The sequence below is a fragment of the Symphalangus syndactylus genome, chromosome 14 (assembly GCF_028878055.3).
Source record: "Symphalangus syndactylus isolate Jambi chromosome 14, NHGRI_mSymSyn1-v2.1_pri, whole genome shotgun sequence".
NCBI classification, from domain to species: domain Eukaryota; kingdom Metazoa; phylum Chordata; class Mammalia; order Primates; family Hylobatidae; genus Symphalangus; species Symphalangus syndactylus.
The window spans coordinates 2,609,168-2,681,256 of NC_072436.2; positions in this window are offsets into that span (position 1 = coordinate 2,609,168).

Sequence of the window (72,089 nt, forward strand, 5' to 3'; positions counted from 1 at the left end):
TAGTTTATATTTGAACATATTCTTTTCTCCACTATTACCCACTTAGCGCTACGAATGTTCAGTTGCATTTTCTACAGACAGAGTGTTTCAAAACTGCTCAATCAAAAGTATGGTTTAACTCTGTTAGCTGAATGCTCAGATCAGAAAGAAGTTTCACAGAATGCTTCTGTGTAGTTTATATTTGAATATATTCCTTTTTCCACTACTACGCTCTTAGCGCTCCAAATGTCCAGTTGCATTTTCTACAGAAAGAGCGTTTCAGAACGGCTCAATCAAAAGTAAGGTTCAACTCTGTTAGCTGAATGCACAGATCCGAAAGAAGTTTCACCGAATGATTCTGTGTAGTTTATATTTGAAGACATTCCTTTTTCCACTCTTACCCTCTTAGCGCTCCGAATCTCCACTTGCATTTTCTACAAAAAGAGTGTTTCTTAACTGCTCAATCAAAAATATGTTTCATCTCTGTTAAGTGAATTTACAGATCAGAAATAAGTTTCACAGAATGCATCTGTGTAGTTTTTATTTGAAGATATTCTTTTTCCCAATGTAGGCCTCTTAGCGCTTAGCATGTCCAATTGCAGTTTCTACAGAAAGAGTGTTTCAGAACGGCTCAATCAAAAGTAAGGTTCAACTCTGTTAGTTGAATGCACAGAACAGAAAGAATTTTCACAGAATGCTACTGTGTAGTTTATATTTGAATATATTCCTTTTTCCACTATTACCCTCTTAGCGCTCCGAATGTCCACTTGCATTTTCTACAGAAAGAGTGTTCAGAACTGCGCAATCAAAAGGATGGTTTAACTCTGTTAGCTTAATGAACATATCAGAAATACGTTTCACACAATTCTTCTGTGTAGTTTTTATTTGAAGATATTATTTTTCCCAATAGAGGCCCCTTAGCGCTCAGACTGTCCAATTGCAGTTTCTACAGAAAGAGTGTTTCAGAACGGCTCAATCAAAAGTAAGGTTCAACTCTGTTAGTTGAATGCACAGAACAGAAAGAAGTTTCATACAATGCTTCTGTGTAGTTTATATTTGAACATATTCTTTTTTCCACTATTACCCACTTAGCGCTACGAATGTCCAGTTGCATTTTCTACAGACAGAGTGTTTCAAAACTGCTCAATCAAAAGTATGGTTTAACTCTGTTAGCTGAATGCTCAGATCAGAAAGAAGTTTCACAGAATGCTTCTGTGTAGTTTATATTTGAATATATTCCTTTTTCCACTACTACGCTCTTAGCGCTCCAAATGTCCAGTTGCATTTTCTACAGAAAGAGTGTTCAGATCTGCTCAATCAAAGGTATGGTTTAACTCTGTTAGCTGAATGCACAGATCAGAAAGAAGTTTCACCGAATGATTCTGTGTAGTTTTATTTGAAGCCATTCCTTTTTCCACTATTACCCTCTTAGCGCTCCGAATCTCCACTTGCATTTTCTACAAAAAGAGTGTTTCATAACTGCTCAATAAAAAATATGTTTTATCTCTGTTAACTGAATTTACAGATCAGAAATAAGTTTCACAGAATGCATCTGTGTAGTTTTTATTTGAAGATATTCTTTTTCCCAATGTAGGCCTCTTAGCGCTTAGCATGTCCAATTGCAGTTTCTACAGAAAGAGTGTTTCAGAACGGCTCAATCAAAAGTAAGGTTCAACTCTGTTAGTTGAATGCACAGAACAGAAAGAATTTTCACAGAATGCTACTGTGTAGTTTATATTTGAATATATTCCTTTTTCCACTATTACCCTCTTAGCGCTCCTAATGTCCACTTGCATTTTCTACAGAAAGAGTGTTCAGAACTGCGCAATCAAAAGTATGGTTTAACTCTGTTAGCTTAATGAACATATCAGAAATAAGTTTCACACAATGCTTCTGTGTAGTTTTTATTTGAAGATATTATTTTTCCCAATAGAGGCCTCTTAGCGCTCAGAATGTCCAATTGCAGTTTCTACAGAAAGAGTGTTTCAGAAAGGCTCAATCAAAAGTAAGGTTCAACTCTGTTAGTTGAATGCACAGAACAGAAAGAAGTTTCATACAATGCTTCTGTGTAGTTTATATTTGAACATATTCTTTTTTCCACTATTACCCACTTAGCGCTACGAATGTCCAGTTGCATTTTCTACAGACAGAGTGTTTCAAAACTGCTCAATCAAAAGTATGGTTTAACTCTGTTAGCTGAATGCTCAGATCAGAAAGAAGTTTCACAGAATGCTTCTGTGTAGTTTATATTTGAGAATATTCCTTTTTCCACTACTACTCTCTTAGCGCTCCAAATGTCCAGTTGCATTTTCTACAGAAATAGTGTTCAGATCTGCTCAATCAAAAGTATGGTTTAACTCTGTTAGCTGAATGCACAGATCAGAAAGAAGTTTCACAGAGTGATTCTTTGTAGTTTATATTTGGAGACATTCCTTTTTCCACTATTACCCTCTTAGCGCTCCGAATCTCCACTTGCATTTTCTACAGAAAGAGTGTTTCAGAACGGCTCAATCAAAACTAAGGTTCAACTCTTTTAGTTGAACAAACAGAACAGAAAGAAGTTTCACAAAATTCTTCTGTGTAGTTTTTATTTGTAGACATTCTTTTTCCCAATATAGGCCTCTTAGCGCTCAGAATGTCCAAATGCAGTTTCTACAGAAAGAGTGTTTCAGAACGGCTCAATCAAAAGTAAGGTTCAACTCTGTTAGTTGAATGCACAGAACAGAAAGAAGTTTCACAGAATGCTACTGTGTAGTTTATATTTGAATATATTCCTTTTTCCACTATTACCCATTTAGCGCTCCGAATGTCCACTTGCATTTTCTACAGAAAGAGTGTTCAGAACTGCGCAATCAAAAGGATGGTTTAACTCTGTTAGCTTAATGAATATATCAGAAATAAGTTTCACACAATGCTTCTGTGTAGTTTTTATTTGAAGATATTATTTTTCCCAATATAGGCCTCTTAGCGCTCAGAATGTCCAATTGCAGTTTCTACAGAAAGAGTGTTTCAGAACAGCTCAATCAAAACTAAGGTTCAACTCTTTTAGTTGAACAAACAGAACAGAAAGAAGTTTCACACAATTCTTCTGTGTAGTTTTTATTTGTAGACATTCTTTTTCCCAATATAGGCCTCCTAGCGCTCAGAATGTCCAATTGCAGTTTCTACAGAAAGAGTGTTTCAGAACGGCTCAATCAAAAGTAAGGTTCAACTCTGTTAGTTGAATGCACAGAACAGAAAGTAGTTTCACAGAATGCTTCTGTGTAGTTTATATTTGAACATATTCTTTTTTCCACTATTACCCACTTAGCGCTACGAATGTCCAGTTGCATTTTCTACAGACAGAGTGTTTCAAAACTGCTCAATCAAAAGTATGGTTTAACTCTGTTAGCTGAATGCTCAGATCAGAAAGAAGTTTCACAGAATGCTACTGTGTAGTTTATATTTGAATATATTACTTTTTCCACTATTACCCTCTTAGCGCTCCGAATGTCCACTTGCATTTTCTACAGAAAGAGTGTTCGGAACTGCGCAATCAAAAGTATGGTTTAACTCTGTTAGGTGAATGCACATATCAGAAATAAGTCTCACACAATGCTTCTGTGTAGTTTTTATTTGAAGTTATTATTTTTCCCAATATAGGCCTCTTAGCGCTCAGAATGTCCAATTGCATTTTCTACAGAAAGAGTGTTTCAGAACGGCTCAATCAAAGGTAAGGTTCAACTCTGTTAGTTGAATGCACAGAACAGAAAGAAGTTTCATACAATGCTTCTGTGTAGTTTATATTTGAACATATTTTTTTTCCACTATTACTCACTTAGCGCTACGAATGTCCAGTTGCATTTTCTACAGACAGAGTGTTTCAAAACTGCTCAATCAAAAGTATGGTTTAACTCTGTTGGCTGAATGATCAGATCAGAAAGAATTTTCACAGAATGCTTCTGTGTAGTTTATATTTGAATATATTCCTTTTCCACTACTACACTCTTAGCGCTCCAAATATCCAGTTGCATTTTCTAGAGAAAGAGTGTTCAGATCTGCTCAATCAAAAGTATGGTTTAACTCTGTTAGCTGAATGCACAGATCAGAAGGAAGTTTCACCGAATGATTCTGTGTAGTTTATATTTGTAGACAATCCTTTTTCCACTATTACCCTCTTAGCGCTCCGAATCTCCACTTGCATTTTCTACAGAAAGAGTGTTTCAGAACGGCTCAATCAAAACTAAGGTTCAACTCTTTTAGTTGAATGAACAGAACAGAAAGAAGTTTCACAGAATGCTTCTGTGTAGTTTTTATTTGTAGATATTCTCTTTCCCAATATAGGCCTCTTAGCGCTCAGAATGTCCAATTGCAGTTTCTACAGAAAGAGTGTTTCAGAACGGCTCAATCAAAACTAAGGTTCAACTCTTTTAGTTGAATGAACAGAACAGAAAGAAGTTTCACAGAATGCTACTGTGTAGTTTATATTTGAATATGTTCCTTTTTCCACTCTTACCCTCATAGCGCTCCGAATGTCCACTTGCATTTTCCACAGAAAGAGTGTTCTGAACTGCGCAATCAAAAGTATGGTTTCACTCTGTTAGCTGAATGCACATATCAGAAATAAGTTTCAAACAATGCTTCTGTGTAGTTTTTATTTGAAGTTATTATTTTTCCCAATATAGGCCTCTTAGCACTCAGAATGTCCAATTCCAGTTTCTACAGAAAGAGTGTTTCAGAACGGCTCAATCAAATGTAAGGTTCAACTCTCTTAGTTGAATGCACAGAACAGAAAGAAGTTTCACAGAATGCTTCTGTGTAGTATTTAGTTGAAGATACTCCTTTTTGGACTATTACCCACTTAGCGCTCCGAATATCCACTGGCAGTTTCTACACAAACAATGTTTCAGAACTGCTCCTTCGAAAGTAAGGCTCAACTCTCTTAGTTGAATGCGGAGAACAGAAAGGGGTTTCAGAGAATGCTTCTGTGTAGTTTTTAATTGGAGATATTCCTTTTTCCTCTATTACAATCTTAGCGCTCCGAATGTCCACTTGCATTTTCTACAAAAAGAGTGTTTCATAACTGCTCAATCAAAAATATGGTTTAGCTCTGTTATCTGAATTTACAGATCAGAAATAAGTTTCACAGAATGCATCTGTGTTGTTTTTATTTAAAGATATTCTTTTTCTCAATATAGGCCTCTTAGCGCTTAGCATGTCCAATTGCAGTTTCTACAGAAAGAGTCTTTCAGAACGGCTCAATCAAAAGTAAGGTTCAACTCTTTTAGTTGAATGCACAGAACAGAAAGAAGTTTCATACAATGCTTCTGTGTAGTTTATATTTGAACATATTCTTTTTTCCAATATTACCCACTTAGCGCTACGAATGACCAGTTGCATTTTCTACAGACAGAGTGTTTCAAAACTGCTCAATCAAAAGTATGGTTTAACTCTGTTAGCTGAATGCTCAGATCAGAAAGAAGTTTCACAGAATGCTTCTGTGTAGTTTATATTTGAATATATTCCTTTTTCCACTACTACCCTCTTAGCGCTCCAAATGTCCAGCTGCATTTTCTACAGAAAGAGTGTTCAGATCTGCTGAATCAAAAGTATGATTTAACTCTGTTAGCTTAATGCACAGTTCAGAAAGAAGTTTCACAGAATCATTCTGTGCAGTTTATATTTGAAGACATTCCATTTTCCACTATTACCCTCTTAGCGCTCCGAATCTCCACTTGCATTTTCTACAGAAAGAGTGTTTCAGAACGGCACAATCAAATCTAAGGTTCAAATCTGTCAGTTGAATGCACAGAACAGAATGTAGTTTCACAGATTGCCTCTGTGTAGTTTGTATTTGAAGATATTCCTTTTTCCACTGTTACCCTCTTAGAGCTCAGAATGTCCACTTGCATTTTCTACAGAAAGTGTGTTCAGAACTGCTCTATCAAAAGTATGATTTAACTCTGTTAGGTGAATGCACAGATCAGAAATAAGTTTCACAGAATTCTTCTGTGTAGTTTATATATGAAGATATTCCATTTTCCACTATTACCCACTTAGCTCTCTGAATGTCCAGTTGCATTTTCTAAAGAAAGAGTGTTTCAGAACTGCTCAATCAAAAGTATGGTTTAGCTCTGTTAGCTGAATGCACAGATCAGAAAGATGTTTCACAGAATGCTGCTGTGTAGTGTTTATATGGAGATATTCTTTTTACCAATATAGGCCTCTTAGCGCACAGAATGTCCAATTGCAGTTTCTACAGAAAGAGTGTTTCAGAAAGGCTCAATCAAAAGTAAGGTTCAACTCTGTTAGTTGAATGAACAGAACAGAAAGAAGTTTCAGAGAATGATTCTGTGTAGTTTATATTTGAAGATATTCCTTTTTCCACTATTACCTTCTAAGCGCTCCGAATGTCCACTTGCATTTTCTTCAGAAAGAGTGTTTCCGAAATGCTCAATCAAAAGTATGGTTTAACTCTGTTAGCTGAATGCACAGATCAGTACGAAGTTTCACAGAATGTTTCTGTGTAGTTTTCATTTGAAGATAGTCCTTTCTCATATATAGGCCTCTTAGCGCTCCGAATATCCAATTGCAGTTTCTACAGAAAGAGTATTTCAGAACGGCTCAATGAAAAGTAGGGTTCAACTCTTTTAGTTGAATTCACAGAACAGAAAGAAGTTTCACAGAATGCTTCTCTGTAGTATTTATTTGAAGGTATTCCTTTTTCCACTATTAACCTCTTAGCGCTCCAAATGTCCAGTTGCATTTTCTACAGAAGGAGTGTTCAGAACTGCTCAAACATAAGTGTAGTTTAACCCTGTTAGGTGAATGCACAGATCAGATCAGAAAGAAGTTTCACAGAATTCTTCTGTGTAGTTTATATTTGAAGATATTCCATTTTTCACTATTACCCACTTAGCGCTCTGAATCTCCAGTTCCATTATCTACAGAAAGATTGTTTCAGAACTGCTCAATCAAAAGAATGGTTTAACTCTGTTAGCTGAATGCACAGAACAGAAAGAAGTTTCACAGAATGCTGCGGTGTAATGTTTATAGGAAGATATTCTTTTTACCAATATAGGCCTCTTAGCGCTCAGAATGTCCAATTGCAGTTTCTACAGAAAGGGTGTTTCAGAAAAGCTCAATCAAAAGTAAGGTTCAACTATGTTAGTTGAATGCACAGAACAAAAAGAAGTTTCACAGAATGCTTCTGTGTAGTTTATATTTGTATATATTGCTTTTTCCAATACTACCCTCTTAGCGCTCCAAATGTCCAGTTGCATTTTCTACAGAAAGAGTGTTCAGAACTGCTCAATCAAATGTATGATTTAACTCTCTTAGCTGAATGCACAGATTAGAAAGAAGTTGCACAGAATGCTTCTGTGTAGTTTTTATTTGAAGATATTCTTTTTCCCAATATAGGCCTCTAGCGCTCAGATTGTCCAATTGCAGTTTCTACACAAAGAGTGTTTCAGAACTGCTCCTTCAAAAGTAGGGCTCAACTCTGTTATTTGAATGCACAGAACAGAAAGTAGTTTCACAGAATGCTTCTCTGTAATTCATATTTGACGATATTACTTTTTCCACTATTACCCACTTAGAGCTCCGAATGTCCACTTGCATTTTCTACAGAAAGAGTGTTCAGAACTGCTCAATCAAAAGTATGGTTTAACTCTGTTAGTTGAATGCACAGATCAGAAAGAAGTTTCACAGAATTCTTCTGTGTAGTTTTTATTTGAAGATATTCCTTTTTCCAATATAGGTCTCTTAGCGCTCAGAATGTCCAATTGCAGTATCTGCAGAAAGAGAGTTTCAGAACTGCTCAATCAAAAGTAAGGTTCAATACTGTTAGTTGAATGCACGGAACAGAAAGAAGTTTCAGAGAATGCTTCTGTGTAGTTTATATTTGAAGATATTCCTTTTTTCACTATTACCCTCTTAGCGCTCCGAATCACCACTTGCATTTTCTACAGAAAGAGTGTTTCAGAACGGCTCAATCAAAAGTAAGGTTCAACTCTTTTAGTTGAATGAACAGAACAGAAATAAGTTTCACAGAATGCTTCTGTGTAGTATTTAGTTATAGATATTCCTTTTTCAACTATTACCCTCTTAGCGTTCCGAATGTCCACTGGCAGTTTCTACACAATGAGTGTTTCAGAACAGCTCCTTCAAAGTAAGGCTCAAATCTGTTAGTTGAATGCAGAGAACAGAAAAGAGTTTCAGAGAATGCTTCTGTGTAGTTTTAATATGGGGATATTCCTTTTTCCACTAATACAAACTTAGCGCTCCGAATGTCCACTTGCATTTTCTACAGAAAGAGTGTCTCATAAATTCTCAATCAAAAGTATCGTTTAACTCTGTTAGCTGAATGCACAGATCAGAAATAAGTTTCACAGAATGCTTCTGAGTAGTTTTTATTTGGAGATATTCTTTTTCCCAATATAGGCCACTTAGCGCTCAGAATGTCCAATTGCAGTTTCTACAGAATGAGTGTTTCAGAAGGCTGAATCAAAAGTAAGGTTCAACTCTGTTAGTTGAATGCACAGAACAGAAAGAAGTTTCACAGAATGCTTCTGTGTAGTTTATATTTGAATGTATTCCTTTTTCCACTATTACCATCTTAGCGCTGCGAATGTCCACTTGCATTTTCTACAGAAAGAGGATTTCAGAACGGTTCCATCAAAAATAAGGTTCAACTCTGTTACTTGAATGCACAGAACAGCAAGAAGTTTCACAGAATGCTTCTGTGTAGTTTATATTTGAATATATTCCTTTTTCCAGTATTACCCTCTTAGTGCTCCGAATGTCCACTTGCATTTTCTACAGAAAGAGTGTTCAGAACGGCTCAATCAAAAGTATGGTTTTACTCTGTTATTTGAATGCACATATCAGAAATAAGTTTCACAGAATCCTTCCGTGTAGTATTTTGTTGAAGATATTCCTTTTTCGACTATTATCCTCTTAGCTCTGCGAATGTCCAATTTCAGTTTCTACACAAAGAGTGTTTCAGAACTGCTCCTTCAAAAGTAGGGCTCAACTCTGTTAGTTGAATGCAGAGAACAGAAAGGAGTTACACAGAATGCCTCTGTGTAGTTTATTTTTGAATATATTCCCTTTTTCAGTATTACCCTCTTAGCGCTCCGAATGTCCACTTGCATTTTCTACAGAAAGAGTGTTCAGAACTGCTCAATCAAAAGTATGGTTTAACTCTGTTAGCTGAATGCACAGATCAGAAAGAATTTTCACAGAATGCTTCTGTGTACTTTTTATTTGAAGATATTCCTTTCTCCAATATAGGAGTCTTAGCGCTCAGTATGTCCAATTGCAGTATCTACAGAAAGAGTGTTTCTGAACTGCTCAATCAAATGTAAGGTTCAACTCTGTTAGTTGAATGAACGGAACAAAAAGAAGTTTCATAGAATGCTTCTGTGTAGTTTATATTTGAAGATGTTCCTTTTTCCACTATTACCTTCTAAGCGCTCTGAATGTCCACTTGCATTTTCTACAGAAAGAGTGTTTCCGAACTGTTCAATCAAAAGTATGGTTTAATTCTGTTAGCTGAATGCACAGATCAGTACAAAGTTTCACGGAATGCTTCTGTGTAGTTTTTATTTGAAGATAGTCCTTTTTCCAATATAGGCCTCTTAGCGCTCCGAATATCCAATTGCAGTTTCTACAGAAAGAGTGTTTCAGAATGGCTCAATCAAAAGTAGGGTTCAACTCTTTTAGTTGAATGCACAGAACAGAAAGTAGTTTCACAGAATGATTCTGTGTAGTTTATATTTGGAGACATTCCTTTTTCCACTATTACCCTCATAGCGCTCCGAATGTCCACTTGCAGTTTCTACAGAAAGAGTGTTTCAGGACTGCTCCTTCAAAAATAAGGCTCAACCCTGTTAGTTGAAAGCAGAGAACAGAAACAAGTTTCAGAGAATGCCTCTGTGTAGTTTTTATTTGAAGATATTCCTTTTTCCACAATTACCATCTTAGCGCACCGAATGACCTCTTGCATTTTCTACAGAAAGAGTGTTTCAGAACTGCTAAATCAAAAGTATCGTTTAACTCTGTTAGCTGAATGCACAGATAAGAAAGAAGTTTCACAGAATGCATCTGTTTAGTTTTTATTTTAAGATATTCTTTATCCCAATATAGGCATCATAGCGCTCAGTATGTTAAATTGCAGTTTCTACAGAAAGAGTGTTTCAGAACGGCTCAATCAAAAGTAAGGTTCAACTCTGTTAGTTGAATGCACAGAACAAAAAGAAGTTTCACAGAATGCTTCTCAGTAGTTTATATTTGAATATATTCCTTTTTCCACTATTACCCTCTTAGCGCTCCGAATGTCCACTTGCATTTTCTACATAAAGAGTGTTCAGAACGGCTCAATCAAAAATATGGTTTTACTCTGTTAGTTAAATGCACGTATCAGAAATAAGTTTCAGAGAAGGCTTCTGTGTAGTATTTAGTTGAAGATATTCCTTTTTTGAATATTAACCTCTTGGTGCTCCGAATGTCCACTGGCAGTTTCTACACAAAGAGTTTTTCAGAACTGCTCCTTCAAAAGTAATGCTCAACACTGTAAGTTGAATGCAGAGAACAGAAAGAAGTTTCACAGAATGCTTCTGTGTAGTTTATATTTGAATATATTCCTTTTTTCAGTATTACCCTCTTAGCGCTCCGAATGTCCACCTGCATTTTCTACAAAAAGAGTGTTCAGAACTGCTCAATCAAAAGTATGGTTTATCTCTGTTAGCTGAATGCACATATCAGTACGAAGTTTCACAGAATGCTTCTGTGTAGTTTTTATTTGAAGATAGTCCTTTTTCAAATATAGGCCTCTTAGCGCTCCGAATATCCAATTGCAGTTTCTACAGAAAGAGTGTTTCAGAACGGCAAAATGAAAAGTAGGGTTCAACACTTTTAGTTGAATTCACAGAACAGAAAGTAGTTTCACAGATTGCTTCTGTGTAGTATTTATTTGAAGGTATTCCTTTTTCCACTATTACCCTAGTAGCGCTCGGAATGTCCACTTGCAGTTTCTACAGAAAGTGTGTTGCAGGGCTGCTCCTTCAAAAATAAGGCTCAACTCTGTTAGTTGAATGCAGAGAACAGAAAGAAGTTTCAGAGAATGCCTCTGTGTAGTTTTTATTTGAAGATATTACTTTTTCCACAATTACCAACTTAGCGCACCGAATGTCCACTTGCATTTTCTACAGAAAGAGTGTTTCAGAACTGCTAAATCAAATGTATCATTTAATTCTGTTAGCTGAATGCACAGATCAGAAAGTAGTTTCAGAGAATGCATCTCTGTAGTTTTTATTTGAAGATATTATTTTTCTCAATATAGGACTCTTAGCGTTCAGAAATCCAATTACACTTTCTACAGAAAGAGTGTTTCAGAACTGCTCAATCAAAATTAAGTTTCAACTCTGTTAGTTGAATGCACAGAACACAATGTAGTTTCACAGAATGCTTCTGTGTAGTTTATATTTGAATATATTCCATTTTCCACTATTACCCACTTAGCGCTCTGAATGTCCAGTTGCATTTTCTACAGAAAGAGTGTTTCAGAACTGCTCAATCAAAAGTATGGTTTAACTCTGTTAGCTGAATGCACAGATCAGAAAGAAGCTTCACAGAATGCTGCTGTGTAGTGTTTATATGAAGATATTCTTTTTACCAATATAGGCCTCTTAGATCTCCGAAAGTCCACTTGCATTTTCTACAGAAAGTGTGTTCAGAACTGCTCTATCAAAAGTATGGTTTAACTGTGTTAGGTGAATGCACAGATCAGAAATAAGTTTCACAGAATTCTTCTGTGTAGTTTATATTTGAAGATATTCCATTTTCCACTATTACCCACTTAGCGCTCTGAATGTCCAGTTGCATTTTCTACAGAAAGAGTGTTTCAGAACTGCTCAATCAAAAGTATGGTTTAACTCTGTTAGCTGAATGCACAGATCAGAAAGAAGTTTCACAGAATGCTGCTGTGTAGTGTTTATATGAAGATATTCTTTTTACCAATATAGGCCTCTTAGCGCTCAGAATGTCCAATTGCATTTTCTACAGAAAGAGTGTTTCAGAAAGGCTCAATCAAAAGTAAGGTTCAACTATGTTAGTTGAATGCACAGAACAGAAACAAGTTTCACAGAATGCTTCTGTGTAGTTTATATTTGAATATATTCCTTTTTGCACTACTACCCTCTTAGCGCTCCAAATGTCCAGTTGTATTTTCTACAGAAAGAGTGTTCAGAACTGATCAATCAAATGTATGATTTAACTCTGTTAGCTGAATGCACAGATCAGAAAAAGTGTCACAGAATGCTTCTGTGTAGTTTTTATTTGAAGATATTCTTTTTCCCAATATAGGCCTCTTATCGCTCAGATTGTCCAATTGAATTTTCTACAGAAAGAGTGTTTCAGAATGGCTCTATCAAAAGTAAGGTTCAACTCTGTTATTTGAATGCACAGAACAGAAAGTAGTTTCACAGAATGCTTGTCTGTAGTTCTTATTTGACGATATTACTTTTTCCACTATTACCCTCTTAGAGCTCCGAATGTCCACTTGCATTTTCTACAGAAAGAGTGTTCAGAACTGCTCAATCAAAAGTATGGTTTAACTCTGTTAGTTGAATGCACAGATCAGAAAGTAGTTTCACAGAATTCTTCTGTGTAGTATTTATTTGTAGATATTCCTTTTTCCAATATAGGACTCTTAGCGTTCAGAATTTCCAATTGCAGTATCTACAGAAAGAGAGTTTCAGAACTGGTCAATCAAAAGTAAGGTTCAATATTGTTAGTTGAATGCAAGGAACAGAAAGAAGTTCTACAGAATGCTTCTGTGTAGTTTATATTTGAAGATATTCCTTTTTCCTCTATTACCCTCTTAGCGCTCCGAATCACCACTTGCATTTTCTACAGAAAGAGTGTTTCAGAACGGCTCAATCAAAAGTAAGGTTCAACTCTTTTAGTTGAATGCACAGAAAAGAAAGAAGTTTCACAGAATGCTTCTGTTTAATATTTAGTTGAAGATATTCCTTTTTCGACTATTACCCTGTTAGCGTTCCGAATGTCCACTGGCAGTTTCTACACAAAGATTGTTTCAGAACAGCTCCTTCAAAAGTAAGGCTCAACTCTGTTAGTTTAATGCAGAGAACAGAAAGGAGTTTCAGAGAATGCTTCTGTGTAGTTTTTATTTGGGGATATTCCTTTTTCCACTATTACAATCTTAGCGCTCCTAATGTCCACTTGCATTTCCTACAGAAACAGTGTTTAATAACTGCTCAATCAAAAGTATGGTTTAACTCTGTTAGCTGAATGCACAGATCAGAAATAAGTTTCACAGAATTCTTCTGAGTAGTTTTTATTTGGAGATATTCTTTTTCCCAATATAGGCCACTTAGCGCTCAGAATGTCCAATTGCAGTTTCTACAGAATGAGTGTTTCAGGACGGCTCAATCAAAAGTAAGGTTCAACTCTGTTAGTTGAATGCACAGAACAGAAAGAAGTTTCACAGAATTCTTCTGTGTAGTTTATATTTGAATATATTCCTTTTTCCTGTATTACCTTCTTAGTGCTCCGAATGTCCACTTGCATTTTCTTCAGAAAGAGTGTTCATAATGGCTCAATCAAAAGTATGGTTTTACTCTGTTAGTTGAATGCACATATCAGAAATAAGTTTCACAGAATGCTTCTGTGTAGTATTTAGCTGAAGATATTCCTTTTTCGACTTTTATCCTCTTAGCTCTCCGAATGTCCAATTTCAGTTTCTACACAAAGAGTGTTTCGGAACTGCTCCTTCAAAAGTAAGGCTCAACTCTGTTAGTTGAATGCAGAGAACAGAAAGAAGTTGCAGAGAACAGAAAGAAATTTCACAGAATGCTTCTGTTTACTTTATATTTGAATATATTCCTTTTTCCACTACTACCCTCTTAGCGCTGCAAATGTCCAGTTGCATTTTCTACAGAAAGAGTGTTCAGAACTGCTCAATCAAAAGTACGGTTTAACTCTGTTAGCTGAATGCACAGATCAGAAAGATGTTTCACAGAATGATTCTGTGTAGTTTATATTTGAAGATATTCCTTTCTGTTCTCTGCATTAAAATCAATCAAAAAATTATATTGAAATTGAAATACTGAATTTTATACTAAAGACAAGGCATACAACTGAAAATGAAATTTTCCAGGTGAAAATTTCCAAATCATAAATATGTAGGGACAAAAAACTTTATTTATAAAGAAAAAGATAATTCTAATTAATTGATGATTCAAAGGTTTACAACTTTAAAAGTAAATATTATCTTTGAAGTAAAGTCCATTTAAATTATTTATGCCGCCAAAATTTTAGTAATTGTATATGTATATCATGTAAACTTTTTCGAGAAAGATGGAATTGGAAATGTTAGAGTATTATGCGGAAAAAGTCACCTAAAGGAAAAAATTATCTCCTCATGAAATATTACTTTAGCCACTTTGACAGGTGTAGGTAAAAGAACACTTAATGCACATCAATATGATTAGGAGATGCGCGCTTAGAAATACGTTATCATTGAAAAGAGAATTGTATTATCAGGTTTGCAGGGGCCCTTCTTATCCTTCATATTTATGTAACTTTGTCATCTATAGAAAGATTATAAGAATTTTAAAAATAGCTGATATTTAAGAAACATCACCATAACACTGTGCTGAATGCATAATAAAACATTTCCCTTCTCTCTAAAAGCCTTTTAAAATTATGTACCATAATCAGTATGGCCAGCAGAGGGTCATTTCCATGTTCAAGTTCCTCTGTTTCTCGAGGGTGAGAATCCTTCTATAGTCTTCTGAGGGTGACACTGTAGTGTTTTCTTAGCCTGATTATTTTTATCTATTTTTTCCGATCCTTTCCTTTGTATATTTACATTTTACATATTGAAAGTTATTTTTTCAAATATTTTATATGCAAATTTACAAAGTACAACGACTGTACATTAAAATAACTTATTTATGCCATATGGAAGATTAAATATAATTTTACAATATCTAATATTGATTGTTTAGTTTCTAATCATTGATACTTGACATGATTTTTCCCAGCATACCTCAAAATATTCTTCAAAATCCTGCGAATTAATTCCTGTAACACTTCTGAGGTGTATTAATAAGCTAGAGATGTAAAGAAGATTTGCAGAGAAAATTAGGTTCCCAAATTAGAAATTTTGTCCCACTATCGACTAGAAACCTCTTGAAATGATCAAAAACAATAATAATGCATGTCATAGAGGAAAACCAATAAGGCTGCTGCAGCATGACTACCTCTGTGACCTCATACAAGTTACGTGTGGGTCCCTACTTCTGTGACCTCAGACAAGTTACGTGTGGGTCCGCACTTATTTTCTTCATCTCTAATAAATATTTGACAAATCTCATTTTCAAAAGTCTTTTAAGGCCTATCCACCTTTATTTTTCAGATGGAGTTTTGCTCTCATTGCCCAGGCTGCAGTGCAATGTCATGGTCTCGGCTCACACAACCTCCGACTCCCGGGTTCATGTGATTCTCCTGCCTCCACCTCCTGAGTAGCTGGGATTACAGGTGCGCAACACAACGCCCAGCTAATTTTTTGTATTTTTAGTAGAGATGGGGTTTCACCATGTTGGTCAGGCTGGTCTTGAACTCCCGACCTCAGGTGATCTGCACGCCTCGGCCTCTCAAAGTGCTGGGATTACAGGCATGAGCAACCGCGGCCTGTGAGGGCTTTCTACTTTTAAGATGTCAGGACGTATAGCCTGGGAGGTAAATGGTAGTATATATATACATATATATATATATATATGTATATATATATACACACACACACTGTATATATATACATATATACGGTATATTATACTATATATACATATATACTGAATATTATACTCTATATATACATATCTACTGTATATTATATGTATATATATATATACACATACACACATACACACATACACACATGAGACAGAGAGAAGAGATAGACAATTTCATGTGAAAATATAAACTGTTAACATAATATTTTGCTTCTCTGAGGAATATTTAGCATTGTTCTCAATCTTCTCTGCAGAATTTAAGCATTTTTCTCAGAACTCACCAGATAGAATGAGGGAGGGGCCATATGATACGAGCCAGAGATGAAGGGAGAACAATAGAGAGGGTGCTTTGGGAAAAATAGTACAGTAAGGCTAGGGAATACTTCTCTCCAACAAAAAGACCAAAGTCACAGCTGTATCTCTTCAGAAGCCAAACTTTCTTTTAAAATGTCAATTTCCATCTATTTCTTGCTTCACAGACATTCCATTCATTGCTGGATTTCAAATAAAGCCTTTCCATGTGCAACCTTTCTATAGAAAAAGAGAAATATGGGGGACAGTACAGTCTAAGAAGTGATTAAGAATATCTAGTGGACTTTCCCAGACTGTAAATCTTTACATATATCTGAGCCTAATGAGGTGATTTATTGTGCTATAATGCACAGTGAACTATACAGATGCTTTCTTTTTTCCATGCTGCAGAATGGAACTAAATACTAAATACCAAATAGCACTCCCATGATTCTTATACATGTCATTCATATGGCATATTTATGCTTTTTTATATAGCAATTCTTATTCTTAGCTCTTAGGCAATTACGGAATCTTTTTGTCATTTTAATAATCATGCTCCGTTTGAGTTATGCAAGGTAGAAATTCTAAGTAGAAAATCTTGTTTTTATTGAAAGTTTTTAGTAAACATTTTGGAAAAAGTCTGTTTTTTGATGCTACTTCTGCACGCTTTCTCAACATGATATTACTTGGTATTGTCCTTATTAACCATAGTACACCATATTCTGCAAATGTTAGAGAGGGTTAAAAATCAGTCATGTATAAGTAAAGCTAATGAAATAGAAAGGAAACCATATTTAGGAAATGGAAGGCAGAAGCAAATGTATTAACCGTGAGTTAGAAACGGTTTAGTCTTTGGAATGAAGCAGCAAGAGTTTAAAAATCTGGTTTGTGATTCACTAGCTTTGTGACCTTGGAGAATTACTTCAGATTTCTGAGTATCAGTTTAGTAGGTGATATCAATTGCAACTTCGCAGAAATATCACAAGTATTAAATAAAGGACTTAGTATCTGGGAGAGCATAGAAAATTACTAATAGTTACATTTTTGTTAATATTACCGTTATTATTATCATACGTATAGTATTTTCTTTCACTGACAATGCATTTAGGACATAAGGAGAACTATAGAACAGTGCTTCTCCAACTTAAATGCAGAGCATGAATCACCTGGAGTTTTGTCAAAATGCGAATTCTGACTCAGTAGCCCTGCAAACTAAGGAAATCTTGATAATGCTGGTGCTGCTAGTTCACCAACAGACCACACGTTTTGCAACAGCTATATAGAATGTCCTGTTTCTTTTTTTAATCACAAAACATGGCAAGCTCTAAAATAAAGCAGAATAACAGATTTAAATGTTAATACTCATGTCCTCAATTTATAATTTCTCCCTCCCTAACAATGGTATAATTCTGATTAAAAATTAGCAAAGAAAAAAATGGAAATTAATCTTCCTATGTTTATTCTTTTAACAAATTCTGTGTGATTACTACTGGGTTACTTGCTGTAGGAAATAGAAAAATTGCTTTGACATAGATCCTCAAGAATCTGTCCCACTACAAGCTTATTTTTGTAGGAAGCTAAAAGATTTATATAAATAACCGTAATTAAAGAGACAAATGAAGAAGTGCAATGAAAGACGTAGGGAAAGTGCTAGAGGAGTTCGGGGTGGAGGAAAATTATCCTATAATAATATCTATGCGTAACATTATGCTATCTTCCCTAACCAGCGCTTGACCAGATTGTCACAGTGAACTTTGGTCCTTTCTTATATCTTAGTTTTGGTTCCCACATCCTTCTGTTTGGGGAAGTTCTTGTTTTCCTCATGTAATGACAACAACACTTAAACAATGTATACTAGATAAAAGGAACTATATTGCTTTATTTACATAGTTAATTTAATTTGTACAATGAACTATGAAGTAATCAGCATTATTTCCTTCATTTTACATATGAGAAAATGGAGAATCAGCGACATTGAATCATCTCAAGTTTCTAAAATATCCACTCTCACCAGGCTGTTTACCCTATTTTTGTCTGTATGCTGCTATAACAAAATGCCACAGATTGAGTAATTCATAAAAAACAGAAATGTATTTCTCACAGTTCTGGGGCTGAGAAGTCCGAAATCAAGGCAGTGGAGATTTGGCAGTTGGTCCCGAGGTGGCACCTTCTTGCTTCGTCTTCACGTGACAAAAGTGGGCAAAAACGGACAATGTAACGACATGGCAGAAGAGACTGAGGAGCCCGGCATTCCTCTAAAGCATCTTTTACGAGGACGTTTATCTCATTCATGAGGGTGGATCCCTCTTCATTTAATCACTTAACCAAAAGCCCCATCTCTTGATGTCATTGTCCTGGGATTTTAGTTTCAACATACAAACTTTGGATGGGCACATAGGTTCAAATCATAGCACCCTCCAAATTATAATGCCTCTCTCATGCCTGTTCTCCTTGAAGTACCCTCTGGTTTTGCTCTCTTCATTCTTGCCATCACAGTTAACCCTTCAGTTCCATTTCTTTAAGTAATCTCTAAATTTGTAAGATGGTTCCATCTTTTTTTTTTGTATATGGCAGTCTCTCAAACATATTTGTCATATGAACTAAGCAGGTAAATATGTAAATGCCAGCTAAATTTTAGTGAATGATATAATGGCCTAAAGTTGTATCTACCCTTCAGCCAAATATATTTACTTTTAGTAGCAATCTCCTGTCATATACAAAGTCACGACTCTAGGGGTAAACATTTTAGCCTGTGGGTAAGATGAAAAGCAGTGGTATGTTATAGTGACAACTCACTGTCATAGCACTGGGACATGCTCCTCTATCTGCTACAAATTGAATCAACAAAATATATATGATTTTGTCAGATTTAAATGTATGCTCCTGTTAGTAAAATAAAAGTATGGGAAAACTTTACGGAGTAGATTTAATAGAAATGTTTTCCTGAGTTATCTGCCTTCTTTATTTTTATGTTATGCTTTAAGTCTATGGTCAATGTATAGAGCTATGATTGATGTGCTTTTCCAATTCTGTTCAGATCAGACAGGTTAATTTTCTTCTTTTAAATCTTCTTGAATTTTGTCTAACACTTTTTGTTCCAATTTCTTACTAGATTATACTCCCTTCCCTAACTGCTTCATGATTACTTATACACAAACAATATTATGATATTGACACATTGAATTCATTTTAGGTGATGATTTTGGTCATAAATATGAGCAGGTTGTGAAGTGTTTCAGCCATCCCAGGGCATGGCTGTGAGTCCCTTGTCTAATGTTTCAAAAAAATCTTGAATTTGTGATGATGCTGTGATGGTCCCTCAGATATTCTTACACACATCTTTGCCCCTTGTTCCCTCTAACTTTCCTCTTCTGATAAAAAAGCAAACACTGCCAAGCTCAAATGGAATTACATTTGGATGCAAGTGTCACTATGCAATGGTTGCCAATAAAAGTACACAAGGAATTTCATTATGGTGAATTAAAGGCAAACAGACTTCAGAGAAATGAGCACGAACATGAAAATGGCGCATGGTACGCGGATCTCACTGGAAAGTCATTCGGTACACAATGTTTTCACTAGAAAAATCCATTAGCTTTAGCTAGAAATTGAAATTACTTTGTAGGAAATCAGAATAAAATATGTGAAAACATTATATTCTGTGCAAGATTAATACCACGCCTGGTGTTGAAAGGTTTGTGGTCTTGCTTCGACGATGCTAAAAGGTCAGAAACCACAAAGATGCATATGTGTTGTCGTTTGCACAGTTACTAATTTTTCTCATTATTTCCATAATGCGATGTGCTGTTTCAACAGAGAAACCCTCTGGAGAGTGGCTTGCACTGTTTTCAGGCAGCTCTTTTGCTTTCATGTTTTGGCCTTGGCCAGGGAATTCAGACAGACTTTTCAGTTATTTTCGACAAGAATGTATTCATTGATTGTTTTAAATAATAATAAATAGATTTTAAAATTACTGTACATTACTGCACTTTAAACGCCATGAGGTCAAGGACTCTAAAGTCTGGACATCATTGTATACCCTACATCTTGCACAAGGTTTAGAAAAAATGGCATGGACACCTATTTTTTGAATCAATAAATGAATACATAAAAGAATTCCAAACTCTAGTCCAAGGTTTTAGATTAATAATGTATTAAAATGCGTAAAATTTATAGACAAAACTCTTCTTATTTAGAAGTTTATTCTTTAGTTGGAGAGATAAAATATATGCACATAAAAGCTTAAGGAAAAATAATAAGGGTTTTGAAGTACTTACTATGTGAAAAATTTAGCATAAATCTTACATCCATTTATTTAACATATTTTATACGTTGCATTATTTATATATAGTGCTGATTGGTAGAATTCATATGTGAACGGAACTAGAAAAATTTTGAGGATAAGCACTAGAAACACAGAATAAATAGAGCGTTAACATGCAAAACACAGAAATACTTAAATTGACTAGGTGAAAGAAAAGATTTCTGGTTCCATGTACACTGATTATTGAGGGATGAGTATGACATTATTATGCCAGAATCAATAAATATTTTAAATAGGGAGAAAACTATAATTATATATCTTTGTGTTCAACAGGAGTAGCAGTACTGATAAAGTAGAAGTTTGTTATACCTTTTTTATAGTCTTTTAAAGTTGTTTATAAATAAAATCTACTCTTAGTTAATTAATGGTTGATGTTCATTGAAGTGTTTTCAAATTTTTGACCTCTGAATTGCCTTGTACATATGGAGAAATAAAGCTTGCCTAGCATAATTTCTTGAGTGGAGAATGAATGATCTGGATAGATTTGTTGACAATATGTCTGTACTTATTTTATTAAGTCTTTAATCTTCATGAAGAAAAATATAAAAGTCATATTCTAGTATTTTATACCATGGAAAAAATGTCTTCTCCTTTTCCTAAGGAAAAATACATCATGACACAAAAGTAAAGTTAATTAAATTACTTACTTTATTAATTAACTGTCTATTATTTCTATGGGTTGAAGTAAATTTGATACTCAATGCTATTTAATCTAATTCTAAAAGCTTGAATGAGTAATGATTTTTTCATGTAAGGTTAGTTGAAATAAATTATCACTGATTTTCAGATTTAATATTAATTAGCTATTGCATATTCTTAATGGGAAATAAGTGTTTAAAAAGCCCTTTTTGGTTGCGAAAAGACCACGCCCATTGTAGACTTCTTAGAATACATCACATCTGGCCTCCTTTTTAGAGTGGGGAATTCAACTCATAAGTGGCTGGACATTGATTCTGAACATTTTGAACATTATTTGCCTGTCTTCACTCATACTGGTTGCTGTTCTTTTATAAGTAATCACCATGTTTAGCATGCACTTGAACTATTGTTACTTAGGGTGCTTGACTATTTACAAGTCTCACTAGGATTCTAGGTATTCATTAGTCTCGTGGTGTGTATTTGCTGATGGTCCTATTATCTTTGTTGGTTCAGTTACACAGTACCATCCAAGATGCTGCAACACATTATACACAGGCTATGGGTTGTGGGAGCTACAGATTTCAGTTATTATTTAGGCTCAGAAACTTAGAATCTCTGCAAGGTTGGACATGATCCTTAGTCTTGTTTTAAGACCGTCTTGTTTTAAAAGTTAAACCCAAATTCTTAAAATATAGAATAGGGGTGCTAGTAGTGCTCACAGAATTGTAGTAAAGATCAGCTGGGAAAGAAGAGCCTATTAAACAGAGCCTGGTATTTAATAAGTATCAGCTGCCTTCAATTAGGAATCTGTGTTGTCATGATTAGAAGATTGCTGGTTTATTTTACAGATCTGTAAGTATAGCCAAAATATGTCAAAATAACCACCAGAAAGAATCATATACCGTCCCTTGAACATTTCATCCCTAGAATCTAGCCAGATTAGCATCTCTATACTGGCAATACTGTTAACACAGATTGTGCTCAAACCCCTCATTGACTTTTCAGCACCTGTAAATTACTGGAGATTTAGGAAGAAGTCTGGGGTTATGGCTTAGTTAAGCTGAGTGGCCAGAAAGTGTGAGATGCTGGATGCCTCCTCCAGTTCATTTCTCCAGCGGCCGCACCAGGCGTATCCATAGCTCCGCTCCCGGGAGCTCGTCTCCGGCGTGGGGTGTGTGCGCACCCCTGGCCGGGCGGAGCCTGGAGCCTGCTCATTAGCAGCGCGGGCAGCTCGTGCGCCCGCAGGAGGGAGGCGGAAGCACAGCCCTGAGCCGCCAGCAGGAGGAGGGAGCGCGGCGGCTGCAGGCAGGGGAGGGAGAGGAAAGAACGGAGGGACGGTTCCCGGACAGAGCGGGAGGAATCGGGGAGCGGCCAGTCCAGGGGGAGCTGCTCCGCTGCGCTGCGCTCGTTATTCACAGGACGCGGCGGCGCTTCCCGGGGCCGCTTCCCGGTCCCCTGGGTGGAGGCTGCCATCTAAACCTGACTCCAGGTGAGTTCCCCAAAGAGGCGAAGCGAGGGGTCTCGAACCAGAGACTTGGAACTGGCGAGGCTGCTCGGCTCCCCAAGCGCTGCTGCCTTGACATTTCCCGATTCACGGGAGGTTTTCGGGGCGGCTGCACAGGCTGGAGGGGCGGATGGGCGGTTGCGATCCTCAGCCGGCGTGGGGGCGTTCGGGAGGAATTAGCTTCAGTGAACGGGGTTTTAGGAGATGTCCGCAAGGCACGCGCTATGTACGCGTTTCTAGACGAGCTTTTGAGACAGAAATTTGGCTTCCCGGATGCCCGTTTTGGCCTTCTGTCCTTCCTTTTGCTTGCCTCATGCCCAATTTTCCAAGCCGAGGAAAGGAATGGAAGGGCGTGGAAGTAGGAGGTCTGGGCACAGCATTCGGCAGGGCAGCCCTGGTCTCCAAGTTTGGGGGTGGGGGGTGGGACTTTTTTCCTTTCAGCCTAATTTACCAGGGGAAAACCCGCAGAGCACCTTGAGGTGCCTTTGCTCCGCACCCTCCATAAGCTTATTAGAGGGAACTTGAGGCTCGCTAGACAACCTGTGACAGGTGACGGCAATTTAGCTTAAAAGCCATGTTGGTTCACTTCGTCTCCTCTTTATCCTTTGTTGCAAAATTGATACCTTTTTGGATTTCTTTAACAGCACAAAGTTTAAGTGGCCGGCTGACAGGAAATATTTCTTTTGAAAATGCTATGAGAAAAGTGATGAGTTAACGTTGAGAGAAAGGCAACTTTATTTTCTCGGAAGAACTTTGGGGAAAGAGATTGATAGGGAAATTCTGGGCATGAAATTATGGACATTTCCCACAGAACTTCCTTCATTTATTTATTTTTTTACATTTCCTTCATTTTTTTTTTAATCGTGTGTGTGTGTATCAGAGAGACAAAATTCGTTGGAGGTATTAGGACTTTATTTGGTTTAGAAGTTTCTTTCTTACTAATAGCACTAATTTGTGATCTTCATGATTATAAGAATTTACTAAGTGTTTTGCTTTTAGGTGTTTTGGGTCTGTTTTTTAAAAAAATTCAATACTTACTTTGTGGGCCCTGCTGAATACCTCTCAATAAAATCGGTGGGCATACAGTTAGTGACATGACCCCTGTGGATTTAATAGCAGGTAAGTATACAAATGATAAGTTTAGGAAATAAATGTCAGAATCAACATTTAGGTGTGAAATTGAAATATCTTTCAAATATTTACCAAACTCTCTTATAGGATCCAATGTCATTTTATGGTCAAGAGAGCTTAAAGGTTTCTCAGATTGAGATATATGTATCTACTTTGTTAATCCAAATGTAATGTTTTATTTTGTTCTTTAATGACTGTTTGAATTCAACAAATAAAACTTGCATATTTAATGTAAGGTTCTTTCACATATATTACTTCTCCAATTTTTAATATAAATTTAAGGAGAAAAGCAATATTCCATTTTGTAGATGAAGAGACTGTGTCACAGAAGTATTACTTTACCTAGATTTCTGTAATTATTATGTTATAAACTTAGAAATTACATATTATTCTGGAACATATAAAATATATGAATGTTATAAACCATAAGAATTCAGACCTATGCTATTTAACTTCAAGTTTAGTTCTTTACCCAAACAATTGCATGACTACATTGAGACTACTGAAGTAATTATATATGAACACGCTATACGAAAAAATACTTAAAACATTTCTTATTTTTGTCGTTTCTCTTTGATATAAAATATACTATAATTTAATGGAGTTATATTCCATATTTAGATGCTCCTAACTTCCAAATAACACCTAAACTCCTAAAAACTGACCTGTGTCCTTCTTAATAGAAGTGGCTTGACCGGGAGACCCAATTTTTACTAAGAATATTCTTGGGATAATTTATGTCTTATAATCAAGATAAAGACAGGCCACATTTAGTTGTATTTTTAAACCACTTAGTGTGAAGTTGCAACGCAGACATAACTTGCTTTCAGGCTACACTGCCAGCTTTGCAGTGAATAGTCTTTAAGATTCCGTGGAAACATTGGCAGATATAGCTAATGTCTATCTGATGTAGGATTTATGAGAAAAGGAGAGGTAGAAACTGAATGCTCTTATATTTCATATGTGACCACATTCATAAAACTTTATTGATAAGTACTTTGTTGTCTGACACGGGCTGATACAAATAGGCTTCTTCAAGAGTTGAGGAAGAAAACTAAATCCCTATAATACAGCCTTTTTCCTCCTTTTCTTTCTTAAGCGGTAATAGTTGATCCTAGCTTTTGTGTGTCTATGCATGCTCAATACAGTTAGGGGTATAAGGAGAAGTTAAGCAAGAATATTGAATGCTAGCTAGGAAAGTTTTTGGAGTCTCAAATACTTTGGAACGATTTTTCACATTATATACATAAAATTCCTAGTTACATTTGGGAACTAAGTATATTATACACAACTTTGCATCTGATTACAGGATTCCCTGTACATTTATAGCTCAGGTATTCTGGAAAGAGTCAAGATAATTAGTTTTATGGCTCTTGCCCGTGTGACCTGTTTCTTTCTGGTCCTGATATTAAAAGGATGACTTAAATTTTCTGGAATGTCAAAATTTTCTCTTCCCTTGGATCCTACAAAATACTTCAAGCAGTGTATGTGTGATACTCGCTGTCATTCCAACATTTCCAATCCTCCTGAGAATGCTAAACAATGCCCTAGATTTCTTCCTTTGTAATTCTTTCAGATAGAGGGTTAGCTGAGTTAGGAAGAAAGGAGAGAGGGAGAGAAGAAGAGAGATGACATTTTATCCCTCAGGAAAGAACAAGACCAATTGTATTCCTAATTTAGAAATATTATTCTACAAACATTCCTGAACAAGAGGGCTTTGCATATACATTAAAGCAGAATACCTAGTCAACTTCTAGTTATGCCATGTAGTGAAATGGAAGTAAGATGAGCAGGCCGAGATCATTTTTGTTGGAGAACTGAGACCACATGAAATAGGTAACAGAGTTACCCCAACTGGGGGGCAAGAGGACTTGAAAGTTTCCTCCATAAATTTGCAGTTAGTACAGGGCTGCTCCAGTGATCAGAGTCATGAATGCCCTAGAGTGTCTGTATAACCCTGTACACAGGCTGAGACAGCTCTAACGGCCCAGAAAAGCCTCTGGACAGAATCACTGCACCCTTGGACATTGTCCGACCGCATGTATGAGAATAGTGAGTGCTGAGGAGTTGTGGGTAGCTCGGTACAACTCTTGCTAAAGGAGTGTCATCAACATTCATTGCTGAAAGTGAATTTTTTCATTCACATATGTGATGCCTATTAGGTCATGATTTCTTGGATACCAATTTGTACAAGATATGAATTAATTTTTGAACATCCTTTCTTAAAAGTACCATGTTCATATAGTTGCTCATTTTAATATGAGTAGTTCAGATGGGACATAATAGAGTAAGGAAATGATTGAACATCCTAAGATCTAGTGTATATACCTTTGTTCATGATGAGATTCATCCCCTGTCCCCCTTTGTAGTGACACTGATGGCATAAGGAGTATTAGATGAAATTTAATGCAGAAAACAATGGGATATATGAATGGTAGATATGGTTGACAACCACCATTTTCACTGAAGTTGTTTCAAAGCAAAGAAATTTGGGATAAATTCATTTTATTTGCTCCTGAAGGGTAATTAGGAATAAGTAGGAATTGTGAAGAGGCTGTAGTGTTGACATTAAGAGAAGTTTTTGATTCTTAAAATAGGATATATTACACAAGAGTGAACAAACAGAAGATACTGAACAAATATTCTGTCATAAGTAAGTGATGGATTATTCGGACTTGTTGAACTATGTTTTTAAATGTATTATTTAAATATTTAAATATTATTAAAACCTTAAATAATATTTAAATATTATAAAAGTTGTAGAAAATTATGTTTTCAATACAAATATACACTTATAAGCTATATTGTAGATATGGGAGTAAACAATGCAATTTTTTTTAACTGAGTGAAAAATTTAGTTTTTTAAAATTCCAAATGGAGCTAACAGCTTAGTGTGATACATATTTTGAATTTCAAAATTTGTAACCAAATAGGACAAATGTGTTGAACTGTACTTTTCTTGAAGAACCGTGATAAGAATGAGCGGTGAAAAAATTACAGCATACTTACCAGGGATCAAATACTTGCTTAGGGTTAATAAGAAAAATCTCAGCAAACGCTAGAAATGAGGTACACGATCTATCAGAGACCCATGATTAAAGTGGTATCTTGTTAGGTATATGAGCTTGAGAAGAAACGGCATAGCTTCACTTTACCCCAGTTGCTTCTTTTGTAAAACGGGGAGACTAAGAGTGTGGTAACTCAAAATCCTTTGTTAATGATTTTCTTCTTAGAACAGTGCCAGGTCCAATTAGGATTAGATTGCTATTTTTATTATTGATATTTGCCCTAGTTCTGCCTTTTATTGACTGTGTGAAATTGGTGAAGATCCCTTTCTGAAGCTTTGTTTCTTACCTACAAGCTGGGAATAGAATACTTGCTATGAAGAGTGGTTGTTAGTACATTAGAAAGGCTGGATATTTGTTGATATAAGGGGCTCAGCGCATGGTAGAAATTTGATAGCATTTTTTTCTTGCCCTCCCATGTATTACTGTGGAGACATCCCACATATTATGTCCAAGTTTTTATTTTCCCCTCAAATGCAATGTCAAGCACAAAACATTCCCATCTCCCAATTCTCTTCTGATGTTCTACAACCATTAAAGTATAGAAAACTAGAATGAGTGTTTTTATAACTTTTGCTGTACTTAAGCATGTGGAGAGAAGAGCGCTAGATCACAGGACACACTTTGATAGGAAAAGGGAAATATTTACACTGCAAACAACTTTCTCCTCATGCTTAACAGTTTTATGCTGTCATTCTGTCAGCACCAAGTGAGATTTTTCTATTTAAATAGTTTTCTATTTGTGGTATGATAATTCATGTATGGACTTCATGTAACTAACATAAATATAATGGATGGTTGAGAAGTGGTTTATTTTTACCAAGAGGAAAAAATGTGTACACGATTTTTTAAAATATTGCTTTGAAAATATTTAAAATTAATTTTGATTCAGTTGGTGGAAGATAGCGTCACAAATTCACTGCTAGTGGTATTCTTGAGAAGTAATGTTTGAATTTTCTAGGTATTGTCCCCAGACTGGCTTAAAAGAATTTAATTTTAGATGTAAATTTTCTGCTTAACATGGAAGATTTTCCCTGAAAATATTAGCTTCATCAGATACATAGTTGCTTAGGGGTAGCTGCATGGAATTATGGGAAGAGTGAAATAGAAAAAAATTTTCATGTCTAAGTTATACATACTGGTGTAATCATATTGATTGGATGATAATGATAATTACAGCAATAATGTGATTGAAAGGGTAAGCAAGTAACATATACTACAGTTACTAATATAATCCTGTGATTGAGTTTACCACTTCGTTTCTCTTTCCTGGAAACCCTTAAGTTTGTCACTATTGCACTTTATTTCCTTTGCTTATTGTAGTGGTGTATTAGTTGTATTACTGCTGCTATAACAAATTACGACACATTTACATAACTTAACACATATTTATTGTCTTGCAGTTTCAAAGGTCAGAAGTCCAAAATCACTTTAATATGGCTAAGTCAATGTGTCTGCAGTGTGGGTTCCTTCTCGAGGTGCTGAGGGGAGAATCCATTCTCTTGCATTTTCTGCTTCTGGTGGCACCTGTCTTCATTGTCTTTTCCCCATTCCTCCATTTTCAAGGTGCGTTGCTTTTATTTCTGTTTCTGTCTCCGCGCTGTCTCCTCCTTTAACTTTGAGTCCTTCTCTCCACTTCATCTAAGGACTCCTGTGATTACTTTGGACTCACGTGGATGATCTGGGATAATCACCTTGTCTCCAGATCCTTAAATGAATCGTATCTACAAGTCCTTTGGCTGTGTAAGGCAGCACATTCCCAGGGCCGGGAGATTAGGTGAAGAACATCTTTTGGGACTATTATGCAGCCTATCACAAGTGGTAATATCACTTTTATGCCTTGAGACCCTGAAATTAATGTACTTGCTTACGCATGGAAAAACAATGTATCTGTGGGGGTAACAGTTTATTTTTGAACCATTAGAAGGTATTGATGGGGAAGTTTTCATCTGACAACAGATACTGATAAATTAAATACCCTTAGATTTGTCAAAACTAGCTTTAGTAAAATATAAGTAAAAGTATTTGCACTGCTAGGGTCAAAAATATTAATTAAACCCATTATTTATCAAGGCCAAGTCCTGGATTAGTTAGGTTTAAATTAACCTAGAACATTATCTTCCATAGTGCTTAATTGTGAAGCTTAGTTCTTGTTGACAAAAGCTCATCCATATAAGAAAGCATCGAAAGGTTGGTGTTTTTTAACCTTTGCAGAATATAACTTTTCAAAGGGATGTTAGACAGTAGTTCCATCACAATTGATGCAGTTCACAGACATTCTTTGTGAATATTTTATCTCATGAGTTATATCTATGACACTAATCATAGACTTCTAGAAGAAATTTAGCAATGGTCATGTCAGCCTTTCAAATCTTTCTGTAACCTAGAAGAGGATCATTGCATAAGATAGATTCATTTTCCCCTTTATTCCATTGTTGCCAGAGAGAACTTGAAATGCCCTGTTCAAATTAATTTAATGCAAATGAATTCTTGCTGCCTCACAAGTAGTTTGTCCTTCATTTTTCTTAAAATTAGATTGAAAATGGATGTGACCTGCTTTACTGGTTGTTGTGCAGGAAGCGTTGTCCTTCCTGAAAGCTCCCTCAGTTGTCAAAATGAAGCCATTAAGAGTAAAGTAAATTATATTATCTGATCATAGTATCACAATTGACCTTAAAACAATAAATTTTATAATCAGTGCAAATTGCTGAATAGTGTTTGCAGTTGTAGAAATTTCAAAGGAAACCCTGGTGGAGATACAAAGCTGCTATAATCACTTTTAAAATCTTTGTTTTTCTTTTACTTTGGAACAGTAGTGCAGTAAGTACTTTTGCCTTATTGTTCTCTCTGCCTTCCAGAAACCCTCATTCAAATATTCTAAGTTTTTAAGTCTTTTTCATTTCTTTTAATATTGTAACATTTAACAATGTCAAAGAAAGTATAATTTTTCTGGAAATCAAGCTAAAAATAAAGAGAAGCCGATGTAAATGAACATCAAATTAACAAGATTGATTAGGAAAAGTAATTTTTGAAAAGGGCCCAAAATCCCTTTGCACATAAATGCAAAAGAATTTAGTGAAAGAAGGTGAAACTGGAGTAAAGAACTCTACGGATGCGTAAGTAACTCTTAATAAGAATGAGTAACGTACATGCATATCTTTAGCTCCCAGTTTCAGAGATACAGTAGTTGTACAACAAATGGTCCTTTCCTGCTCTTAAGGAAGCCTCTCCTCCTCCAGCCATGCCATTCCTCAGAGCAAGCTCTTCCACTGAGTTTTCAGCAACCATAAGTAAGAAGGATGGTACGATAGGCTGCGTGTACATATGGCCCTCATTAGCAGGCCAACTGTTCCTTTTGCCCACCCACATCACTGGGGACATATGGCGTTACTTTGACTGTTGAAACAAGTGTGTGTGGACATATCTTGGTATGAGTAAAAGACTGTTGATTGTCTTTCTCTTGTCGCTCGTGCAACCGTCTCCTTGTGGAGATCGTATTATCCATAACACTAGATTTGAGGATGATAAATGACGTTGTTATTATTAACTGAATTTGCCTCTCTAGTTTGATCACAAAACCAGCGAATGTTTGCTTATGGAACATGTAAAGCTTATAGAAGACGGAAAGCTTACAGAAAGAAATGATGGCTTTTCTAAGCATAAGAGTCAGGTCTTTTTCAATCAAAAACTAACTCATTCAAAAATTCAAGAGTTCTGTAAAACCAGAACAGCAGAGGTTTCAGAAATGCTATTGAGATCATTTATTATAAAATAGCCATTAATGAAATGTAATAGTGAGTCTGTTGTTGTGACTATGTGGAGAAATGAATGAGAAAATATAAGATAGGCTGGAATGAAGAGAGTCATCGGATCCCAACATAATTCATTTTGTATAGTTCACAGTATTGTAACTTTAAAAAATTATGAATTTTTTCAGTACTGTGAATTCTGAATTTGCAATATGAGGCTTTTCAATCCTTGCAACAAGTGTGTATTTTTCAGTGGTTCTAGAATTATCGGGGCTTTCGAGCTGCTTCTGATAAGAAGGCAAGGCTAGAGGACTTGTGTTGAGGTGGCATTTGCACAGGACTTTAGATAACATACATCGATGATGTAGAGAGAAGAGCGGGTGATGTTGCTGTGGATTATAGGGGAAAGGCACCTTTTGCTCCCTCTGCTGACCTCTTTGTGTATTCAGCTGTGTAGCATATTTCTTGTATAATTACATAGTAATTTCACACACTACATTAAGAAAATCTGAACAATTTTTACTAAACTCATGTTTTCTAAATATTAAGTAAATAAAACCAATATTTGGCTAGGTAACATTTATAAAAACAGGATTTCTAGATAGATGATGATAAATTTTCATCTATATCTATAGAGCTGATAAATTTTCAAAACCCTTTGAATATCACTTGTACTACAAAGTCTCGTTTCAGTTTCAGTGCCATGGCACATTGATTAATCACCACTAAAGCGGTACATGAAATATTTGGCAATATAGGTATTTGGTAATGGTGATTGATGCACAGAATACGGCACCATTATTATGCACTGGCCTTGAGAACTTTAGTTTTCATCTTCGATCACCTGATAGAGAACAAACTAACAGCTTTTTTCTTTCACCTTGCTGGAGAATAAACTAACAACTTCAAATTATCTGATCCATCCAAAAACTTATTTCCGTGAAACTCACTGATTTATTTATTATTTCGTGGGGATCACTATTATTTGCTGTAGTAAAATATCAAATGATCGATGTTTTATACCAACATGGCAGCTCACATGGTAGGCAACAGAATGAAAACAAACAGGTTTACTACCAAGAATTATACTATATTGCTTTTATTGACAGAAAAAGCATACAGATAATTTTATTCAGAGATTTTATGTGAATTATTTTGATAAGTGTACACATATATTTATAACTGACCTTTCTTTGTCAAGTGTGTGCCCACACACGTATTCATACTAAATCAATCTTAGAGATCTTATCCAAAGATTGAATTTCTTAAAGTGACTGTTCCAAATATGTATAATTTATGGCAAAAAAGTCACAAAATGGCAATACAAGGAGGCATAAAACTGAAGATAAAGGGGGAGATGATGGTTAAAAACACCTGTAAATGAATAATTGATTTTGATTTAAATTCTTTTTAGTTCTTAGCTGATGAAATGAATATAAATGAAATTATTATGCAAAACACCTCTATTTGTTGTATATGCATGTACATATATGTGTTACAAATACAAAACTGATAGGATATTATTTAACATATATTCACACTCATAATGTGCATATATGTACAAAATGAAAATGAGTGCTTGTTTTATATGTATGTATACACACACATACACATATTGCATACTTTCATTTTTTAAAATTTTACTTTAAGTTCTGGGATACATGTGCTGAACATGCAGGTTTGTTACATAGGTATACTTGTGCCATGGTAATTTGCTGCACCCATCAACCCGTCATCTAGGTTTTAAGCTCCACATGCATTAGCTATTTGTCCTAATGCTCTCCCTCCCCTTTCCCCACACCCACCTACAGACCCCAGTGTGTGATGTTCCTCTCCCTGTGTCAACATGTTCTCATTGTTCAGCACCCACTTATGAGTGAGAACATGCAGTGTTTGGTTTTCTGTTCCTGTGTTAGTTTGCTGAGGATGATGGTTTCCAGCTTCATCCATATCCCCGCAAAGGACGTGAACTCATCCTTTTTTATGGCTGTGTAGTATTCCATGGTGAATATGTGCCACATTTTCTTCATCCAGTCTATCATTGATGGGCATTATGTTGGTTCCAAGTCTTTGCTATTGTAAATAGTCCCATGATAAACATATATGTACATGTGTCTTTAGAGTAGAATGATGTATAATCCTTTGGTATATACCCAGTAATGGGATTGCTGGGTCAAATGGTATTTCTGGTTTTATATCCTTGAGGAATCACCACATTGTATTCCACAATGGTTGAACTATTTTACAAGCCCACCAACAGTGGAAAAGTGTTCCTATTTCTCTGCATCTTCTCCAGCATCTGCTGTTTCCAGAATTTTTAATGATCACCATTCTAACTGGTGTGAGATGGTATGTCATTGTGGTTTTGATTTGCATTTCTCTAATGAACAGTGATAATGAGCTTTTTTCATATGTTTATTGGCCATATACATATCTTCTTTTGAGGAGTGTCTGTTCATATCCTTTGCCCACTTTTTGATGGGGTTGTTCGTTTTTTTTTTCTTGTAAATTTGTTTAAGTTCCTTCTAGATTCTGGATATTAGACCTTTGTCAGATGGATAGATTGCAAAAATTTTCTCATATTTTGTAGGTTGCCTGTTCACTCTTGTGATAGTTTATTTTACTGAGCAGAAGCTCTTTAGTTTGATTAGATTCCATCTGTCAATTTTGGCTGTTGTTTCAGGTGCTGTTGGTGATTTAGTCATGAAGTCTTTGCCCACACCTATGTCCTGAATCATATTGCCTAGGTTTTCTTCTAGGGTTTTTATAGTTTTAGGTTTTACATTTATGTTTTTAATCCACCTTGAGTTAATTCTTTTATAAGGTATAATGAAGGGGTCTAGTTTCTCTTTTCTGCATATGGCTACCCAGTTTTCCCAGCGCCATTAATTACATAGGGAATCCTTTCCCCATTGCTTGCTTTTGTCAGGTTTGTTGAAGATCAGATTGTTGTAGATGTGTGGTGTTATTTCTGAGGCCTCTATTCTGTTTCATTGGTCTATATATCTGTTTTGGTATTAGCACCATGCTGTTTTGGTTACTTTAGCTTTGTAATATAGTTTGAAGTCAGGCAGCGTCATGCCTCCAGCTTTGTTCTTTTTGCTTAGGTTAGCCTTGGCTCCACAGGCTCTTTTTTGCTTCCATATGAAATTTAACATAGTTTTTTTCTAGTTCTGTGAAGAAAGTCAATGGTAGCTTGATGGGAATAGCATTGAATCTATAAATTACTTTGGGCAATATGGCCATTTTCATGATATTGAGTCTTCCTATCCATGAGGATGGAGTGTTTCTCTATATGTTTGTGTCCTGTCATTTCCTTGAGCTCTGGTTTGTAGTTTTCTTTGAAGAGGTCCTTCACATCCCTTGTAGGTTGTATTCCTAGGTATTTTGTTTTCTTTATAGCAATTGTGAATGGGAGTTTACTAATGATTTGGCTCTCTGCTTGTCTGTTATTGGTATATAAGAATGATTGTGATTTTTGCACATTAATTTTATATCCTGAGACTTTGCCAAAGTTGCTTATCAGGTTAAGGAATTTTTGGGCTGAGGTGGTGGCGTTTTGTAAATATACAATCATGTCATCTGCAGACAGAGACAATTTGATTTCCTCTCTTCCTATTTGCATGCTTTTATTTCTTTCTCTTACTCGATTGCCCTGGCCAGAACTTCCAATACTATGTTGATAAGAGTGGGGAGAGAGGGCATCCTACTCTTGGGCCAGTTTTCAAAGGTAATGCTTCCAGCTTTTGGCCATTTAGCATGATATTAGCTATGCATTTGTCATAAATAGCTCTTATTTTTGTGAGATATGTTCCATCAATACCTAGTTTATTGAGAGTTTTTAGTATGAGGGGTGTTGAATTTTATTGAAGGCCTTTTCTGCATCTATTGAGATAATCATGTGGTTTTTGTCATTGGTTCTGTTTATGTGATGGATTATGTTTATTGATTTGCATATGTTGAACCAGCCTTTCATGCCAGGCATGAAGCCAACTTGATCGTGGTGGATAAGTTTTTGATGTGCTGCTGGATTCTCTTGCCAGTATTTTATTCAGGATTTTCGCATCGATGTTCATCAGTGATATTGGCCTGAAATTTTCTTTTTCTATTGGGTCTCCGCCAGGTTTTGGAATCAGAGTGATGCTGGCCTCATAAAATGATTTAGGGAGGAGTCTTTCTTTTTCTATTGTTCAGAATAGTTTCAGAAGGAATGGTACCAGCTCCTCTTTGTACCTCTGGTAGAACTCGGCTGTGAAGACATCTGGTCCTGGGCTTTTTTTGGTTGGTAGGCTAGTAATTACTGAGTCAATTTCAGAACTTGTTATTGGTCTATTCAGGGATTTGACTTCTTCCTGCTTTAGTCTTGGGAGGGTGTATGTGTCCAGGACTTTATCCATTTCTTCTAGATTTTCTAGTTTATTTGTGTAGAGGTGTTTACAGTATTCTCTAATAATAGTTTGTATTTCTGTGGGATCAGTGGTGATATCCCCTTTATCGTTTTTTAATGTGTCTATTTGATCTTTCTCTCTTTTCTTCCTTGTTAGTCTGGCTACCGGTCTATCTATTTTGTTAATCTTTTCAAAAAACCCACTCCTAGATTCATTGATTTTTTTTTGAAGGTTTTTTTGTGTTTCTCTCCCATTCGGTTCTGCTGTGATCTTAGTTATTTCTTGTTTTATACTAGATTTTTAATGTGTTTTCCATTGCTTCTTTTGATTGTGATGTTAGGGTGTCTATTTTAGATCTTTCCCACTTTCTAATGTGGACATTTAATGCTGTAAATTTCCCTCTAAACACTGTTTTAACTGTATCCCAGAAATTCTGATATGTTGTGTCTTTGTTCTCATTGGTTTCAAAGAACTTATTTATTTCTGCCTTAATTTTGCTATTTACCCAGTAGTCATTCATAAGCAGGTTGTTCAGTTTCCATGTAGTTGTGCAGTTTTGAGTGAGCTTCTTAATTCTGAGTTCTAATTTGATTACACTGTGGTGTGAGAGATTGTTTGTTATGATTTTCATTCTTTTGCATTTGCTGAGGAGTGTTTTACTTCCAATTATGTGGTTGATTTTAGAATAAGTGCTATGTGGTGCTGAGAAGAATGTATATTCTGTTGATTTGGGGTGGAGAGTTCTGTAGGTATCTATTAGGTCCACTTGGACCAGAGCTGAGTTCAAGTCTGAATATCCTTGTTAATTTCCTTTCTTGTTGATCTGTCTAATATTGATAGTGGGTTGTTAAAGTTTCCCACTATTATTGTGTGGGAGTCTAAGTCTCCTTGTAGGTCTCTAGGAACTCGTTTTATGAATCCTGGTGCTCCTGTATTTGGCATATATATATATTTAGGATACTTAGCTCTTCTTGTTGCATTGATCCCTTTACTACTATGTAATGCCCTTCTTTGTCCTTTTTTATCCTTGTTGGTTTAAAGTCTGTTTTATTAGAGACTAGGATTGCAACTCCTGCTTTTTTTTTCTTTCTTTCCATTTGCTTGGTAAATATTCCTCCATCCCTTTATTTTGAGCCTATGTGTGACCTTGCAAGTGAGATGTGTCTCCTGAATACAGCACACCTGTGGGTATTGACTCTTTATCCAATTTGCCAGTGTATGTCTTTTAATTGGGGCATTTAGCTCATTTATATTTACCGTTAATATTGTTATGTGTGAATTTGGTCCTGTCATCATGATGTTAGCTGGTTATTCTGCACATTAGTTGAAGCAGTTTCTTCCTAGTTTCATTGGTTTATATATTTTGGTGTGTTTTTGCAGAGGCTGGTACTGGTTTTTCCTTTCCATGTTTAGTGCTTCCTTTAGGAGCTCTTGGAAGGCAGGTCTGATGGTGACTAAATCTGTCAGCATCTGCTTGTCTGTAAAGGATTTTATTTCTCATTCACTTATGAAGCTTAGTTTGGCTGGTTATGAAATTCCATATGTACATCATGGAAACGAGTGCATGTGATACACACACACACACACGCACACACATTGCATACTTTCATTTTTGTGTCCATTTCTTTTCTGATTTTATCAGCAGCCAACTAAAGAAAATAGAAAAAAAAATTGGTAATTCGATCTTTCATGTTCTGCATCTTCCAGCTTCACAACTTATAGTTTTCTATTTTTATTGTTATTGTGATCAGAATGAAAATGTATACAATAGAATCAGAATCAGGTCAGAATCAACAAAAATACTATAATGTTTGTACATGCTTTCGATGCAGTTTGTCTCTGCAAAGGGTGTGTGTGTTTCTATGCACATGTGCATGTACACAAGTGTGTAAATAAGTGTTTTATTCATGATGGAGAAAGGCTGGTCAAAATGATTCTGAATGAGATAGCACCACTACAGCAGATAATCAGGTCTCTATCAATAAAACAAGTCATTAAACATGTTTCTAAGCATCTACTCAGTATCTGGCACAATGTTAAGTAGTGTAAATATAATCATTAGCAAAATTCAGCTTCTACCCTCAATGGTATATGTGTAGAACAAATTGGTAAAGCTGGAGTACATTTCAGGACCAAAAACAGTTTCTGTGTAGTTCCCACTTCATCAAGACCATGTTGTATACCTCTCATACACTTAAGCCATAGGGAAGCAATTATTCCATCCATCCTTTTACAGGGTAGTGGTGGGGAAGAAGAGCTGACTGTCATGCTTGAATTCACATAATTTCATAATTAAATAATTTCATGTTACATAATCTCGATAAACCTAAAATCCAATATATGATAAAGATAGTGTTTCAAATCAGTGGATAAGTGATAAACAGTTCATAAAATGGTGTTCAGATAATTGGCTATATGTATTTTATAGTTGCACAAAGGTATAATATGTCATTAATAAATATTAATTCCATAGTGGATGTCAAATACACTTTTCCAAAATATAAAGAAAAAATACCATAGACAAATATCACTTGCAACATTACGGTTAAAATTAAATATCCAAACATAGCCCTAACCAATAACAGAAAATTTAAAAAAAAATTTATGGATTGGAATTTGTTAAAATATAAAACTTTTCTTTTTCAGAGGATACAATGAATATGTGTAAAAAGCAAATATCAAATCAGCAACAAGTGCTTGCAGTTCACTTGACATATTTAAAATATGAGTAGTTCCAACAAATCATAAATAAATGATTAGTAGTCCAATAAAAAAAAGACAAAGTACATTGACAGGAAACTGTATGAAACTCATGAACACTAAATGTCTTAGATTCTCTATTGTTAAACAAAATGCAAAAACAATAGAGAACATTATGAATATGGAGTTAATATTTAACAAAATTATTTTATCCATGTTATAAGTAAATATTTACATCCAAAAACCCTTGTTGTCTCTGAAAGTTGTCACTTATGAGTCTATTTTGAAAATGTTTAAAGAATAGTAATTAATTAACTTTAATAAATAGGTACTCCTATTGAGGGAAAACAGACATTTCCATAATTTTTCTTCTGTTTCTAATCTAGTAGATGGTAGGAAAATAATGACAATTGCATATTCATACCTGGAGAATATGCATTCCATTTCTTTTAAACTTTTGCATTCTCAAAACTATATTGATACCTCAAAGCATACCCTTTGCTGTTGAAAACAGCCTTTCAAGTATAAAGACACACACATCACTTTCCTTAAATCTTATATAAGGCAAGGGCCTAGATTCCTATCAGAAAATGTATTTCAAGAATGCTTTTTTAGTAGTTCCTGTGGCCTTATCTTATAGAGGAAGGTTTTTTTTTTAAACATACACACAGTATTTGATGCACATTTTTATTGGAAAGAGCTTTTATTTCCTTAAATGTTTTGTTGTCTAAGTGTGAAAAGTATCCTGCAGTGGAATTTAGTGGCACAGATGCTTATTGTGATAGATGAGATGAACTTGCTTCCCTAAGCATGCATGGTCATGAAATGCATCTGGCTTCTGTACGTAAAAGTCAGTTATGTTCCCAAATGTGTCTCTGCATTTACACAGACGTTTAGGGGCAGACACCCTACTGTTCCCTCAAAAGGCGGCTCTGCTTAATTATGAAGTTCAAGTTAGACCAGAAGTTGGAAAATACTAAATTCCACATTGCAGACAGAGCCTGAGCAGGTGATGTCACCACTGCATTCTAAGGTGGCAAGTCCTCAGAGAAGTCACTTATCACCTTACCATGGAGAAAAATAACCGTGTCCAGAACACAAGAGGATGCTTTTAGGTAGCGTACAATCAAGTGTGCAAACCTGTGCAATACATACCAGATGAAATCCAGTTCAGAGGCTCAGGAAAACAAACAAATGAGGATATGCTTTAAAAAATAGGACTTAATATAAACAGTCGTGAGAGTAAAACTATTGCTAAGCACATAGGAAACATAAACCAGGCTTTCAGGAAGGAGTTTGGCACATGTGTGCACTGGTAGGAGGTGTAATGTGCAGAAATCCGGCCTTTTGTGGCATAGCAACTAAAGTTCCTTTTCTATTGTCCAGACAACCTTAAATATTCCTTTATGCAGTACTATTTTAAAAAGGCCATCTACTGTGCACAATGTGTTAGCATCAAGGACATGAAATTTATCTGGAATATACCAAAACTTTAATCAATAGACTAGGACCAAAGCTTTTAAAAACAGGTTTTCGTAGATAAATCATTATAAGTTATTATTTCCTCGCCATAGGTAAGGCATGATAGATAACTTTACTTTTTCTCAGTCACTTAGTGTGTAGGTAGAATAATGACCCTTAGCAGGATGACCTTTTGAATGTGTTGTTAGGCAGCATGGAAGCATTATGGTTAGAGGTGGAATTAAGATTGCTAATCACCTCACCTTAAACTGGAGCGATTATCCTGAATTATCTAGGTGGGCCCACTGTAGTCACAAAGAACCTTCAGACAGGAAGGCGGAGAGACCAGAGTGAGCAGAAGAGCTTGGGTAAACTGGAGCCGAGGCTGAAGTGATGTGCTGTGTCCAAGATGTGCAGAGGCCAAGAGCTCAGGGATACATGTGACCCCTCAAACCTGGTGAATTCTCTCCTGGAAACTCTAGACAAAATATACACTTGATGATACCTTGATTTTAGCACACTAAGACCCATTTTGGACTTCTGACCCCCAGAAGTATAAAGAAAAAAAATGTGTTGTTTTAAGCCTCTGAGTTTATGTTAATTTACTGTAACAGCAGTAAGAAACTAACACAGTAAGATGGCTTTTATTTTTATGTGATGTATAGAATTAAATTGGATATGCTAGGAAATATTGGAAATTTATTGATTTATTTTTTTGTCTGAGCTGGAGTCTGGCTCTGTCGCCCAGGCTGGAGTGCAGTGGTGCGATCTCGGCTCACTGCATGCTCTGCCTCCCGGGTTCCCGCCATTCTCCTGCCTCAGCCTCCCGAGTAGCTGGGACTACAGGCGCCGCCACCACGCCGGCTAATTTTCTGTATTTTTAGTAGAGACGGGGTTTCACCGTGGTCTCGATCTCCTGACCTCGTGATCCGCCCGCCTCGGCCTCCCAAAGTGCTGGGATTACAAGTGTGAGCCACCGCGCCCGGCCAGGAATTTATTTTCTTAATATAGTTCTTCATATTAGAATAATGAGAACCATCGAGTAATGAAGTGTTCTATTTTGTGAAGGATGATTATATAAACAGTACGAAGGTTAAAAACCGGGCGGGACCGGCTGGGCACAATGGCTCGTTCATGTAATCCCAGCACTTTGGGAGGCCGGGGCAGGTGGATCTCTTGAGCCCAGGAGTCTCAGATCAGCCTGGGCAACATGTGAAACCCCATCTCCACAAAAATACAAAAACCAGGCAGACGTGGTGGCGGCGCCTGTGGTCCCAGCCACTCAGGAGGCTGCGGTGGAAGGATCGGAGCCCGGCAGGTGCAGGCTGCGGTGGACCGTGATTATGCCACTGCGCTCCAGTCTGGGTGACAGAGTGAGACCTTGTCTCCATTAAATAAATAGATAAATAAATATATATATAAGTAAAAGAGGAGGGTGTCTTTTGAAGGCTATTAAAGTCGTCTAAGTGTCCTCTGATTATATGAGGCTGGAATGGTGCATGGAATGTTGTGTTGAATAACCTGATACAGTCTCTGAAACTATAGAAGCATTAGTAATTTTAGCCTGAGAGTGCTATAATCTGGGATAATTTGGTCCAATACTTCCAGAGAGGGTTGAAGTTTTGAGATAGCTGGAGTTATTTCAGTTGAAGACCTGAATATGAGGCAACTGGATACTCAATTACAATTCAATTTCTACTCTTTATATAAGGTAGAAATGGGTAACATGTGGGACACTGTGTTAAAAGTAATGCAGCCATAGTGTAGTGGTAGAAGCAGATGAAAAGTACTATAATAGTCGTATAGATGAGGTACTGGAAAGAAGCAGAGTTGAAAAATTGGAGATAAATGTCAGTTTTCCAGAGCCATGGGATGAAAACCAAACAGGATTACAACAGATTCAATTCACTCAAGATGTCTAACTTGGTAATAGGTCAGAAAACTCAATTTGTCGTATTTTCTTAAAAGTACACAAAAATGTTCCTTTTGATAAAACACGTGTAGTGCACCTTCGGATTTGATTTTTCTTTATGTTCTGTAAACTGCTCACAGTAAAACAGAAAAAAAGTCTGACAAATATGATGGTCCTTAAATATTGTAGGAGTATGATGCTTCTCCAAAGAATAGAGGTTTTCCTAGGAAGGCCCTAAGCAAGGAATCAAGTTTCCTTTTGCAAGAAATAAAATTCTCAAAAGTTCCCTGCACCTTGGAAAGGCTCTGGTTGAAATTAATAGCACAACGTTATTTATTTAAATTTTAACTTTTAAGTTCAGGGGTACAAGTGTAGGTTTGTTACAGAGGTAAGCTTATGCCATGGGATTGGTTGTACAGTTTATTTCATCACCCAGATATTAAGCCTAATATCCATTAGTTGTTTTTCCTGATCCTCATAGCAAATATTACCCCCATAAAGTTTTATGGTTACTTTTTTCTTATCTTCTGATTAATGCCATTAGATTCACCAATTGAAATTATTTTTCAGTAGTTTAATTCCCTCTAGAAGGTTTAAAAAATGTTTCCGAATTTCCTAAGTCTTCTTTCTTTGTTAGTCTTCTAAAAGGCTGTATTCAATAGAATTCATGTGCTTAGGTACAGTTTCACTAAAAGCGTATCTTCAACATTTGATCTGTTTAAAAGTTCTTAAGGTGTTAAGGAACATTAGGTATCAGAGTTTATGGCATTTGATTAATCTGAATAAATCTTGGCATCAAATTGAATTCAGCAAAAGTAACAGTGATAAATCAGAGAGCAATATTTGAAATGTCTCCAGGAAACATTTTAAAACAATTTTTAAGTTCACTAATTTGAGTCATTACACTTGGCCCTAATATGGTAGATTTTAAGTGAAGCTCAGTCGAACCTGGCAGATATCATATACAAACTTTTAATAGTCCTAACAATTCCTGTACCTCATTTGGATAAAGATTATTTCCAGAGCATCAGTGCTTTGACCAGAAAGGCATTTATTATTCTGTAACACTTTTCTTGAGAAATTAGCATGATTCATCATTTGAGTACGCTCTCTCAGATAAGATTCTAATATTTGGGTGTGAATAAAACTTCAGGGCATTGAAAACAGCTGGAAGATAGACAATAGGGTGATCATCCTCTCTTGTCATTCTCTATCAAGGTCCTCTTTAATTATTGGCCTAAACAGCTATAACTTTATGGTGAAAACAAACCGCTCGGATATAGCGTTAAAGGTTGAAATAATGAATTATACATAAATCGATTTAGTTCAGTTATATTCTGTTGAATTGGGAGAACATCGAATTTTTAAATTTCTCTGCATTTCTTGAAGTTAGGAATAAAAGCTGGGGTGGGGTCTCCTGAAATAATGAGGTCTAGAATAATTTCTGTTAAATTTACTTTTTAGTAGGATAAGTCTACTAAAATCAATATGAATGGAACCTTCAATGTACCACTGAAGATAATTAATCTTTGAGAGGTTAAGTAACCATTACAAGGTAATTTACCTAATTAGCAACTAAACCAACCAAATTTTAGATTTCTTAACTTTAAGACTATTGCTCACATAGTCACGTAAAGTATATCTTCCACATAGTCACAGGCAATCACAAGCTAACACGAGCAGTTAGCACAAAATAGATGTTCCACATAGAATGCAGAACAAAAAAAGACACTTTAAAAATCCTTTTCCCTTTTCCAAATTCATATTTAAAAAGTTTCTTGTGGAATTTCCCAAATGCCAGCATGGCCACATATAATACAGATTGATACTCAGACCTCTAATGAGAAACAGTTAGAATTATGCTAAACAAGGAACATTCTATATTGATTTCACAAATTCTCCTCTTTCCACTTATAGTTTCTCATAAAATGTAACATGTTTGTCTCGTGTGGAGTCTGTATAGAAAAAGTGTGATAACTGAAGATATAGACAAACAGGTGTATGTATGTCTGTGTGTTCCTGTGTATTATAGCCTTTCTTTAATGGTTTTCTCTTTATATTTATATATATATATATATATATATATACTTTAAGTTCTAGGACACATGTGCACAACGTGCAGGTTTGTTACATATGTATACATGTGCCATGTTGGTGTGCTGCACCCAGTAACTCATCATTTACATTAGGTATATCTCCAAATGCTGTCCCTCCCCCTCACCCCACCCCATGACAGGCCCCGGAGTGTGATGTTCCCCTTTCTGGGTCCATGTGTTCTCATTGTTCAATTCACACCTATGAGTGAGAACATGCAGCGTTTGGTTTTTTTTGTCCTTGTGATAGTTTGCTGAGAATTATGGTTTCCAGCTTCATCCATGTGTCTACAAAGGACATGAACTCATCCTTTTTTATGGCTGCATAGTATTCCATGGTGTATATGTGCCACATTTTCTTTTTTTTTTTATTATACTTTAGGTTTTAGGGTACATATGCACAATGTGCAGGTTTGTTACATATGTATCCAGCCACATTTTCTTAATCCAGTCTATCATCGTTGGACGTTTGGGTTGGTTCCAAGTCTTTGCTATTGTGAATAGTGCCACAATAAACATACGTGTGCATGTGTCTTTATAGCAGCATGACTTATAATCCTTTGGGTATATATACATATATATATAAAAAAACTATATATATATATTTTGGGGACGGAGTTTCTCTCTGTCACCCGGCTGGAGTGCAGTGGCACGATCTCGGCTCACTGCAAGCTCCGCCTCCCGGGTTCACACCATTCTCCTGCCTCAGCCTCCAGAGTAGCTGGGACTACAGGTGCCCGCCACCATGCCCGGCTAATTTTTTGCATTTTTAGTACAGACGGGGTTTCACCGTGTTAGCCAGGATGGTCTCGATCTCCTGACCTCATGATCCACCCTCCTCGGCCTCCCAAAGTGCTGGGATTACAGGCATGAACCACCGCGCCAGGTCTCTATTTAAGTTAGCTCTGTCCAGGGCAAACCAGCATTTCAAAGATACAAACTGTTTTTGCAAAAAACAGGTATACACCTATCCATAGTGCAGACATTATGTCTACTTATTTCTCTCTAAATAGATCTTTCATTTTAACAAGTACTTCACCTTCACAAAATTTAGTTGAGTCAGTGAACTCTTATCCAGATGCTATATCTTGGCCAGATTATCAAGAATTAAGCCTCACAGATAGGCTGTTTCCATTTCCTTTAACAAAGTTTATCAGTCCTGAGTTACTTCTTGATTTCTTGCCAGTGGCATATAATGATGACTCAGCCAAGTCAGTTCCCAGAGTTGGACTCTTTTTTTTCTTATACACAGGAAACTTCTTTTCCAAGAATACTTGTTCCAGTTGCTCACAATCTTCATAGTTGATGATTATAGAATGATCTATGTACTTTCAGTGTACCTTCAAAAATGAGATCTGCAGCTGGATAAGACGTGTGTGTGTGTGTGTGTGTGTGTCTTAGTAGACTTAAACCGTTCATTGAATAAGAAGCCTAGTTGATAGTGTAAGGTGAGAGTTAGAAGAACAGGGAATTATTTGGTTTAAGGAATTGTGAAGAAATGTGCTATGCCATTAAAATTTTTCTCTACTTTTGTGTTAAATCTTAATTTTGTGCAGAATTTACTAAGCTGCAGGAAACTGTCAAAATTGACTCTTGCTAAGTTCCATATTGGTTTGTAATTATCTTAAAACAAAAGTTGGTTGATACTAAAGTGCAGTTTTTCCTCTAGCTTTCATAAATTGAGACAGGTCTTTTTCTCACCCTCCACATACCTATGACTGGAAGCCGAGGTGGTTGTTCTTGGTTCCCGTTACAACTTCTAGACTGTTAATTTCTCCGCTCCTTGCAAATTAGACTGTTCCTTTGAAACTCAAACCCCTTGGAAATATCGGCCATGCCCCTTTGGTATTACCATCATCAACAGACCTCCCTCCTGGGCACTCTGGTCTTATTTTTTTTTTTTTTTTGAGATGGAGTCTTGCTCTGTCACCCATGCTGGAGTGTAATGGTGTGATCTCGGCTCACTGCAACCTCCTCCTCCCGGTTTCAAGTGATTCTCCTGCCTCAGGTTCCTGAGTAACTGGGATTACAGGTGCATACCACCACACCCAGCTAATTTTTGTATTTTTGGTAGAGACGGGGTTTCGCCATGTTGGCCAGGCTGGTCTCGAACTCCTGACCTCAGGTGATATGCCTGCCTCAGCCCCCCAAAGTTCTGGGATTACAGGCATGATCCACTGCACCTGGCCTCTTGCCATTTATTTAAGGCTGTAGATCTTTTGCTCAATATCATCTTCAGGCAAGTTCAGCCATCATTTTAGTGGCTCAGCTTTCACGTGAAAGGACCAGTACAAACCTCGGTTCCCCGTTTTTTGACATCTTTATTTCCATTACTTTTTTTCTTTCCTCCACTTTATTGTCATCAAATCTGAAACATTTTCTATAAGGGTATATACCACCAGGATCTAGATGCAAATATTCTGCCTCCTGGACATCACTCCTTGCCAGCTCGTTGGCCCAGATGTCCTCATTCCTACAACCCTTCATTTTCACTGAGACTCTTCTTAGGACACAGCTGCTGCTGCTCCCTCACGATCCATCCGTACTCTCTTGCTTTCAGTTTCCACGTTTTCCTCCTCAAATGCCATAGTTCATTTTTAGCATTCCCTTGCAACTACCCTGAGCTTCATTTTCCCACAATTTATTTGTTTCTGTTTCTCTTCCCAAATTTTAAATATTGATGTTTCTAAGGGTTCTGTCCTAATTGCTCTTCTTTTCTCTCCACACACATACTCTCTCTAAGCTCTAAACACTACTAAACAGCTCATAATTTCCAGTCTTAGAGTTTGGCCCAGACCTTTATTCTGGGAGTTGATGATTTACATGACAATAGCACTCGAATAATTCAGAGGTAACATGTCCTGGTTTCCCACATGTCAGTAAGTGGCACTGCCAGCCATGCTAGACGCTTATAAGTCATTTTTGGCCCTTCCTCAATATTCTGACAATATCCAATTCAACATTCATTTAAAAAATATTTTGGTTCCAAATACATCTGTAATTTCCTCCACCTCTTTTGATTTCCAATGTCCCCAGCCTAGCCAGAGCCACATATTTTCTTACCTATGCTTATTTTCTTAGGTCATCCTTAGTCAACCTACTTTAATTCTTAATCTCCTACACCCTGTTAGCTACAGAGAAACCAAAGTGATCTCTTAACATGTCTTTCAGTTTCCAACTCTCCCACTTTTCTGGTGTACTTGGACTAACATTTATGTTCCTCATCATTACTAATGAAGACCTGTACTGTTTCACATATCCTTCTCTTTCAGCCACGTCTCACATTAGTCTTTCTCCCTTCTGTACTTCATCCAGATTCCTACTTTTCAGTTTTTCATTTCATCCAATTCACAGGTTTCTTCTACATGCCAAGATCTTGCTCATATATTAGGGTCCATGAACACTGGGGGTTTTTCCTAAAAGACGAATCTTTCTGTAGTGTATGAAAAGCTAACTCTTTTTATTCTCAGGTCTTACCTTAAATATTCTCACTTGAAAGAAGTGGTTAGAATCTGTATAATCCAAATTAATATTTCTTTTTTTCTTTTTCTTTTGAGACAGGGTCTTGCTGTGTCACCCAGGCTGGAGTGCAGTGGCACAATCTTGGCTCACTGAAACCTCTGCCTCCTGGGTTCAAGCAGTTTTCCTTTCTCAGCCTCCTGAGTAGCTGGGACTACAAGCGCACACCACTACACCCGGCTAACTTTTTTATTTTTAGTAGAGATGGGGTTTTGCCATGTTGATCAGACTGGTCTGAAACTCCTGGACTGAAGTGATCCATCCGCCTTGGCCTCCCAAAATGCTGGGATTACAGGCATAAGCCACCACGCCCGGCCCAAATTAATATATCTATATATAAAAATTATATGTATGAATCTTATATAATCTGAATTAAGATTGTATCTAATGTTCGCCCCAAAACCCTTGTTGTATATTCAGTCCCTTGCTTCACTTTGCATGTGAACACATTTTGTAATAATCTCTTCTCTTTGCTCAGTTGGGTTTCTGTGCCTGTCTTCGTCTTCAGAATTGAAACCCTGGGAGTACAGGACTGTGGCTTTCTTATTCACCACTGCAGCTCCGTAACTAAGAGAGCATCTGATACATATGTGTGAAGGGAATTGGTTAAATATAGACCACTATGTCCAGTGGAGTCCACAGCCTATTCACTTCATGTAGTTTCCAAGAAACAAAGGCTTCTCAACATATATTAATGAATGAGATATGGGCCAGGATATCTGGTCTGGCTGGAGATGGCTTAACTTTGAGTTCACTTGAGAGGGTATCAGTGTGAGCAGGGATGCTTTCACTCACTTCAAGAATTGCATGGTGTTTAGGGGGAAGAATCACCCTGCTTCTCTGGAGAGACATGAGGGCTCTGTGGCTCCTGTGGGCTCTCAAACTGTTGGAAGATGACTGCTAAACCTGAGTTTTCAGGTCTCCTAGTTATATTCATTTAAACTTATAGATGATTTGTCACTATTTTAAGTTGTTTTTCACTGAAAATTCAGTCTGAATATAGAGCCTTATTTCATTCAGAACAGAAAGAATGGGTTACGGTGAAATCTGTTTATCTATAATTTTTAAGTAAGTACAATTTTATAAACCAGTTATTCCTAACTTGAGAGGCCTGGAGGATTTATTACAATGTGTATTTCAGGGCCACATCTGCAGAAGTTTTGATACAACATTTCCTTACTAATCCCCCTGACAGCACATTTTAGCAGGCATCCTGTGTTATTGAGAAGCAGAACGTTTATGCACCACACTTTGGGAGAGAGAAGTGCATGTTGTGTTACCATTTAAAGATGCCTGGTTCTTGTGGGGCAAATTGGCAAATGATTTATCTGAACTAATGGCAGAGTGGAATTTTAATATTTTAGGGTTTTCAGGAATCTTAGAGCTGTTTTCATTTGTCTCATACATAGAGCCTGAACCTTGAAGACATTAATGAATTTGTCACAGAAATTAAATTGGGCCAAAATTTACATTTCCAACCCATGTCTGTGCTCTTCATTCTAAAGCACAATGGCCTAGAGTCATATTTTAACCTCTAACTTTTATCTTATTAAAAAATAAAATAAAATAAATAATTGTAAATACATGCATGTATTATACCTATATATACAATTTATATACATTACAATATTAATTTGAACTACACATGACATCACTAGTAAAGGCCAGTTACAGTTTAGACTGAGATAAGCCCTGTGAGAATTTACTAAGATCAAAAAGACTCCTTTTAATAGTGACTCAGTGGCACCTACTCTAAGGACAAAGGCTCCAGTATGTATCCTAATCTAAGTTATTACTGAATGTGAGTCCTGTGATAGCTTCTAATGAAAATTTCCCATTGGAAAAAATCAATGTTAATAACTGGAACTCGAGAGCTGTAATGGGTTCTGCTGTGTTTTTCGGGCTTAGACTGTGTGCTATAATATGCTAAGAAGAGGAGTTGATGACCTGTGAGCTCTGGTCACTTCCTGATCTCATTTGATTCTTTGGTCTTTAGTTTTAAAAGGGTGATCAGAGAGGTTGCTTTATAATGGAGAAGTTGAACAAAAGGACCATCAACCTGCAGGCTCACTGGCACAGCGCAAGTTTCACCGGATAAGCATTTCAGTAAAGAGGACTATTGCCAACAGCAATACTTGCAAGGAAGCTTTGTTCCAGAGAGGATTTTTGTTTTTAAAGAAGCTGCTAGAAAAACTGACACTAGAAGCTAACTAGAGTCACTCTTTCTAGATATCAATGAAATTGTAAGTCTGAAGACATTACTTACCTAGATACAGAAATGGACTTTATTTAAGAACCAACTTTATACATATCTAATATACCTAGGCTTGTTGATCAAGTTGGCTGGCTGGGGAAGAATAAGACCATCTAGAAGATCCACATGATGAGAGAAAGCATTCGGGGAGGGCAGACAGATACTTGATGCTGGCCACAGATAGAACCCAGAGACGCTCTGTGATTGAAGTGGTTCTAATACCTAGAAGCTTCGATTTGCTCTTATAACGTGTTCTAAAGCCATTTAATTCAAGACTACCCTTCCTGGTTGGTACCTGTAGATGTAATGCATCTCCTAAGGTATTACTCTAGGCTCCATCGGACAGAACAACTACATGGAGGTAGGTGGTGGAGCCTCCGGACTCCACGACACATTTCACAGTGCTGTTTACTCCAAAACACTGGCCTAATTGAACTAATGTAGCTATTGGGTAAGACGAGAAGTAATACACGAACATTCTTAAAGTCTGTTCTCTTTTGCCTTGTGACCTTAAACATTTGAAAGACCAAGATGAACACTATTGAATAGAATTGTGTTTCCATCGTCATAACTAACCTGAAAGCCTAAGTTTTACCTCTTTCACTGCACATCCGATCTATTTTATGGGCAGAAGAGCACAATGGGCTCAGCTATCCAGGCTTTAGGAGTTATTTTAATCTTTAAAGAACAATAGACACAAGTAAAAGTACATACATAAAGTAGGTATTTTATATTTAATTTTTATTTTCATATGCATGAAAAGGGTGTTCCAAAAAAAGATTAGAGAAGTCCATGGCATGTCTTTCTGGTTAATGTTACTTTATTTTTTGGTTCATCTACCATACTACTTACAAGTTACTTGATTTTGTTCATGGAAAATTATTTTAAATGAATTGATTTTACTTTTCATCAGCACAGTTGTTGACTAATACCAAAGTTAGTTAGAAGGTTATGATTTTTGTATTTATAGAATGGCAGGGGCAGCATTTAGATAATACATCATAGTAACTTGGCATTTATGAAATATTAGTTTTCCATAAACATGAACTCAGAGAGGAAGGTTACATTTTTTTAAATTATAATAACATTTTGAAAAGCATCTGTCCTTTAAAATGTTACTGAAATATATATTGGAACTGGTGTTTTAGATGCCAGTCCTTCCTGAAGAGTGTTTTGAGATTTTTTTCAAATACTGCCTCAGTTCTATATAAAATAGAAAAAATTCTGCCTTGTAAAATGACTACTGGATGTAGGTAAGAAGAAGTTAAGGAAATATTACATAAAAATAGATTTGCAAAGGTAATTTGCTGGAGGATTATTTACACTTTGATGAGTGGATCTGGATATTTTGATACTAAGTGAAAGTGGTTCCACTGGAATTAGAAGGGAACAGAGATCTGCAAGCAGGAGTGAAAAGAATGTGTGTAAGCCGGGCACGGTGGCTCATGCCTGACCTCAGGTGAGCCGCCCACTTCAGCCTCCCAAAGTGCTGGGATGACACGCTTGTTAAGTGGTACTCTAATTAATCAGTAACTTAAACCTCAAAAGAGATTCATTATGTACACAAAATTAATCTTGTGTAATCAAGTGTATAAGTAAAATTAATTGAAGAAATCAAAAAACGCACGGTGGCTGACACCTGTAATCTCAGTGCTTTCGGAAGTCCAGGTGGGAGGATCCCTTGACTTAAGGAGGCTGAGACCAGTCAAGCAACACGGTGGGACCCATCTCTGTAAAAAAATTAGCCGGGGATGGTGGTGCGTGCCTGTAGTCCGAGCTACTTGAGAGGCCGAGGCAAAAGTATCGCTTGAGCCTAGGACTTGGAGTCTGAAGTGAGCTATGATCACACCACTGACTCCAGCCAGAGCAACAGAGGGAGACAATGAGAACACGTGGACACAGGAAGGGGAACATCACACTCTGGGGACTGTGGTGGGGTGGGGGGAGGGGGCAGGGACAGCATTAGGAGATACACCTAATGCTATATGACGAGTTAATGGGTGCAGCACATGAACATGGCACATGGATACATATGTAACAAACCTGCACATTGTGCACATGTACCCCAAAACTCAAAGTATAATAATAAATAAATAATAAACCACAAAACACTTGTAATTCCACATCCAGATATATAAACCACAGGAATACTTAGATAAACACACGCTATACACACATATAGTATATATATGATAAAATATATTTGTATGTTCAACTTGGGAAAGGTTGATGATTTTAGAAACAAACTAATAATTCTTTTGCCTTGTGCTCTAATGATTTTCAATATGAAGATGTATTTGGGATCAAATACATGAGGCTCCACATACAAGACATCTTTCTTTCCCCTCTTCTCAGCACCATTTTTTGGCTGATTATTGGACTACAACTGGGAGATCTAGAACTAAATTCCTGCTTAGTGTTTACTTGTTCAGAGCATAGGCTTTGAAATCGTCCTGTTTTGCCTCAGTCTCCACAGTGGTACCTACTAACCTCATGACTAGGGGATCGTGTAGCATTTCTCTAAGCCTTGTTTTCTTAGCTGTGAAGTGGTAAATTTTGGAAGTGCTTTGTTCATAGGATTTCTGTGAAAACTGAATTGGGTAAAGAATGTAAGGCATTTAGCACAGTAAAATAACCTGGATTACAGTAACTTTTCCAGGAGTGTTTATTAGTACTTAAACTGTCATTGTCATCAAAATTCTGTTTTTACATATGAACTTAGAAATGTCATTGTAACCTTCTCAATTCATTTGGTCATTTAAAATGGAGAGGTTGAGTTAGGTGTTTCTTCAATTTCTCTTTAGCTCTGATACTATGAGTCTGACGTTAAGTAATGCAAAGTTGGTAATTAAATCTTCCCCTTTCGTGATGTAGGAGAAAGGCATAAAAAATTTCTGGGTGACTGGATTCCCTTGCAAGTTTATTAGAATTGTAATTACGTAGCATTTTGAATAAAGCATTCATTCTGGAAATCATTAAGTTTATTTTTCTTAACTCCGTTATTTTGTCAACTGTGGAAAAATTGGGATTTAGGAGTAACCTCTGATTTAAAATTTCACCTACTAACCATTTAAATTGTAGTCTTGTAATTTCCTAACTTTAGTCTTGAAGGTGTTTCTCATTCTTATGCGTTATTATACTGTATTATATATTTATGCAACATAAAATTTATAGTTTTAACTATTGCACATGTTTACATATGAAAGGTGTAATTTTGAACTTATCATTATTAAATTTGCTAGTTTTGCTTCACTATTCATTTTGGACACTTATCCATATTAGTACATGCAACTCAAGTTTATTCTTTTGAGCTACTGTATATCATTCAAATGTATGAATAAATAACCTTGCTTTGGTGGACATTTAAGTATTTTCATGTATCAGTATGAAAAGCAGTTTCAAAATGAACATTCAAATATACATTGTCATATATGTGTATAATATTTGTATATATGAAGGTTCCTGTGGGTCATATACCTGAAATCAAAATTACAAGTGTTTTGTACCTTCTATAATTAATTTTACTCTCAATTTTAAGTAAACAAGATTAGTTTTTGCACATGATGCATCTCTTTATTCAGTTAAAATTACTGACATAATTAGAATACCACTTAAAACTTGAGAATATTTTCAAGGGTATTTATGCAAAACTTACATAAATGTGTTGAAAAGTCCTTTTGTATATATGTAGAGATTACATGGTATGTTAAATTCATCAATTTGCCTAAATATCAAGTTATACTTAAGTAGTGTCCATACACCATGCTTTTGCTTGACTGAACTCCAATATGTATATCGGGAGTACTTTTTAACATTCATAGGTTAAGTGGCCTGTTTTGGAAAATGATATTAAAAATGGAATTCAGATGAATGCTTAAAGATTAAAAATGAATGAGCTTTCGTATTAATCATCAATATGACAACCCTAAAGGGAAGCATGATTTTCAAATGTACCTCCTTGTAGGCAGGATAATTCAGAAATGCACAGTGCATATTAGATATGGGATTTGAGTCGTAGTGTATTTCTCTAAGAATGTAATTTATTGTACTTTCACATCCACCCCACTGAATATGCAGAGTTTAAGATGCAATGGCCAGAAGACACGAGCGTGTCACTAGAAGGATGTGGACGTGGGCTCCGGGGCTGTTGATGATGACGGTGGTGTTTTGGGGTCATCTGGGGAATGGACAAGGCCAAGGTAAGTGCAAGGATTTTCTAATTCTTTGCGAGCTGGATGCGAATTTCACTTTGTGATGAAATTATGTTTAGTGTTTGGTTTGATGTTTAAGCAATTTGTTACAATCTTCCGTCAGGTTTTTGTTACAGGGTATTGTAATATCTCTGCAGTTAAATTGAAATAGAATTAAGTGTGAGTAAATGCATCAAAATTGAAGCCATGTTTCTGAAATTGGCTTTTCTCTGTTGTAATTGATGATATGTATATATATGTGAGGTATTATGAGGCCATATATATGCGTGTGTCTCTGTTGCATTTGGTGACATGTATATATATGTGAGGTATTACGAGGCCATATAAATTCGAGTGTGTGGGTTTTGGGTGGGTGGGTGTGCCTGTGAGTTTGTGTATGTGGTATTTTACAGGAACACGTAGCATATAAAGTTGTTGTGATTTTGAAGAAAAGTTTTTGGACGTTTGTCTGTTTAGGGTTTTTATGTTTTTGGATGTTTGTCTCTTTAGGGTTTTTATGTTTAACATTTTAAAATTTCAAGAACCTATTCTTAAAGGATGTGATGTTCTTTAGAAATTAAATGAAAAATGTGACGTTTCTCGTTCTTCTGCCAAGGGTATTTAGGGGAAATTAATGAGAGAGTGGAGCTGCAAGGTTGTGGCATCCTGAAATGTCAGTTGGAGAGTAGAAAAGGGCCATAGATTTTGGAATAAGGCTTTCAATACTGATTTCATCAATAGCTGTATGGAGTGGTTTGTGCCAAATCTAGTATCTGTGAATGTATTTTGTGATAAGTATTGTATTATTTTTGGAGGTGTGTTGCCTGCTCATATACAAATTGCAATTCTGTACTTTATGTGATAAAACATCCTGACACCCCTGAAATTTTCTTTTCCTTTCGGGACAAGTATATTCAGCATTGATTTTCTGCATTTTCAAGGCTTGAAATGAAATCTGTGAGCAGGAAGTTTACAGAGTTATTTCAAGGGATAGATATATTTCTCCAGATAAAATTGAAAGTGTGCAGTGTTATTATATAATTGTGATGAAGTTGAGCTTTGCTAGTTTGGAGTATCTAATAAAGTTTAACACTTTTTAAAAGATCCTTCAAAAAGATCAGTTTTCTTGCCATATGTAATATTGTTCAATGAAGATTTGAAATGAAATAGATATTTTTTCAAAACCACAAATGCATCTGTGCCTTTGTATATGAACAGTTGTATATACATGTAAGCAGATAATACATTTTGTTAATTAAGATCAGCTTTGATTTTAATTTTTCTTTCCTGTCATTCAGAATTTGTATTTGCATCTAATAGAATTCTCATTTTTCTTTTGTGATAAAACTAATGTAAAATATATTCAATACACATAGTAGTTTTTTTCACCAAAGGTCTAAAACAAGAATATGTAGACAGTAGCTACGTTGGATTTCTTTGGCTATAAGAGTTGTCTATTTCTCTGGTGATGTGTAGAATTACTAAAATGCAGCATGACAACTGTTTCTCTGTAATAGTGATCCAACATGACATGTAGTATTACACAGGGTTGCTAATACCTTCCTCTGACCATCATTTCCAGTAATTGTGGCTTGTTTTAGATGAGGAATAGGTTATTAGATATTTAAAATATTTGAGAAAAATAGGTATCTTCTCTCTTATTTACCCAAACCCTTTTATTTACTCAATATTGATGGCTCAAGTATTCTATCTTTCACTAGGGACCATCATTTATTAAAAAATGGCCTGAAATCAATTCCAAGTCTAGCTGTAGTGAAGCTTCTAGTGGGAAATGCAAGTTAAGTAATTTGTTTTCTTTCTAAAAGGATAAATTAAAATAGACAATGATTCAAAGAACAAAACAACTTAATAGAAAACATAATGGAATGCTTTGATACTATGATTCAGGGAATTTTGCTTCCTTAGTGGTAGCTAGATTGAGTGAAGGAGATTGCTTAGGTATAATGAGCAAATCTTATAATTGCAAGTATAACCCAAGCTGCATATCATCATTTAGCTCAATAAGCCTCATTAAATATTAAATATTACCTTTTAACTTTTATGCAATTAAGCAGAATTTAAAAATAAAAGTTTTAAAAATTAAAGTTTTTATTACTAAGTATCTTTTAAAATACAAATCTCACAGCTCCTTATTGTCAAGAAAAGAACACATGAAAATTTATAAATAAGGTTTTCTCTCTATTAAATTTACAGTCTTGCATTAAATATTGGTTATTGGGACCCACCATGTCCATGATTATGATTAAGTATCAATGAAAGATGACTCTTGCAGCAAATATGCATGCAAATGTTTTAAGATTATTTTCACATTATTTCACATAATTTCTTAAGCATAATAGGATAAGTAAATTATACTTTCTACACAAGCTCTTCATATTTATGAATAGACCATGTTCTAAATTTTTCAATCATTGGGGAATCCCAATGTCATATTTATGAATGGACTATGTTCTAAATGTTTCAGTCATTGGGGAATCCCAATGTCATATTTATGAATGGACCATGTTCTAAAAGTTTCAGTCATTGGGGAATCCCAGTGTCGTATTTATGAATGGACCATGTTCTAAATGTTTCAGTCATTGGGGAATCCCAGTGTCGTATTTATGAGTGGACCATGTTCTAAATGTTTCAGTCATTGGGGAATCCCAGTGTCGTATTTATGAATGGACCATGTTCAAAATGTTTCAGTCATTGGGGAATCCCAGTGTCGTATTTATGAATCGACCATGTTCTAAATGTTTCAGTCATTGAGGAATCTTCCTAGAGAAACCGTGTGAGAAATTGTAGCTAAGCTCAAAAACGGAAGACAAAAATCGATTTAACGAGGAATGTAGATTAATGTCATAGTATTATCGCGACTGTGTGCAACCACTACTTATAAACAATGATATAAGAAATGCAATCTGAAATCTGAATTCTAAATAGGAATGTAGTGCCATTATCCCTCTGGGACCCTTAGGGTCAAAATAAGATAAAAGGGATGAATGGTGGGTTGGAAGTCAGTCAGTGATCCTTGTCAAATTTTTGTATCTGTCAAGAAAAGCATCTGCTTGAGGACATCCATTTTCCTACTTCTGAGTTACAGAATAATAGGTACTTATCCTGAATGTGACATTCCCTGACGTGGACTCTGTCTTTGCTGCTTAGGTGGTGTGTGCATGAGAAAGTGCTTAACATCTGAAAACGGAGACAATCCTTAGAGAAAGATATATATGAATTTTAAAAGGAAATATACCTACGATGGAAATAAAACAAATAGCATAAATATCTAGCTGTATTTGGTCTTTTTGGTAACTATTACAATATATACATTTTCAAACAACTAAGTTCAGCACTGACTTTGGGAGAATCTAGATAAAACTGAACTGACATATAATAAGCATTGGTGTAATTAATAGCACAGCGGGCAGAACCATGGGGGTATTTCCTGAGGAAGAGGGACTATAGAGAGGCAAAAGAAAACCCAGCTCATTCTGGGGAGTGCCAGGAGCAGTTATTATATTCAGAACTGAGAACTTATTTCTAACTCACCAACCCATAGTTCTGGCTGAAGTGCAGTGGTGCAGTCATAGCTCATTCTCAGCCCCAAACTCCTGGGTTCATATGGTCCTCTCATCTCAGCCTCCTGGTAGCTATGACCACAGGTGTGCACTACTTTGTCCAGCCAGTTTATTTTATATTTTATTTTCATTTCATTTGTAAAGACTGGGTCTTGCTATGTTGCCCAGGCAGGTCACAAACTCCTATCCTCAAGCAGTCCTCTAACCTAGGCCTCCCAAAGTACTGACATTACAGGCATGAGCCATTGCATCTGGCTCAAAAATATTTCTGTCCTAATGGCTTTAACAAAGAAGTGCCGTTTTGGGGATATATACAATGGTGTGCTGCTTGGGAGTGACAAAAAAATAATTATAAGAAGAATGGAACGAATATGTCAGTATGTTTTCAAAAGCAAGTTAGCCCAAGTTTTTAAACAAGCATAATTTTAGGGTTTTTGTAACTAACTTAGGGTTTAAATGTAGCAAAAATTTTAAACATTATCATGAATACACAGAAAATTTTAATCAATTTGGTTTCCATGATGAATTTACATGCTTAAATTCCTAATTTCAATTTGCTGCTAGATATGAGAAAGTTTGAGATTTTGAAGAAGCAAGTGGTTCTTACAAATGTAGCAAACTTAAATTTTGAGGACAATTTAATTTAACTTCCATTTTTATGACCAGATTTTGGGTCAGCTGTTAAGCATTCAAAAAATAAAATCTGATAATATCTGGCAATTCCAATTTTCAGTTTTATTGATCTTCACCATGAAATAATATATAAGCTAAGGGGCAAAATTTTGGAAAAGCAGATCACTTTGTTGTCCTATTTAGCAAGTTCTCAAATTATGCCATCTTGGAATCATTACAAGTAATTATACGAAGACAGTATCTTGTGTTTTGTATTTCATTGTTACACATCCAATTGTTCTCTAGAGATATCAGAGAAAACCCACTCAAGAAGGGAAGGTTAGATAAACAGCCCTCTCTCTCTCTCTCTCTGTCTTTGCCTCCATTTGGTTCCTTATGTTCATTTCTCAGTGCATTTCAGTTACTTTTATTGTTCCCTTCATTTTCTCTTTCATTCCAGAAGTTTAAGTGATTGCATAATTCTTTTGACAGCTGAAAGTAGTATCCGACTTTGAATGAAAGGTTTACAGCTACAGCTTTTCAATTAGAAAATCTCAGATCATGTGATCTATGAGTTTTAATATCTTAGGATCTCGACCAGTAAGGAATAATCACTTTGAAAAACCTTGATGCTACCTAGAGTTTGTGTTTTGTGAGGTTGCTTGGTAAATTATTTTCCTTTGATAATTGAATATTGCTTCAAGAGAGGTGAGCTCAGACGTTTGGCAATGAATATTGAATGTGTATTCCAAGAGACATGACCTTAAAATATCATCAAGCTAAGTAGTAGTGAAATTGAACTCTGCTGTATAATAGAAGTCAGTGTTTCTTACATCTTTGTGATATATAAATATTTTTACATTGTGGTAGATAATAATTTGTATGGGAACATTTAATTGAATTTAATTTATCCTATGGCAGAATTATGTTGCATAGGTCATTTTAGTTTTTGATTTAAGCATCTTAAAATTACAAATGCAAATATTCAACACGTAAAACCCACATGAATACACACTCCCAAACATTTGAAATCCTAACAGTCATTTCCAACAGCTTTTTCCTACAAAAGAAGTCAGCTCTTCTTAGAGAAGACATGCATTCCCATAGCTTGAGAGGTGCACACTATAAGGTAAACAGAGAAAGGATTACAGCAGTTTAAGTATACCAGCGGATTTACTTTATAGACAATAGACTTTTGAATTACTTGTCTTCAAAATTTGGTTTCTTGAGAAAATTATCTGTGTAGATTAATCATGCATTTCAGATACTTTCCAGACATCTGAATGTTGTTTTCTTAAAAGTAGCCAGCACGCCTTTTTATGCAGTCTGCATGGGAGATAGTAAGAGATGTGTATGCTGTATATCTACTAGTAGAGATTTGTTTATGAGTGCTTCCTTAAAAAATTATTTTTTCTGAAGAAAGGGATTTCTTTTTTATAATTTAGATTAGATGATTTTAAATGTTTTTAGGTTTTAACCTCTCTGATCATCAGGGTCATTGCCATGGAAAAAATGCAAGTTATAGCATATTTCATTTTTATAAGGAAAGAAGTTGATAATTTAGACTTTTTTCTTTTACTAAATTGAATTACATCACTCAATATTTGGATGGCATTAATTCACAATAGCAACAAAAAAATCTTACTATTCAACAAAATAAAGTATGATTTCCTTCACATTTAACTTAATTTGTTCTTTAAAACATCTCCTAACGAAGGTTTTCTCATCCTCTGAAGCTGAATTTATTTAGGAAAAAATATTTTAAACACCATCCCAAGTGATATAACTATTTTTATTGAGCTTTGATGTTCTATTTGAACATATTTGAAGACTGTACAAGCACTCAATTTAGAATTAAGATTTTATTTGGAGATTTTGGTTGTATTTGAAATCTGTTGTGGAATTAAACATGAAGAATACGTCAATTTACTAGATGTCATTGTCTATGACACATTTTAGTCTTATCTTTCTGCCTATATGTAAAGAGGAATAGAAATAATTGGTATAAACAGGAAAAAAGAAGTAAAGTGGTAGGATCAGATGTGAGAAATATATAAGCTAAGATACTCTTTTTTTGTTTGTTTGTTTTTTGTTTTTGTGAGACAGAGTCTTGCTCTGTTGCCCAGGCTGGAGTGCAGTGACACAATCTTGGCTCACTGCGGCCTCCACCTCCCAGGCTCAATGGTTCTCCTGCCTCAGCCTCCTGTGTAGCTGGGATTACAGGTACGCATCACCACACCCGGCTAATTTTTGGATTTTTAGTAGAGACTAGGTTTGACCATGTTGGCTAGGCTAGTCTCAAACTCCTGACTTCAGTTGATCCGCCCACTTCAGCCTCCCAAAATTCTGGGATTTCAAGTGTGAGCCACCAGGGCCAGCCTAAGCTAAGATATTCTAGAAGCTATTAATAGTAAAATATAATGTAAATTGTTTAAAATTAATCTGTATATGAAATTTTTTCTAGGACTTTCCTGCCAGAAAAGTAGGAATAGAATGGCAAAAGGAACGAGGTTCCTTCTACAAGTAGGCACACATCCTATTTCACTTTATCCTGTGATCAGTCTCATAACCATCTCCTGGTGTGAAGTGCTAAAACTGTGCTTTAAGAATAACTTAAGTCCTTTATGTACAAACTAAAGTATGAGAGCCTGAACCTTGGAAACCAAGAGATTCCAAAAAGCCTTATGTGTGAGACTGGGTGCCACAGATCTTGGCAGAAATTACTGCTTATTCTTAATTCTTATTGTTCCTTTCTAGCACTTCAATTTATAATGCCAATATCTACCTCAGCCTAAAGACAAGCTCTAGAATCACTTGTGTTACTTATTACATTTCTTTTAAAAAACTCATGAATTACACATGAATTTCAAAGTTGCCAACTGAGATTCCAAGGACTTAAAAAAGAAAAAACGTGGCACCTTTCCATTATAAAGGCTGTACGCAGTCTTCATAGTGTTTGTCTTTAAGGGACAACATGCCTCATCCATCAGCAACTTTTCTTCCTTAAATCATCATATCTTGCCTAAAAAGGTTTTCTGAAAACTAAGATTTGCAGATTGTTATATCACATCTTAATCTACGTATCAACTTTAGCATTATCAAAGCATGAACTGTTCTGGGTTTTCATAGTTAATTATGTTTGTGGTAATAACTGGGATGCAATTGTTTTTCTTCTGATGATTTTGTACTTGCTTTTCTTATGGTAACTTCTGATGCTTGTTTGTAAGATCTTCCTCTCTTTTCTCCATCTGGTTATCTTCTTACCTTCTGTCCTTTAACTCAGATGTCACCCACACTGTGTGTCTTTCTGGATTGCTTCTTATTTAACTGTTGCTTCTCATAGTTTACATACCTCCTCCTGTACCACACTATCAACATTTCTCAAGCTGCACTATATGCTGGGTTGTGTCTTTATTTATTTATAAGTTCCTTGATAATTCGGACTATATATTAGTATATTCAAAAAATACTTATGAAGTGTTTACTTTGGGTCAGGAATTATTGAGTGAAGGAAATTGACCAAAACTCTGCCATCATGAAGCTCGCATTCTAACTTAGGGAGACAGATAACAGACAATGAGCCACATAAATATGCAAAGTATCGTAAGTTAGATGGTGAAAAGTAATCCTGGATGGGGATCAGATAATTTTGATAGGATAATTTTTAACTGGGTAGTCAAGAAAGGCCGCACAGAGAAGATGGCAATTGGAAGAACAAGGTGGTGAGAACTGCTGAGTCTGGAGCAAACACACAATTTGGAGCAGTAGAAGATTCCAGAAGTAACAGTATAGAGGCGAAGAAGTGGGAATTGTGTGGAGTCTTTTACTTGCTGTTGTAATGACCTTGGCTATGCTTTGAAGTGAGGTGGAAAGTTGGCAGGGACCTTAGTTTTCTTTTTAATAATTCACTATGAATTTTGAACGGTCACTATTATAGACTCAATAATTTTGCTTTATTACTCTTGCAATTGACTACAAAAGAGCGTATTGAAGAAATGTTAAATTCTAATTTAAACTGATTGAAATAGGTTTTTATCTTTTTATGTTTCTCATCACTGAATATCTCATTTTTAATTAGTTTGAAAGCATTCTAAGATAGTGAGCCAATGCAATTTAGCATAATGCATAACTTATTATTCATCAGATTTAGGTATTTAACCGAGGATGCTAATTAGGAAAGTAACTTGTTCTGTTGGATGATTTTGATAAAGCTACTTTCAAATGATTATCACATCCATTGATGTCATATTAAGTTGTGTTTCTGGAAACCAAATTTAGGCAGTGGTAATGAGTTAATATCTCTAAGTGGATACCTTTTATCTCTACAGTCAAGGATACTTGAAAGTGGAAAAACATACTGGCTTCAAGTCTTGGGAACTAGGACTTACCGGAAATGTGTGTGTTTTTTTTTGTTTCCTGGTGGAATTGTCTTCTCGGAAAGATGGTGTTTCCTTTTCAATAGGAAAAAATTGATCCTATGCTGCTTTACTTTAATGCTTTGCTTTTGTCAAAATAGTGTTTTCTTAGGAAAATTAACCTATCATAATATAATGAAAAGAGAAATGCTGAAGACACAAAATGATGTCCATGTTAATATTGAGTAGGAAGCATCAAGGGACATGAGAAGAGGGAAGCGAAGAGAGGGAGAAGAGAAATTTATAGTGTAACAACAATTAGTAAAAAGGATTAGCATATACATGTAGTCAATAAGTCAATAAATGGCTGTTTATAGAAAGCCTACCAGGCACTAGGGGATATAGCAGTGAAGAAGGCAAAGACACAATTGGCTATACTGTAGTGAGGAGGGAAAGAGGAGGAAGACATACAAATACCTAAAAAAAGCAATGGTGTGAAGGGCTATAAAGTACACTACTACGAAGAAGATTACATGTGATAACATGGCTGAGTAAAACTGTCAAGGAGGAAGGCACTGATCTGGCTGTAGGTATTTCAGAGCATTTTTCTCTCTGAGGAGGTAATATTTCATTTGAGAGTTGAGTGAAGACAAAGAGGAAGGTACTTTGAAGATCTGGGGTGCTCTGAGCAGAAAGAAGGGCAGATATAAAGATTCTGTAATTTAAAAAGAGAGCTTGATAGTTTCTTACAAAGAAAAGAAGGCCGGTTTGGCTGGAATGTCCATGAAGGAAGAGCATGGAGAGAGATTACATGAGTGTTCTCAGGGACCAAATCTAGATCTTATATCAAAATGTGAATATAAATTAACTACATTGAAAAGTGTATGATGGATGTGTGATACGATGAGGTTAGCTCTTAGGAGGGTGTACTATTGTGGAAGGGTACACTAGTGAAGGAAGGGGGTTCATTTAGCTGACTATTGCACCTGTCCAGTTGAAGGATGATGGTAGTTGGGATTATGAGTGTAGCAATAAAGTTGGAGAAAATCAGTTGAGATTGGAAGTTGATTTGAAGATGATTGAATTTACTGAGCAAGAATTATATCAAGGTATTTGGATTTAGGGACATGGGGGATTATGGTCACTTTTAGTGATATGGCAAAGTCTTGATGACATGAGGCAGTTTGCAAGTGACAGAGGTGTGGGTAGGTGCGTATGTGTGATTGATTTTACATTTTTTAATCTTAAATTAAGACGCTAGTTAGAATCCAAGTGGAGACATCAAGTAGGCACTGACAAGTTGACTTGGCTAGAGATGTGAGTTAGATCATCGTAGCCTATAGAGCATGCCTAAAGTCATGAATCTAGGTGAGGGGTTGGAAAACTATTATAGCCCATGAGCCAGATCTGGTCTGCCACCTATTTTTGTATGGCTCATGAGTTATAAGTACGTGTGGCATTTATAAGTCTAAAATGTAAAATACAGGGAAATTTTTCAGCAGGGAAAGTTCCATAAATTTGCCTCTTGGCAACACAAAGCCTGCAATATTTACTATCTGGCTCTTTGTCAAAAATGTTACTGACTCCTGATCTGGATGAAACCCTGTGAGGAGAGAGTGTTGACAGAAGAGAGAGAAGCATCACAGTGGAAATTAAAATTATGTCAACTGAAGTGTGTAGGGTAGAGAATTTAAGCCTGAGTATAACAGTAAGAGATTAAAATAACAGTAAATTCATTATCAGCGTGATCAATGAAACCTTTGGGGGCAAAGAGGAACTATCTTCGTCACACCTTTCACTCACTCATAGAAAGATCTTAGGCAGGAAATATAACTTGTTTGAAGATCTGAGATAAGGCTAATGTAGTTTGGACAAAGAAAGCCAATGGGAGGATGACATTACATCTGGCCAAAGATTTAGGGAAGAGCCAAATACTTCAGGCTTTTTAAAGTGATCTTTAGATAAAGAGGAGGTCATCAAGGCATTCCGAATTTGGAGGATCAAATCACATCTGATGGAAAAAATCTGGCTGTATGTGCATCTAGGATGTAAGGAAGCCAACATGGATGTGAAGTTAAAATTGTCCATTGCAAATAATAAAATGAAGGCCCCAGGTAGCCTTGGCAAGGGCAGATTTGGTATAAAATCCTTATTGGAATGGGCTTAAGCAGTAACGGGAATACGGATCTAGCTGTTGTGTTTAGTGGAATTTTATCAGTCTTTTTGTTGTGTATGATATATAGATGGTCAAAATAAGGAACTTCTACATTTTCGGTTTTTGTTTTATTTTAATTGAGATTTGAATTAAAAATAAGAAACTTTTATTTTGAAACTTGGAGACTGTGTTTAAAAAGTATAGAGTAGGGCTAGAAAAAAACCTAAAACTCTCCTGATGAGGAGAGTGCTAATCGTGACTCTAATAATAATAAAATACTTTTCTGATAATTTTTTGTGTGTTTCATTATTTATATATGTATGGGAAGTTGTACCCTAGCCACATGCCAATTCACCTGGTGAACTTGCTCTTCAACGTGGCACAAATATTTCCTTCTATCTTTAGCCTTCCGGGGTTTCTCACATGGACTATTGGCTCTTCCTACATGAACCTGCTGGTAGTACCCTGTAGGAGACATGCTACTCCATGACAACAGGCACCACGCTGTAGGGGAATTACCATACCTGTCAATCACTATCTCTAGAATGTGGCCTTTCATGAGCCCTGAGATTTCATACTGTTTCTCTGAGCTGTAACAATATTTATATTGAAAAAATAAACATGTTCTTCTATCTTTAATATTTTATATCTTATAATTTGAATATCCCATTTTCATTATACTACTTAGCTGCTAAGTTATGTTATAAAAACAAGTTTTAATTATCTGCAAACACCTTCAAATCTAATCCTTACCGGTGAAGACTGATGTCTGGTTAACATCTGTTAGGACATTTATTTCCATACAGTATTTATAGCGCCTTTTTGTTATTGATTGGTATGATAAATGTGTAACTCTTACACAAAGACAAAATTTTTAGATTTTTGTATTTAAAATACTGGTTATCAAAAGAAAAACCCAGATGTTATTTGTTTATGTTTCTGCTTGAGGTACTGAATCTATTTCAAGTCATATTTCTCAGTATTGATATACTTAATTTTGCTGAAATAATAACACACTAACTTTAGCTACTTTTTTTCTCAGTGTATCTCCTTGTCGCTCACCATTTCCGCCTCATTTCACTTCTCATCTTTATTTCTTTTTCTTTGGTCTTCTTTTACTTTAGGGATTCTTTCAATTTAGAAGTGTTCTTGTTTTCTGTTAATTACTATTCTTCTTGGATGTACACAGTTATCCTTTTCCATTTCATTTGTGAATTCATCTCAGAGGCATTTTGTATGTGCCTTTTACTCATAGCTTCTCAGAAGTCCCTTTCGAGGTTACCGATTTAACATGTCATGTACTATAAGGTTTGCATGGCATGGTGGCAGCTGACTTTGGTCTTTACAAGGATTGAAATGTTCACTCAACATGGATTGGTAGAATTTATTTTTTCCTTAAACATTTCATCGCCTTGTAAACAAACAAAAGCAAACCCAAGACTCAAAACTGACATTACTATTGGTGCCCCTGGAAATAGCTACCTTCTCACTAAAGTAGATTTTGTCATCCAACTTTATGTGTTGTTGAACACACATGGTGCTGTATGAGCACTCACTCACTAGTCTAGAAAACATTGCTGTGACCAGTTACCAGAAAAATAAATTCAGATTGCTCTTCACCTTCCACAGATGACCCTTCTGAAAGCCATTTGAATTCATTATAAATTATAGTTATATTAGTGTGACTTTAATTCACTTGTAATCTGAACTTTATGTGCAATGCATTTTTTCCCGTGTTTAATCATTTTTGAATGCTAAATCATTTGCAAACAAATGGCTTGTCCTTGAGAAAGAATTTAAGGCTGAAAGTACATTAAGTGCCATCTGGGTATCTGTGTCAATGGTTTTGTCACTACAAATGTGTGTGTGTGTGCATATCACCTACTTTATCACATTTATTTGATAAAATTGATATGCAATCTCTAAATCATTGTGTCTCCAACTTGTGTTATGCCACAAATACAAATTTTTGTCCTAAAGTTGATGGTACCCTTTGTAAAACTAGAAGTTCTCATTTGTGCAAAGGAAGGAAAAATAAAACAAGAAACAAATTCAATAAAAAAATTAAAGGTCAGATTTCTTTTATAGCTGCTGAATTCCTTTCTTTCCTTTCCATCATCCTCACATTCCCAAATCTCAACAAAGTTAAGAAATTAAAACACACATCATGAGATCATATGTTCACCTTGTTCAGGAACTGAAGGATTACATATACAAGACTATACCTTAATAAGTAGAGGGAGAAATATGAAGATATGAATAGAATATGAAAATTTATTATAATGCAGTTGTATTCTAAAGTGTTTCCTAGGCAGGCTAAGAGTATGTTGCCAGGAAATTTTAAGAGACCCACTCCATTATATAGAAGAGGATGTGTGTAGATCTCTTAATTCTGAAATGTTTAGAACTGAGTACAACAGGTCTTTGAATAACGACGTTTCATTCAATGTCATTTCATTATGATGTTGATGAGAAAAAACAAATTGATTCCAATTGGGGTTCACTGTCTGTGTAGAGCTTATGTATTCTCCCCATGTCTGCATTGATATTCTCTGGATGCTCCAGTTTCCTCTCACTTCCCAAGGCTGTGCATGTGAGGTTGATTGACGTGTCTATGTGGTCCCAGTCTGAGTAACTGTGGGTATGTGTGAGTGCACCTGCAATGCGACGGCACCCTGTCCAGGGCTGGTTCCCACATTGCGTCCTGAGCTGACAGGATAGGCTGCGGTCAACTGCAACCCTAAACTGAAATAAGTAGGTAAATAATGATTTTACTAGCTTTTATTAATCTTAAACGTATGAATAGCTGAAATTTATTTCAGCATTTAATATTAGAAGTGTTTTGATCTTTATTTACAAGTTTGTTGACGTTTTAGTTACCAAAAGCCATAGAAGCTGAACTCTTTTGATGTCAACCTATGGTAAAATGGGTTTCGCTGACTGTATTTTTGTACCAATTAACCATCCCCAATTTATCCCTCCGTATGCGTGTATCGAAACATCACGTGACCATAAATATATATACCTATGACCAGTTTTCAAGCACCTGTCAATGATGTTAAGTGAAGACTTATTGTAGTCCTTTTTTGGCATAACGAAAATGTGTGTGTTTTGTTCAAGATTGGAAAAGTTCTTTGTGTAAAGAACTAGACAGTAAATATTATAGGCTTTGCTGGCCATATGTAGTCTCTGTCTCTCCTTCATCTACTCATTCTTCTTCTCCCCTTCCTTCTCCTTCTTTAAACACTTCCAAAATGCCAAAACAATTTTTAGCTCTCAGCCATATGAAGCAAGCCATTGATTAAATTTGGCTTGTAGGCCCATAAGGTGTGAATTCCTTTACATCATCAGAATGCCGCATATATATGAAATGTTATCTATGAGAAATTAATGGGGCTCCCAGCAGAGAGAAATTAGCCTAAGTTAAGTTTGGGCTTTGGAATTCAGGGGAATGCCATGCACAAAAATGCTCTGCTTTTAAAACTAGTTACTAACAGTCCATTTCTGATATCAGAAATACATGAAAACTACCAATTGAACGGACATTATTCACTACTTTAGTGCTGCTACTCCTGTGTGGTGGAAAAAGAATCCAGAAAGTTTTCCTTTCCATTTGAACATTCATGCAATAAAAATTTCCAAATCTTTTTTTGAACAAATTTTTATCTGATAGCTCTCTTGTGTACTTTATAAGTACGTTTTGCTGCTTATTCTCAGTAACTGTATTGAAACAATCTGTTTTCCTTTATCAATCAAAATAAAATAAGAAATTTAGCTTAATACTAATATTAAGCTGAAGTGCAAGATATATGAAAAAGAGAGAAAAGAAGCAGGATAAACTGACCTTTTGATAACTGCAGAGGACAGCAGATCAAAGACTGGACTTTAACGTCTGACATTTTCAGAATCTATCACAGTAAGTCCACTGGGTCCAGAAATAGGTTTTAATCCTAGATTGAAATGACAATGCTGTCATGACATTGAGTTTGATGGAAAAAGTGAAGTTAAAGTTTTTCTCAATATTTTTTTAAAATCAATGATTGATTTAACTATAAAATGGACTGATTCTGAAGAACTCATTCTGACGTTGGAGGTGAAAATGCTTTTACTCTAATCATTAAAATCAATTTCTCTAGATATCTGACTTTATTCTGCTTTATAACATAAAGAATGAAACTATATTTATTAATGAAGTGTAATCTAGCAAAGTGGCATAAGCATAATTATGAGTCACTTACTAAAGTTGTGTGTTTTTTTCCATTGCATGAAAACCCTGCCTTGTTTTAATTTTTATTGACTCTTTAAAAGCAATTTTAGGTTTGTAGAAAGAAGTGAATAAGCATTCACAGGTCATCCTCAGCCTCTACCCCAATTTCCCCGATTTTTAACATCTTGCAATAGTGTGGTACATTTGTTATAGTTGATGAGTCAATATTGGTACATTACTATTGACTAAAGTATGTAGTTTGTATTAGAGTTTACTCCTTGTCTTATGAATTCTGTAGGTTTTGTCAAATGTGTAATGACAAATAATCCTCATTACAGTGTCATACAGAATAATGGATTCACTCTCCTAAAATTCTTCCTTGCTCCATCCGTTCATCGTTTCCTCTACTAATTTATGTAGAAGATAAATTAGTAGATTGAGTTGATGGTTATAGCAGTTTAAAGCACAGATAGAAAACTAGATTGACCTGCCTACCCAGACTGTGCTTCTCACTCTCACTGTGCCCTTTCTTAACCTTTGGAAATGCTTTTATTCATATATAAAATAGGCTATAACTTCATATAGTTGTATTACAAAAAGTTAATGCACAGAAAAAGACTTGTGCTAGGTATATGGTTTCTTCTCAGTTAAATGGAAGCCATTGCGTGTGTTTGTCAATAGAATTCGTCATACTTTATCTCACATATCTTTACGTCATTGTTGGCACATGACATGTTTAGACTGCACAAATCTCCTCCAAATCCCTAATAGTCACTGATCTCTTTACTGTCTCCATAGTTTTGCTTTCTCCAGAAGGTCATGTAGTTGAATCATACGGTATGTAGACTTTTCAGACTGGCTTCTTTCACTTGGCAATATGCATTTAAAGGTTCCTGTGTGTCTTCTGTAGCTTGACAGAATACTATTCCATTGCCTGGATATACCACAGTTTATTTTTCCATTCACTTCCTGAAGGACATTTCGATTTTAGTGATCATGAATAAGGCTCCTGTAACATTCATGGGAAGAAGGCTTTTGTGTGCATGTAAGTTTTCAAATCCTTTAAGTAAATACCGGGAATGTAATTGCTGGGTTGTGTGGTAGGAGTATGTTTAGTTTTATAAGAAACTGCCAAACTGACTGCCAAAGTAGCTGTACTATTCTGCATTCTCACAAGCAATGAATAAAAGTTCCTGTTTCTCCTCACATTTGCCAGCTTTTGGTATCATCAGACTTTTGGATATTGGTCATTTTAATAGTCATGTAGTAATATCTCACGGTTGCTGTGACTTGCAGTTCCCTAATGATACATGACTAGTAACTTCAAAATCCCCATTTGACAGCTGTATTTAGACCTTTGGACTATTTTTTAAATGAGTTGTTTTCTTTCTTATTTTCGAGTTCTCTGTATACTTTAAATACCAGTAATTTATCTGATATGTTTTGAAAATGTTTTGAATATGTTTTGAAAAAATTTTCTCCCAACCTGTGGCTTTTGTTTTCATTCTAAGCACAGTTTTAATAACAAAAGTCTTTAATTTTAATGATGCTCAATTTCTCAATTTTTTCTTTGTCTAACCCAATAAATCAGAAAGCTTTTTATCATTTCACATGACTTAATATTCAGGCAAGGTCTATATAGGCCCCTTTCAAACAGTCATAATGTTTAGAAGCTCTGACCTCACAAACAATAACAACGACAACATAGAAACAAAAATGACAGCTTTTGATGTTGTCTCAGTAATTTCTCAATTCAAGAACAGATTACTGAGCTTTATAAGCAATACGTATAGATATCAATTTCACAATAAAATACCTTATGATATTTATCAAATCACCTTAGTTTTGGTCACTTATTACTATTAGACTAAAATGTAATTTGTCAGACATGAGAAATCCTTTGGAGTATTTTTTAGAGAACCAAGTATTTGTTTTAGCCTTTTCAGTTCTTCTCTTGCTGTTTCTCCAGTATAGTCATTCCAATTGTCTCTATAGATGTATTAATACCAGGTACATAGTAAACACAATTATCTCCCACGTGTACCCCAACCCCCTTCCCTGTTCATGCAGTGAACATAAAGGAAGCAGGTCAAAAGGAAGCAGGTCATGTACCCTGTGATGTGCTGGGTTGTAAGGAAAGGTACACAATTAATGTACCATGTCTGAGTTTTCTTCTTCTCTGTATTTGTTCCATTTAATGCATGTATGTTTTTTATTCCTTAGGCCTCTCCAGTCCTAACACACTCAGGGATACTTGATACAGCTATAAGGCTGTGTCTTTATCAGGTACCTTTGGGTTACCCCCGGCCAGGGGTGGGAAATAGAGGAAGTGAATGTCTGTATCCTCACTAAGTATCACACAGAGCAGAAACATAAAGAAGCCTTGCCATGAATGGGTCTCTTCTTTCTCCAAAAACCACCTACCCCTTCAACTCCCACTGCTTAAAGGAAAATCTTGTATTAGTCTCCCCATTTTCTCCTCAAACTTGCTTTAGCAAAGCAGTTCCTAAACCTCTGTTAATGTATGTCCCCACCCCTAACTCAACACACAGTCTCATGTCACATCACAGAAAAGAAGTTCAAAACAAAACAAAACAAAGCCACAGTCTTATAAGAAAAATAGGTAAGTTTTACAAAAGTTGTGTACTGTATCTCTGCTTTGAATTTTGTCATTGGCCAAGGATAGTAAAACTCTTGGAAAACTATAAAACAGGAACTTACGTAATATGTTTTACCCAAGATTTTTCAAACATTTTTGGAAGGATACTTATTAACATCTTGCAGAGGTAATGTTACATGAAAAACTTAGCATAAGACCAATCAGGTATTCTATGCAATAATGCAGATATATGAAAAAATAATATAATGAAATAAATGACTTTTCAAAAGGTATTTATCCTAGATCCACATTCTTTTTTTGGTTCAGGTGAGGCAATTAGAATGTGAAAAAAAGAAGCATAGAACAACTGTCTAATGAGAGGGACGAATGCTCCTGGGTGGAAAGTTATTAGAAGATAAATTAGTAGATTGACACTTTTGTGTAGTTTATATTTGGAGACATTCCTTTTTCCACTATTACCCTCTTAGCGCTCCGAATCTCCACTTGCATTTTCTACAGAAAGTGTGTTTCAGAACGGCTCAATCAAAACTAAGGTTCAACTCTTTTAGTTGAACAAACAGAACAGAAAGAAGTTTCACACAATTCTTCTGTGTAGTTTTTATTTGTAGACATTCTTTTTCCCAATATAGGCCTCTTAGCGCTCAGAATGTCCAATTGCAGTTTCTACAGAAAGAGTGTTTCAGAACGGCTCAATCAAAAGTAAGGTTCAACTCTGTTAGTTGAATGCACAGAACAGAAAGAAGTTTCATACAATGCTTCTGTGTGGTTTATATTTGAACATATTCTTTTTTCCACTATTACCCACTTAGCGCTACAAATGTCCAGTTGCATTTTCTACAGACAGAGTGTTTCAAAAGTGCTCAATCAAAAGTATGGTTTAACTCTGTTAGCTGAATGCTCAGATCAGAAAGAAGTTTCACAGAATGCTTCTGTGTAGTTTATATTTGAATATATTCCTTTTTCCACTACTACGCTCTTAAAGCTCCAAATGTCCAGTTGCATTTTCTACAGAAAGAGTGTTCAGATCTGCTCAATCAAAAGTATGGTTTAACTCTGTTAGCTGAATGCACAGATCAGAAAGAAGTTTCACCGAATTATTCTGTGTAGTTTATATTTGAAGACATTCCTTTTTCCACTATTACCCTCTTAGCGCTCCGAATCTCCACTTGCATTTTCTACAAAAAGCGTGTTTCATAACTGCTCAATCAAAAATATGTTTTATCTCTGTTAACTGAATTTACAGATCAGAAATAAGTTTCACAGAATGCATCTGTGTAGTTTTTATTTGAAGATATTCTTTTTCCCAATGTAGGCCTCTTAGCGCTTAGCATGTCCAATTGCAGTTTCTACAGAAAGAGTGTTTCACAACGGCTCAATCAAAAGTAAGGTTCAACTCTGTTAGTTGAATGCACAGAACAGAAAGAATTTTCACAGAATGCTACTGTGTAGTTTATATTTGAATATATTCCATTTTCCACTATTACCCTCTTAGCGCTCCGAATGTCCACTTGCATTTTCTACAGAAAGAGTGTTCAGAACTGCGCAATCAAAAGT